This window comes from Tachypleus tridentatus, chromosome 10, assembly GCF_004210375.1.
Source record: "Tachypleus tridentatus isolate NWPU-2018 chromosome 10, ASM421037v1, whole genome shotgun sequence".
Classification (NCBI taxonomy): domain Eukaryota; kingdom Metazoa; phylum Arthropoda; class Merostomata; order Xiphosura; family Limulidae; genus Tachypleus; species Tachypleus tridentatus.
The window spans coordinates 51,424,196-51,496,284 of record NC_134834.1 but is presented as its reverse complement, the minus strand read 5'-3'; the positions used below and the strand labels follow the sequence as shown (position 1 = coordinate 51,496,284).

Genomic DNA, 72,089 nt, shown 5'->3' with positions numbered 1-72,089 from the left:
TTGTAGAGGAGAAAAGTTTGTTAACAGGCAATTATTTCCTTTTTCACATGACATTTATATATATTTAGTTAAGCATAAGTTTTCTGTTTCTCCATCTTGTTATTGCTTACACCAAATGAAAGATAATACATAAGTGACATTATAAGAACTGTTGTTGTTGTTTTGAATTAAGCATAAAGCTATACAATGGGCTATCGGTGCTCTGTTGACTACGGGTATCGAAACCCGGATTTTAGCGTTGTAAGTCCGCAGACATACCGCTGAGCCACTGGGAGGCTTATAAGAACTACAACTATGTTTGCAGTTTATGAAAAATGTTTTCTCCCTAGTAGGACCTGGAATATGTTTACTGTATAGCTTCAACCATCAATATAACCAGTTGATTTACTACAAGTGAATTTCGTCATCCGATTCCTTTGTTGTTCTTTTTAATTCAGCACAAAGCTACTCTGCCCACCACGGGTATCGAAAACCGGATTTTAGCGTTGTAAGTCCTCAGACATACCGTTGAGCCACTGGGGGCGCCTTTGGTTTATTTTTCTGATTTAAAATATTATAAACGTATTTGGGTTGTTTTCTTGATAATGTCATTTCTTTATTTCAAAACTATTTTTTAACGTTGTATCCGAATTTCTTTTCGAGTAATCGAAATATTTCAGTAAGCTTGTTTCGCCTATCTTTATCACTGATGAGCTACTTACACTGTACCTGGAAGACTCAATAGAGGTGGTAAAAATAAGATTACTAAGACACTGAGTTCTGTTAATGACATAATTCTAAAGCCATTAATATCAAAAGTACAAAGATATATGAAATATGGTATTGGTTTTATTAATCACTTAAGTGAAAAATTAAAAATATTTTATTTTAATATAATTAAATCTAAGTATTAAATATTAATATGGTATGAAAGTTATTAAATATTATTTAGATAAATAATTCAATCTATTACGCCCATAGTTTAACAAATTAGTCATAATTAAAAGTTGAAACCTTAATTTAGACAATTGTTATTTTATTTATGAAGGTAATATATATATATATTATAACCATAATTTTTAAGCCATAAGGCTATTATACTTAACTTCATAAAGTTTGAACAATGCAATGGAAGGTGCGACATAGTCGCCAACCATTCACATATTTTGAATAAAAATTAAATAATTACATCCAAATGAAACTAAATGAATAAACAAAATCATGAGGAAGGACTGCGTTAAAAACAGCAAATCTCAACTTCTGATTAATTCTATTATAACCATAAAATTTTAGCTTGAAAAAGACTGATAGAATTAAAATCATACGTAGAGAAGTGCCATTACTCAGAAAATTCAGTAGATAGAGGTTTTAACTTAGCTAATATTAAAAATGAAATGGAAAGATAATACAAAAGAAGAACTAATAATTCCTTTCATAATTACTCATTGTCCTGGAGCTAAAATAAACATAAAAAAACCGAAACAATTTCGAACACAACTTTAAAAGCTACTTTTGAAAATAAACAAATCATACTATCACGAAGGCCACCGAAATATTTATACACTTTCATAAAGCAAAGAAATATAATCAACATGTAATAAAATAAACTGCTATATTTGTGGATGTTTATGATACGAACAGTAAATGTACCACAGGTCCTACTAGGAAGAGAATGCTTTTCATAAACTGCAGATCTTGCTGTGTCTCATATAATGTTATTCTGAGCAAATATATGGTGGAGAAATAGAAAATGTACGTTTAAGAATAAATTTGTATAAATAATTATTTTTTAAAAACTCAATAATCGCTCTGTAAATGTGTTACGAAAAAGCGTTCTGCATTGTCAGAACCATTTTTTTCAAAAGTTTCCACCAAGGCATTCTTTTCGGAAATCGCCCTTTCAGCCGTGGGGGCATTATCATGTGACGGTCAATGCCACTATTCGTTGGTAAAAGAGTATCCCAAGAGTTGGCGGTGGGTGGTGATGACTAGCTGCCTTCCCTCTAGTCTTACACTGCTAAATTAGGGACGGCTAGCACAGATACCCCTCGTGTAGCTTTGCGCGAGATTCAAAACAAACCACATACAAAAACGTAGTACTGAAATATCACTTTATTATTCTATTGTGATTACTCTTTTAGTGTGAACATGGAGTGAATGAATGAAAGTAAATACCCATGTATTGTACATAGTCCGCAAGGACGACTTACACTTTGTTCGTACCGTACTCACGAACAGTATACAACAATTATGTTTATTTTAATGTTCAAATGAAAGAGAGTAGCATGAAAACAGCTCCTCGTTGCTTTTATCATATTTTAAAACAATTTTTCATACAAGTAAGCTAAAATAAAAAGGATGACACACAAAAGAGAGACGAATAAACCCATGGTATAAACACCATGTGAGAAAAGTAAAATGCACCGTAGTAAAAGAGGTATCTGAAGATTTGGGACTCGTGCATCAGTAGAGATTCATAGTTTGTCATATTTACCCTCTAATCACAAGTGGGGGGAAAAAATCGAAATGCGGCTACATCCTTTTAACGGGATTTACAACGCTAAAACCAGGGGTTAGTTCTCCTCGGTGAGTCCAGCAGTTAGCCCGATGTGGCTTTGCTATAAGAAAACACACACACTCCTTTTAACGGTGTATGTTTACCACGTAGCTTACCAGCCTTCTTGTCTCACCTTTATAAAGTTTAACAACAGCTTACCATACTTTATACCACTAATTATAGGAAATACTTCCGAGCTGCCATATCACACTATCATAATAATAGGTATCGAAACTCATTTTTAGTGTTATAAGCCTTCAGACCTAACTCTAAGCCACAGAAAAGTAATAAATATCTATCACTGGTTTATACATTGTAGCTTTAGGTTCAAAAAGATATATGCAACTTCTCTTTTATAAATTATAGATAACTTTGCAATGTATATACTCCTTCCGAACAACGCTGCTTTTATCTCTGTCCTTCGAGTATAGATTGACGTCATTAAATATCTTTAATGCAGACAGTTGGATCAGCAAACATGTCGTGCTCTGCATTTGCTTTTAACTGTTCACCACTACGATAATCCGTTTTCTTTTTGTATGCTTTTTGTCCATCTTGATGTTGTCGCTATTCTATAAATAACCACCCGGTAGATCAACAAAAAGTTTACAAACTTATAGAGGTTTCATTACCGGTGATGGATATAACAGATAGCCAAATGTGGCTTTGTCATAAAATAGACATGTGCACACACGCACAAACACACACTTTAAATATGACTGATTTCCTTTTTGGACAACTTCGGATTAAGGCATGTGCTTACCGGGCTGAACCACAGGGCCTCACGCTAATTAAAGGGCCTTAAGCAATGACTATAAATGTATTGTACGTGGAGGTTCTGTCTCGAGGAAGCTTCTATAAGATGAAAAGCCCTGGGCCGATAAAACAATTCGGCTTTGCCTTTTTCTACCTGAAAGGATAATATTTGGAAAAAGACGTACATCAACTACATTAACTTGAATATAAGTATTGTACCTACATGTATGGGTAATGTTGCTTCTATTTTGTCACTTTTTACAATTAATATATATACATATATATATCTTAAAACTGAATATTTGTCGTATAATTTCTTACACTATAACTTGTAACCTCATGTTATTATGTGTGCCGTCATTTTTGCTGCGACTCTTCAAGCCTGATTTTCGTAATTTACGTTACTATAATCATAGTTTTGGAACGGCGTTTATACATCATTCCAAATGATGTTAAATGTATGAAAATTTTTGCTTTTCTTAGTGTATTTGTAATTAAATGAATGTAATGTAATGCTGAATTATCGCACATGTTCATTTCGATTTTAATATTATTTGGCAATATATTATTATCTCACCCTAACCTGGAGGGAAAAGGAAAAATATAATTTTTATGTGGCTTGCCTATTAATCATAGTCAAGAATATTTGTAATTATTATTGTTGAACTCTAACAGCTTTTATCGGTTGTGAAAATTATTATATGACTAGAAAAGGATATAATTGTTTGAATTTGAATTTTTGTGTGTGTTATCTTTATTTAGTCTAGCTAGATATACATGGATAAGTCAATGCTAATAGCGTAATAAAAAACAAACGCTGTCTTGGTTCAGGATCAACTGGGCAAAAGCCTATTCGGCGGGCTTGGCATGGCCAGGTGGTTAAAACACTCGACTCGTAATCCGAGGGTTGCAGGCTCAAATCTCCGACACACCAAATATGCCCGCCCTTTCAGTCGTGTGGGCGTTAAAATGTGACGGTCAATTCCATATACGTTGGTAAAAAAGTAGCCCAAGAGTTGGCGATGGGTAGTGAAGAGTAGCTGCCTTCCCTCTAGTATTAAACTACTAAATTAGGGACGGCTAGCGCAGATAGCCTTTGTGTAGCTTTGCGCGAAATTCAAGAACAAACAAACAAAAAAACTATTTGGCGACACCCAAATCGTTCACAATCTAAATAGTCGACAGACAATTCGGCGACAACCCATCTGCCGACAATATTATCACTTACTGACAGACTCGTCGACATACTAATTTCGAATGTACCCGTGGTATTGCCAATAGTAGGATACGAGAGTGCTTATGGTAATCGAAGTAAAATAATTAGCTCAACTCTTTGACAAGACTATAGCTTTTTTACTATATGAATCATTATTGTGTCATTATTAGTTTTTGCTATAAGGGCATCTATACTGCATTAGATTTTAATATTTTTTATATTCTTTTCTTATTCAGTTTAGTTTCGGAGTATGGATTCAAAACTTTGCAAACTTATTTCTGTTTTATATTTAGCTATTCAAAATGTAACAAATTACTCATATGCATTGTAAACCTGATTCACGCACGTGTAAACATGCATGCCTTACCCTAAAGTAAACGTAAGTATAACAAATCCATCTCATGACACAATTGTCGACAACTTGATTTTTCAACTAGTTGTATTTCGACAACTTGTCCATCGACGAATTCTCTTTCGACACATTTACTTTCGTCCAAAACGTTGTAGCCGAATCGTCCTGTCACTCATTTTATCACCGAACCTTTGCCTCACTTGTCCTGCTGTAAATGCTAAAAACGGTTTTGTAGAGACAGTTACTTCTCGTAAATGTGATTTACCTTCTTATTTGTATTAAATGTAACCTTAACTATGTTAGTCAAACTTCTAATCCATTTCATTCATGTATGATTATATTAATACTAAATAACTGAAATGTTTTAGGATTAATACGTTTGAAACTTAGTTACTGATATCCAGAAAAATAATGAATCAGTAGAAGGCAGATTTTAAAATAGGAAAAATTAGCATATTATAAAATATTTTTAGTAAGAGTTTAGTCCTTTTAAGGATTTACAATGCAAAATTCCGGGGTTTGATTCCACACTATAAATATAAAGGATACCCCATTGTGATTTTCCTCCAATAGAAAAACAAATAGCTTAAGTCGAGATTTCTAGCGCCTCACAACTCTCACGTAAAGTAATAGTAACTGTATGTCAAAATATTTTGCATATATAACTTTCATAAACACGCAAACAGTAAAATTATAATTAGAAGACAATTTTATAAAACATGAACTAAAATAAGGTTATTTTTTAAAAAAGGTAAGCATTAGGTCAATAATTTTTATTTGGTTCGTAATATACGTACTCTGTTTTATAAACACACAGCATAGTTTAAATTTAATTTTTTAGCACAAGTGCGAAAGTGGTATTGACAAATTGAGTTCAATTTAGGTTAAATATGAACATTTTATGAAGTTGAACAAATATTAAGTCAAGAAACATAAAATCTTGCTTTGTTGTTAACCGTAAAGAAAATATATTTAACAAACAGTCTTTGACTCAACGCAAACACAAATGGTAGGGCATCGTGTGTGGACTATACTTGATATTTAGTCTTCTTTTATGGAAATCTACAAAGAAACCAAAGGTAAACATTAATATATGACTGGATAGCTTTAAAATAAATTGTAATACATAACTTTACATTTAATATGATCATAATCAATTTTAGTTTCGTTTGTTTATTGTTAAGCGCAAAGTTAAACAATAGGCTAACTGTGCACTGCTCACTGAGGCTATTTAAAATCCATTTTTTAACAATACAAGACCTTCAGATTTAACACTGAGCCACTTTGGACAATTCGTTATCAAGTGATATTCATAAACATGTTTTAGTTCGAAATTTTGGTATTATGAAAGATTATCATGTTATATAATTAAATTAAATCACTAGATAACTCTATATAAGGTTTTCTTGCAATAGAAGTTTGTGTCCTCAATAAGGTTTGAACTTGGATATACTTTTTCATTTTGCACAAATCGTTATAACAAAATTAATTCTACAAGTACCTTTCTATTATTAACGACATTAAAGAAAACATCGTTAATTCAATCTCAAAAATTTAAGTTTTTATCTAAACAAATTTTGATTAATAATTACTTTTTCTATACGCTATTCGTAAATTACAAAAATCTGCTAATAAAATCTGTCTCATTATTCTGTTACAGTAGTAGCTAATCAGTCTGCAGTTTTGTTAAATAAAACTAGCTGGAGTACCTGTACCATGAACGGAAGTTATTTAAAGTCATGATTAATGAAAGGTTATCTTAGGACATGAAAAATTGTTTCTTTTATACAATTATATATATAATTTAAAAAATAACCAAAACGTCTATAAAAACAGCAAAACAAAATGTGAAACGGTAAATTTGCATGTATCTCCTCATGAACCCAACAAATCTTCATACTAAATTTGGTGAAAATACATCAAAAGGGGCGAAGTAATGGTTAAAAAAAACCACGAAAGCGCTTATAAAATCCGCAAAAAGCAAAATTGATAATTTGTGTGTATTTCCTTATGGACTTAATTTTGGTGAAAATCCATCCACACCCCGCGAAGTATTTACATGGACATAAAACAGACAGTACTATTATATGTATATAGATGGCGATAGTGTATTATATCTACATGTGACGCATTTATGATGTCATATCTACACCCTGAAAATGGATAAAAATAAAGTTCTCCTTGACGGTAAACAGAGACGAAACGGGAAATCATGACCCCTATTGCAAATCTACATAAACACAGAATTAAAATTTCGCAACGTTGGAGATGCACATCGTGTAGTAAAAAAAAAAAGCTTTTTTCAGTATCTTATATGCAAGACTTTCATTATAGTATGATACTTAAAGAATTACACATAAAATTAAATATAATACTCGTGATAAGCATAATTTATGAATTATAAATGATAATAAGATTATTTTGCATAATTAGGAAAGCTTATAATTTACACCAGTAGTTCTTCTGTTTTAACGTGTGATTTGATTATTTTATACACTAAAATTCATTTAATGGTATTATTCGTGTTTTAAATACTCAGGTTGATAAATTTATCTTTTATACTGAATAATAAAACTTTCAGTTTTACAAACATTAAATATTTCATAAGTTTCAGTTTCTTTGTGATTAGTATTACACACTATAATTTATCGCAGACGAATCCCCAATTTACTATGTTGCGTATTATAATTTCAAATAGCCTGAAATTTTAATTTTAATTTAGAAGTTAATTGAATGTGAATATGTATAAAATATATTATATTTGTTAACAAGATTGATATACAGTTTCTTCTTAACACAGCTATATTTTAATATAAAAACAATTACATAACTTATAATAATAGTTATTACAAAAAAGTAATTTATATACAAACAATATTAAGTCTTCTATATGGTCTTGAACTGAACATTTTATAAACGGTTCACAATGGGCGAATAAATTCTGAATTGATATTGTCATACCTCACTTAACGGCTTGCTAACTATCTCTCTATTCTTAGCTGGCCTCACGCCGTTTAAAAGCCGACTTTTCTCCAACGAAGATATGTGATGTCTGAAATTAATTCACTAAAGTTAAAAGATTTTAAATGCTTGGAATCTATGAAAGTTCCTGGTAGCTTTCCTACTAAGAAGCGTTAATCACCGTTATAACTTCCGAAGTTTATAGTATACTAATTATATCAAACTAACAATATAAAATTGTTTCTCAGTGCTTCGATTTATAAACTTTAAGGCGAGGTTCTAGAAATTTCAGTTGACCCAACAATATGCTAGTATTTACAAACATGTATATATTGTTGTTTCTTAAGATCGAGAAATCCGTTATATTAGTCTGTGTATTATGTGTTCGTTTTTAAGCAAAAACTACACAATGGGCTGTATGTACTCTCCTCATCTCAGGCATCGAAAGAAGAGTTTTTAGCGTTATAAGCCCACTAAGAGGTTTAGTTCAGTGTGTTAATTCGTTTCGTTTGTATGGAAACTAAACACTTTTTTAGTTTCCATACACGTATTACACTTATTTATATTTGTAAGAAATATTTTCATATATATACATAAAATTACATATATGAAACAAAATTCAAATAAAAGAACGTTCTTGTTCATTCTTTTCTGATTTTTAAATGACTTAAATAAAATTGATAATAGTTACAATTCGCTTGCTTACTCTGATTCACACCATAATATATTGATATAAAACCTACATCACGACTGTATTTTGTATCCATTCAGCCATATAAACCTTGACATTGTGCAAAAGGCCTCGTATCCACTGGATATATCCGATAGATATAAGTTCAGAAAATATTTTATGTATATAAGACTACTTTATTGTGAGATTCAGTAGAGCAATTTCACGCAACACATAAAACTGCGTCAGTTTGAGGATTGATAGGCCGAGTTCGTATATAATAGCTCTGTCATTTTAACGCTTAGTGCAAAACATTTATATTCACGCAAAACTACATTTGATAGAAAGAGGTAACGTAACTAGTCAACAGTATACACTGTCAAAAATGGTCTGATCCAAAGTCGGATTTGATCTTCACACAGTTTGGAATAATAGTTTCTGAAGTATTCATTCCAGTAAATTTATAATGTTTGAAAGCATAAGACGTGTATAATGTCAAGAGAAAACAACAAAAGAGATTTACTGATACGTGGAAATAAAAAAAAAAAAGGCCAGAAATCTTATATCACCAAGAAATATAAAACAAAACCAAAAATTGTTGAAGAAAAAATTGAAACAATATGAAAACTAAAAGGTAGAGAAAGCAACACACAAAGATATGATAGTAGCTCTGGGTAAATCTAACCTTTCTTTAAAATAAAGAAACATAACATATATTTTGTTAACGAGGGCTATCTGCGTTAGCCATCTCTAATTTAGCAATGTAAGACTACAGGAAAGACAGCTAGTCATCATCACCCACCGCCAACTCTTGGGCTACTCTTTTACCAACAAATAGTGGGAGTGACCGTCTCATTTTAACGCCCCCACGGCTGAAAGGCGAGCATGTTTGGTGCGACGAAGATTCGAATCCGCGACCCTCAGATGACGATGGCCTTAACCCACCTGGCCATGCTGGGCCAAAACATAAAGGCGGAAGTAATAAGACAAGTAAAATTACATAACCATGCCAGTGTTCTAGAAAACATTTATTTTTAAATAACACATCAGTGTTTTTTATACAGTTATGATATACACCATTTTGAAAATATAATTAAAATAACTTTTATGCATTATAAATGTTCATTACTATTTTAAATTTAAAATGCTCACCAAATGGTTTAGTTCATTTGTGTAAAAATGCCTGATAAATGTTCCATTACATGCACCCATTAGGATTAGGTTAAATCTGGCCCTTAACAGTAACAAGGCCCGGCAATGCCAGGTGGTTAAGGCACTCGACTTATAATCCGAGGGTCGTGGATTCGAATCCGTGTTACACCAAACATGCTCACCCTTTCAGCCGTGGGAGCGTTATAATGCGACGGTCAATCTCACTATTCGTTGGTAAAAGAGTAGCCCAAGAGTTGGCGGTGGATGGTGATGACTACCTGCCTTCCTTCTAGCCTTACACTGCTAAATTAGGGACTGCTAACGCAGATAGCCTTCCTGTAGATTTGCGCGAAGTTCAAACAGTAATATAAATTTTACTTTTTATGAACGTTACCATTTTCAATTAGAATAACCCCCCGCTAGTACAGCGGAAATTCTACGGATTTACAACACTAAAATCAGGGCTTCGATTTCCCTAGGTGGGCTCAACAGATAGCCTAATTTGGCTTTCCTATAAAAACACACACACTCAATTAGTATGTAATTGTATTATGATGCTTTCTGATGGACTTATTATTATATGTTTATTTTAATATCAATATTTTTCACTTCAATAGATATCTAGAAATACATGTAACTTATAGTGTTTCATGTGTATTGCAATAATCAACAATGTACGTAAAATACTAGTGATCGGTAATATTGTTGCCAACTGAACTTCCGAGAACCTTCCCTAACGCTTATAAATCGACGCGCCAGTTGAGAATTTTTATATTTTTGATTTGCTACAGTTAGTATACTGAAAACCTTGGATGTTGTTATTGTAGTTCGGCGTTTTATGGCACAAAGCAACTAAACTATCTGCGTGAAACAATCATTAAAAATAAAACAATAATGAGAGTATTATAAAATGTAAAGAGAAATCAAGTTAAAGCAAAAACAGTGGCCGAACGTCGGATAAAAACTTAAATAAAATTAAAATGCCAATGGTTCTTAAAAAATTAAAAATATTTGTAAGGTGGGCAGTGTCGTCATCGCCAATGACACTGTTTAACATCAGGGATACATCCATGGTAAAAACATGTCTACAATGGTGTTGTCGCTAACGGCCGTAACGACTACACGACAATAAAATGTAGGCTATTGTGACTTGAGTGTCACACTAATCAAACATTGGTGCTTCAATCCCAGATAAAAAAAAATGATAAACTAAAAAACTGACCAATGTGAAGCCTAGTTAGGACAACCTTCTCCTTCCGATCCTTAAGAAAACAAGACAACCAAAGTCCAGTCGAAGGTTTTATGTGGAAAATCTTGTAATCACATTGCTCATTCCAAGTCTATTGCCAACTGGCGCAGAGCCAAGCCTTTAATACAGAACCATAGTCCATGCATGGAATAGGTACGGCAGTGATAGCATCAGAGCAAATAGACTTAGCTGAAGAGTCAGCGAGCTCGTTCCTGCGAATATCAAAGTGGTCTGGTGTCCAAAAAAACTGGTAGCTGATAAAGAGTAATGGGCCAGTTGGTTTTGAATATCGACGAGAATAAGGTGAGAATTAATGTGAAGCGATTCCAGGGCCAGTTGAGAGTTCAGCAAGTTGGTATAAAAAGCACATTTCGTGAACTCCACAGCTTCCACGTGATTCAGAGCAAGATAAATGGCGTATAATTCGATATTAAGCAAAGTAACTGTAGAGGGGATCCTGTGTGCAACCACTGATTCACAACAAACCATGACAGAGCCCAGAGTCTCCTGATTTCAAACCATCTGTATAAATGGGAATGAAAGGATGGTTCAAAAGATGTTCAGCAAAGAGAAGACAGTACTTCCAACTGAGAGTATCTGCCTTCTTCAGATGACTCAAAGAAAGGGTCATACTTGGAGATAGTAATAAGCCATGGTGGGATGGGCTGACCTGTGGAGACAGTAATGTCATCCAAACACAGACCCAATTCTGTCAACTGTGCTTAGATACAAAGGCCAAAAGAAACAATGGTAGGCCACCTATTCTGAAAACATGGCCCACTGAGGAAAGAAAACACAACCCCAGGTGGGATGTTATGGTAAGGATCAAAATTGTGAAGCATACAATAAAGGCAGTTGCAAACAGATGAAGTTCATAAGATTTAGTGTACAAACTCTGGACTGGAGAAGTGCAGAAAGCACCAGTGCAGAGCCAATGCCCCAAATAGTGAATGGGGCCCAACATCTTCAAGACCAAGGTACTAGCAGAGCCATAGACCAGAGACCCATAGTCCAGTTTTGATTGAATGAGGGCACGATAGATCTTGAGCACAGAACATCAATTTACTCTCAGAGAGGTGGAAAAAGAGGACACGGATGATATTCAGTGCCTTTGCACACTTGACGCATAGCTGCTTGATGTGTAAACCTTGGAAACTATAATTGTGATTAACGCTTATTAATCGGGAAACTACAGATATTTATCAGGTGCGTTTATAGATTTTGAACATTATAAACTGTTTAACTTCAGTGAATTAACTTTGGACGTTAATATTTCTGAGGATATTAGATATCTTCGTCAGAGAAAAGTGAGCTTGTAATGATGTAAGACCAACCAAGAACAGAGTTAGCTAGCTACATAAAGTGAACTGTGCAGATATCAAATCAAGTCTAATTTAATTATTGTGAATGATCGATAAATTATTGTTCCAGACCAGTTATAAGACTCAATATTGTTTGAAAACTTTTGTACTTAAATCATTATTTCTAATAACCATTATTATAAATTGTACTGTTCTTTGTATATTAAAATATACATATTAATAAAGAAAACTGTGTATCAATCTTGTTGGCAAATATCATAAATTTGATACATATCAACATTCCATTACCTGAAAAATTGAAATTACAATTTCAAACAATTTGGAATCATAATACATAATAAATTTGAGACTTTTATAAGTTATAATACGTAACAGCTTTCATTGAAATAATGATAAACTAAGAGGTAAGACACCATAAAGTTATTCAAGTAAAATATATTTATTTTGCACATTAAAGTGTTTTTTTTCTACATATCTAATCCAATAATTAGGTTGGAACAACTAAAAAACAATTTCTCTTTGGAAGAAAAATATACTATATTTAAATTCATATAAGCATCCAAAAAGTCTGAGTACAAGGTACATTGTGACTTCACAAACTGCATTAATAATGACGTCAGTTAGCAAAACTATTGTACAACATCATATAATTTTCTGTGTAATTTTTAGACCACTAACACGTACTTTATATGTCTAAAGTTGCATTTAATAATCAGAATGTTCTGTTCACTTTTTACTACACACTAAACTGTGCTGGGACTTCAAATTACAGTCTTATACTGACCAGGTGTGACATAATAAATAGGTAACAAAAATTCCCTCGCTTCTCAGATTTAAACACTGTATAATAAAAGTTATGTTACCTCTCTCTTTTGATTTAACAATTATCAGAAATATAACTACTAAAACATTTGATATTCTGAGTTATTATGCAAAAATACATTCAAAATCCTTACTTATTAAATGTTGCAAGAAAGACATTGATCATAACATAGCTGGGACTCTGTTAAACTTTTTTAAATATTACTATGTCTATAGATTTTAACTTGTGTTATGATGTTTAAATTTAATATCAATTTACATAAACAGCTTTATGGCTGCAGAAACTGAACATTAAAGAAAATGACAGAATTCTCCACTGTTAATTTAGAGTAGCTAATTCAATAACCTACTGGCTCACATTGTCTTTCTTAAAAATAAAGCACATAAAGCTTATCTCTGTCATTTGATATGAATGACTCTCAAATGAAAGTTTAAATGAAATGGAAAGTTAAATTTACAAGTGCCATTTGGTTCCTGGAGCATTAATCTTAGCACTGAGAAAAATAATAGAATATTTAAGTATTAATGACCATTCAACAGATTCAAACTATTAAAAATATACTTCAAAAGACATTTAATGAATTAAAAATAAATCATTCACTTTTTATACACATAAGTAATTTGATATGTTCACAAAATTGGTCCCCTAAATACTACCTGCTGAGGAAGTAATACCAAATTCTATATTTCTATATTTGTTCACTCTTTCAATGTGGTGAAAGACACATGTAATTAATAAAATTATACTCATGAACGTACACTAAAATTACACTTGATAGTGAATGTGTATTATCCTAGTTAGGTCTTTTAATAATTTAGGAAACTACACAGTTAAATATAATGTAAACTAAATAGTTAGATTTACAAAACATATGATCTTTCCAGAGACAAGTATACATTGATGGATTTGTTTTGTGATCATAATAAAAGTGTTTATCTTTGGAAAAGAAATTTTCATTTTCTACTTGAAGTAAGTCAAGAGGAAATTGTCTCCAAGAAATTGAGGTATGCATCTACAGTTGCTTCTGGAGCTTCCAGTTGTGGATAATGGCCTATATTTTCTGGTAATACTGTCATACTAGGTTTAGGAATGATAGCTCTGAAAGAATGAAATATGTTTTATTGCTAATAGAACTGTAATAGGAAAGGCTTAAACTGATTTACATGCATCATACAAAATAACTATATTACGTATGATTATACACTATAAAGTATGTTCTATATAAATTGTAAATATGGTAGAAACATCTTCGTTCCTAATACCCTTAATTTTTGCAGATGATAGAAACACAAATAAAACCTACATCTATAAAATAACAAAAACCATATGGAAATTTGTAATATCTCTTATGCTAAAGAAAACTATTATAATTTTACTAAATTACAATTTTCTGTTTAAAAATGTAATAACATATTATATAAAACCAATGGAAAGTAATGTTTACATGTACATACATCTGTTAAAATTAAACTTGTTTTAAACTTCATTTAACAAGAAAGTATACATTTCTTCTGTGTGCTTGTTTTAAACAAAGAAAATCCAAAAGCACCAATTGAACCGAAGATAAATTTGTGGGAACTATAATAAAACAGATTTGAACTTCTCATTTGTTACATATTGTTGAAGACACTTTCAATTAAACCTTATATGTAATGGTTATATTGAAACATCTACAACATAAACAATGTTATAAGAAAAAGAAATGGACTTAACAACTAGTGGGAATACAACAAGAAAAGTAAAGAAGATATCTTATGTGTCAAAGACAAATTAGACAAAAAACACAAATTGTCAAAAAAAGTTTCAATGCATTATTAACAAATACTAAATTAAGAAAAAGTAAAAACAATTGAAAAAAGTTGTCTTTATTTTTATTTATTTTATTTATAAGAACATAACTAGAGTGATCACATAAATATGGTAGGTGGCATGAGCCAATGAATGCTTAATGCACTAGAAAACATGGTTTAGAGCTCAACAATATAGGTATAGTTTTTAAAAGAATAGATCAATGCACTTTCCATATACATATGTATGATGTATATCATTTTTAAAATCTACTTGAAGGAAGGAAACCTTCAATCAATATTAAAGTTTATTATAATATTATTCAAATTAAAATGTTCATCAGTTGATTAGTTCATTTATGAAAGATGTCTGTTAGGTGATCCTTAAAATGCATTTATACACTATGGGAATTTTAACTTATGAAGAAAGTCCAGCATTCAGAAAAGGTAAACAGAATGTAATAAACTACATTGTGTAATTAGCAATTAATAATGTGTTACATAAATCAGCTTATTATTCTTTCAGGTGAGTGAAAATATTCACAGATTTCATTAGCTTCAATTGTGTGGGCCTCAATTAAATTTTGGCTGGGTCAAAGAGATGCATTTAGAAAATATTATTATTCAAATCTTTGCTCCTTTAAAAAACATCAAACAAAATTTAAAAATTTGTAGTACATACTGTAGGGATTTCCACATTTTGATAAAAGTTAAGAAAATATTTTCCTTATCACCCAGATAAATATAAAAGAATATATTTATCTGGATGTGAAGGTCACTTTTTCTTAACTTTTATCAAAACAAAACTTCAAAATAAAATGAATTGAAATTACATAAACATTCACTTAACACTTTTTTTATATTTTTCAGTTCTATCAAAATAAGTTATAGAAAACAAAACTTGATGAATATTAGAAACAAGATAAAGGAAAGAAGATGTTAAGAAGTTTGATAGTTTTCAATATTCATTTACAATAAACTGTTGAAGTATTCTCTATTACAGGTGGATGTTAACTTGCTATTATTGATACAGAATAATCAATTAAAATTGCAATGTCAGGAAAATAATCAACTACTTTAAGTTAGTGTTTCTAATTATAATTGTTTTTTATTATTCACATCACCTAAGTAATCAGAACACTGTTATTAAGATTCCTCACTGTTTTGATTAATTCAAGGTTGCTTAGTTCAACCGATCAGTGTCATGACCTACAAATATAATCAACTGATCTAAATTAGTGTTTTTGATTATTCCAGCTATCCAGTTCTCCTTTGAGAATAATCTTTTGGTCGAATGTAATCAATCAATGAGTCTAAAAGGCTTCATACAGTCGATCAGAATTATTTCATAAGTCACAGCAACACAAACATTACACATGCTTAACTCTGGACTACAAAATATAGTCTTATACAACATTTAGTGTGAATCTATTAAACTATAGAAACTGTTATCTATTACTTTTTCCAAAAAAGTATTTCCATGGTCATTTTAAATACCAAAGAGAATATCCCAGTAACTGACTTAAACTGTTGAGGCAACAATGGGAATAAAAATAAATGTGTAAATTACAAAATAATAATAATGCACCTTTTGGTCCATAAAGGATATCTTTACTCCCTAAACAGAAAACTAGTTAAGTTAGACTCAACTACACTCAAGTTAGAAACCACAGCTTCAATCAGCTTTTAACTAAACACATGAAACAAAATTTACTATTCTAAATGTCAATTAGTTCAATAGTTTACAACCATCTCATAAGACAAATGAAACTTGTTCAACTGAAGAAATATTTAACAACTTTCCAACTCTAACATTTATGACCTCTAGTCCTATGGACTTTTGAATTCAGCACAAAAAAATAAAGATTTAAGGTTAAAATAATAAGCTAATTTCTATTTGAGAATTCATACCCCAAGTTTCTTTCAGTTTAAAATTAAATTATGAGATATGCCATCTGGCTCAAAAGCTGGAAATACAGGAAACTTTAAATTTAATGTACTTTTCAAAGACTGGATCCTGTAAGTTTATAAGTTTACTATGAAATTTAAAAGTTGGATTCATTTCTAAAGGCAGATGAGAAATATTAATAAATGAAAACCTGAAAACATGATAAAAGGATTTCTTTATGTAAAAACCAAAAACAAACAATTGTTGATTCTACAAGTGTAACAGGCATCAGATTATAACATTTTAATATGGCAATTATTATAAGGTATAACAATTAATAGGTTAGGACTATTGTGGTTTGATAAAAAGCATTTATTTTCAGTTCTAATATACACTGAAGTGTATTTCAACATAGAAGCTGAAATGTTTAGTACACAACTAAAATTGTGACAAAAAGCTTAAAGAGATTCAGACTAAATTTTGAACTTGGGTAAATGTTGATGAAAGAAAAAAAAATCTTCTGGTGAAGTATATGAAAGGAATCCTTTATTACATTTTGTCAAAGCTTTATAGATGGGCTATACTTTCTTTTAAAAAATCCCAAAAAAATCTAATACACTTAAAATTCATTAGTCATGTTATAAACCTGTTGAAATGCTAAGTGTGACAAAATGAGGGGGAGCATGATAGTTAGACGAAGTGTAATTTTATAGCCTGGAGCTATGAAGTTTCAAAAGTTAAAGCTATGAGAAAAAGAAAACAAAATAAATTCAAGTTTAAAATATGCACCATGAAAGATCTCTTCTAAAACTCTCAGAGCTATAAAATAACTCTTAAGCATAAGAAATATAAAAACGTTATAAAATGAGAGGAACACAAAATGACTAATGTATGAAAAGATAAAGTGGTGAGATACAACAGATAAAAACTAAATACAATCCCTTGATGAAGCAGTAAAAAAAACAACAAAAAAACTTAAATTTAATAGTTTTAAAAATTACCAATTGGTGGAGACTATAGAATAAAATTAAAAACTTAATCTTTAATGTTTTTTTCCATATGAGTTGATATCAACAGTTGTGTTTAACAAATATTGTGAAAACTGGATTATTTTATGATTTTTTATCCATTGTATATGTTTTCAGTAAAACTTTCTACTTGTATAACCAATTTACCTGTAATATTCTATGAATTCAGGAGGATTTACAGGATCTGCTGGTCCATATATCACATGTACTGAAAAGGTAAGATATTTTATCAGGATATATCACAAAGATGTTAATTACATATAAATATTTATTTTTACCTCACATAAGCAAACCTGAATTACTCTCATACACAGAAAGAAACAAAGACAGCAGGAAAGTTTGATGACTTCACATATAAACAGGACTTCTAAGAGTAATAATCTGTCCAATCACACAACCAGATAAGTAATATAAAACCAGGTAAATCATAAAATGAAAACAAATATGAAGTTCTGTAATACCTTTGTTAGTTTTAACACAAAGAATTTTTTCACAAAACTATACATGCATAATTATCCCAGAGCTAGTCAATAGCAGCCACTGCCAACCCTCAGATTACTTGTTGGGCCAAATAGCAATATTTGATTGTCACTCTCAGTGCATCTAAACTGTAGAGTGATTTCTACAGTAATAGCCCATGAACCACAAATTCTTAGATTCACAGTTCAAACACACAAACCACTAAGCCAAAGAAGTGCTCTTAACCCTACCAAGTATACTACCCAGCCCATAACCACGAAAGTATCCAAAAGAAATACAATAATTTTTATAGCATATATTTACAAAATGCTGCAAATTATTAGTAAACATTACAAGCCTTTCATAAGCAAAATATTAGGTTTATAAAATTAAGATTTTTTTTTTAAATTAAAGTTTGCTCATTTTTTCTCTTTCAGAATGTTGACTACCCAACAGAGTAATTTTGATTTTAAGATTAAAAATACTTTTCTTTAACTGAAAATTGTCAAGTTTCATTTGTGTATTCTCTGTATCCTTTCTCGGTAATCATCAAACATGTTTGGATAAAACTTTACATTTAATGTTTTATTTTATCAATGTTAGCTCTAAATTGTGTTGCTCAATTTGACTGATCTTGTAACCATCATAAAAATTAGGAAACTAATCTAAGTTACCTTTCATTATTTTTGTGTTGTTTTAGAATAACTGCAAATTGTAATACAGATTAAAAAGATTAAAATCTTGTAACAATATACAAATTAATACCTATTAATTTTTGTTTTATTGACCTTTGAAAAATTACTTGGTGTACATGCAGCTCACTTTATCATATCAAATAGCATAATGTAAAAATATTTATGGTCAAAGTTTACACTATGACCTTTTCACACTTTTCTGTGGTTATTTTATTGCTAGCAGGTGTCTTTTTCAGTATGAACAACATATTTCCAAAGTAACTTTCCTGAGAAATTATAATTTTTTCATACCTATTTTGTGTATTTATTCTACTGTTAGTAGCTGAAATAAAAATCTGCAAAATATAAAGCAATAAGTCACCATTTCTGTTTAGGTGTTTACCATACCCCGAGTACTTTGACCCCATCAATATCAAATAATCTTTTGTATCAAAATTCTTAGAACTTTACCTGCTTTGAAAGCAATATAGGGTAGAACGTATCATCTCATTTTTAGTTTAATAGTTACAGAGATGTGTCTAATGTATAGTAAAATGCTTATGCTATGGCTTTGTAAAATATATGGATTCATCCAATAATATTGTTAGGTATTTTAATGTTGGTTGATAAGCAGACATTTCTTAGTATTTATTCCAGTCCCAGTGCTGAAAACACAGCAAGATAGGATTTATCAGCTGGTTTACACAGTACAGTAGTTGCAACAAGAACTGTCTAAAGTACTATATAAAAAAGAAATAAACTATCTGTGATATGGCCCCATACAAAGTTGTATCTTATCCAATAAACTTGAGTGGTCAGAATTAGTGGTAATATAGGTGTGGAAGTGCTTACAAGCATCCTGTTTCCTATTTTACCATGCTTACACAGTAACCAACACATGAGGAATTTTCAATATTTTGTAAGGTAGAGCAAGGTTTGGGTTACTATACATTACATATGTATAGATATATATTATTACTACTTATAAATAAATATTTGAAGTTCAGTTGTTTATCTTGAAATATAAACAGTAAATAAAAAAATTTCAGAAAATAATAATATACAATGTTTTGAAGTTCTTTCTCACAGTCATGAGTCATACTTGCTAACCCTCGTCTAAACTCAAGTGTTTATGCATGAAAAAAATAATTTATGTAAGCTTTATATAAGCATTCTTCAACATAAAAGATAAATTACTATATTGATACCACAAAAATCTATGGTAATTTATTATGTTTCCTAACTATGCTGTATTTGGATCCAAACAAAATTTAATTTCTGTCCATAAAATAGCATTTATCATAATACTTCTAACTCTCCAACAATATAAGAGCTTTTCTCTCATAATTAACTTAGAAAGACTAACAGAATTATATCGAGGACATGTATAGCTTTTAATTGGTTATAAACTTTAGGTATACAAAAGTAGGCATACATAAATAAGTATTCTCAAATGAAGCAGTAGTTGGTGGAAACAGTATGGTGGACTTGATAAATGTTATGATATCTCAACATTTAGAAGTGGGAGGTTCTTATTTTATACTTTAGCTTGCCACAGTTGGAAACTTGAATTTATAGATGATGTATTATGGGTATCATAAAATGCAATCTGACAAAACCCAGAAACTGACCTACCATGTGACACAAAGAAATCAATATGTATAAATTTACTTTGAAATTAAGAAATTAACTAATGTATAAAACTAAAATCTGAATATAATCTACAATTTAATGCTAAACTTATTCACATACATTTATAAAATAGTGGTTCAATAAAATGTTGAATACAAGTCTGCAAACATGATGACATGCCTTCTGACCCATACCCATTTCGACAGGGTTAAGATCATGATATATTGTAATGATACTGGCACCCAACTAGTTGTTATCTCACCTCTGAGAATCATTTAAGCTAAGAAGATGCTGAATCATATCATAGGTGTGAATGTTTGGTTTAGTAGTTGGCCAGGTATGCTGTGTTTGTGACACAGTGCTTCTAGCTTGGAGGTACCGTGCTGTGTTGAGGTATAGAAGCACAAGATAGTATTTTGTGTTGTAGACTTCAGACGAGGTCTTGAGTTGGAGGTAGCTATGTAACAGTCACAATGGAAATTTGTTTGCTTGAAACCAAAGTAGTGATAGGTCAGTAGGTAACAGTATCAGCTTTGGAACACTACAATAAACTGATGGTCATTGGAGTCAACCCATTGTCAAGGTAGATTTTTTAACCTCTTATAATACTCTTATTAATATAAATGTCCTACATTCATACACTTCAATAAAGAGTAAATATTTTATGTAAATTCATGAAAAAATTCACTGGTTAATATTTAGTTACCTGGCAATAGAGTCTTCTGAAGACCACCTACCCAGCGTTCTTCATTTGTCTTTCTCTCTTCTAGATAAGAAAGAAGTCTAAGTGGGAAAAAAACCATCATTTTTTTAATTAATAAATATGATATAACTAGTAAACATGGATGAAAATCTACAAGAAAAGATTGACTGTATTTGTTTGACAAAAATAAACAGTTTAACTGCTAAGAGCTATTTAAAAACGATCTGTTTTACAAAACAAATTACAAGATTTAACAGCATACTGTATGCTACACTGAAATCTTCTTCATCAGAATAATTAAGTTTTCAATTCTGATTTCTTCCAATATGTGGCCGTAATAAAGCCATAAACATAAACTGTCATATTTATGATGACAATGCTTGTTTACATCTCATCATAATATCTCATACTAAAATGTTATGTTTACAATAGTTATTGTGATATAATAAAATTTTGCACTAGGTTTCCCTAGTAATCAATATCTGTCAAAACTTATCAAAATGCAAATATTACAAATGACAATCTTAGTAGTTATATCCCCAGAATATCTTAAAGTAAAATATACTGCACTTAGAATGATAATTCATTGTTTATCACAATGCTTCATAATAAAATGTTAAACTTAGGATGATAATTCATTGTTTACCACAATGCTTCATAATAAAATGTTAAACTTAGGATGATAATTCATTGTTTACCACAATGCTTCATAATAAAATGTTAAACTTAGGATGATAATTCATTGTTTACCACAATGCTTCATAATAAAATGTTAAACTTGTATTTATCCTCTTAATACTCAATATTCATCACATTTCATAAAATATTACATTTATTATCCTAATTCTCAATATTTATTATAATATCGCATACAAAAAATAATACACTTACGATCCTAGTACTCGATATCCATCATTATGCCTCATAATTCCCCAAAAATCTCGGAATTCTGCAGTAGTTGGCCAAGTCTCAGGTCCAAAAACTTCCCCAAGTCTGAAGTATAACACACAATTTAAACATCATAACAAAACCATAATCTACTTAAGCATCAGTTAATTTACAACACACATCAAGTTTTGTAAATCTTGCTTGGAACTAATTTTTTCTCAAGACTTGTCCCCACTTTATAATAACCAGTTTTGTGTTTTAAGATACAAATATCAATGCTAAACACAAACATGCTAATATAACAAACTGTGGTAATTATTGAATATATGTAAAACAGTGAAAATAATTTATTGAGAAGAAAAAAAATAACCATTAACAGCTGGAACAAAAACTAATATTTTTTTACAAAAAAAACAATAGATTTATATGGGCATACCAGTTGGTAATTCAAGGTATAAGTCATCAGTATAAAGTACTAGGTTTACATCATTATATTATTTATTGAACCTAATATATAGTAATAATCTGTGTTTTTCTTATAGCAAAGCCACAAAGGGCTATCTGCTCAGCCCACCGAGGGGAATCAAACCCCTGATTTTAGCGCTGTAAATCCAGAGACATACTGCTGTACTAGAGAGGGGCAGGTAACAACCTATTAGAACTAAATAATCTGAAAGGAAAAGAGGTAACTTCTCCCAATTTTAATTAATTTTTAAGTTTATGTACAAGAAATACTAAAAATAGCAAACTCCAAATGTCTAACTTTTATAAATAGATAAAATTTATTCAAAATTACAAACTTCAGATTGTTAATTAAAAAATCAATGAATTGTGATTGATGAGATAATTGTAGTTTGTTTTTTATTCTTCAAAGTAATACATAATTTTACTTTTGGTTGCCTTTGGAAAGACTGTACTATGCAACTAGAAACACCAAAATTTATATAAATTACTCCTTTACTAGGCTGTAAATCTGCCTCATTTTGTTGTTATAAAAGATAAATATATTCAATATTTAAAGAATAAAGCAAGTTATTTTCATTCTGTGTGCTATAATCACTGGAACCAGTCCAAATAAAGAAATAACAGAATACTGAATTGCTAGTTAAATTCCGACAGTTCATTATTAGAATTAAAGCATCTTGAGTCATATTCAGATTGTAAACTGTGCCAATTTTTTCACACATTAAAACAAAGTTAAGCCTAAACTTAATTTGCTTTCCCTTCAATACATTACTACAATGTACACTAATTACATTATGTAACAAAATTTTTAATTTTTCTTGTTCCTGAGCAGAGAGTGTTATTTCCCAATTGCTTATGCTTAAAGTAAATATAAAAACCTATTTTACTCTTCAAATTTTGCTTTTGTGACCTGGGAGCATATAACAAAAACATGATGGGAGACTATATTTGAGGGCTAATATGTAAAAGTGATTTAAATTGTAGTTGCAAATCACGAAACACTACTCACTCATAAACCTTTTTGTATAACTTTAGTATAAATACATGTAAATTGCAATTCATATGTTGTTTTATTCACACCTTATGTAAATGAAAATGTGTAAATTTGCCTGTTTTTACATAGAAAATAGGTTAATTTCTAAATTTCACTATCCAGGTCACAAAAGCAAAATTTGAAGGGAATAATGGCCATTTTTTGTAATTTTACAGCATATGCAATTAAGGAATAACACATACCATCCAGGAACAAAATTTGTGTTACATAGTGTTATTGGTAATATAAATAAAAGTGAGGTATTGTTATATTCCCCATTGCTCTAATGATGCAGCATATTCATATTCCTCAAATAACATTTTTGACACGATGACTACAGTTCTTTATGAAACTGATTGGTGGTCTAGACTGATTATTCAGTAAATAGAAAAAACTGTTAAATATGTACAATGTTTACAATTTTGGGATCCTGGAAAGTGAAGTGAAGACACAGATACTGAAATTACCTACAGATATTATGTCATTACTTTTTATTTTTTGATAATTAAAGTTAGAATTTGACAAGTTCTTGCTACTTACAATCACCTGTTTATAAACGAATATTTGCTTAATCTTATTAATCGATTTTATGACTAATTAAACAATTTACTGACACATCTCTAGCCTAGAATTCAAGTTATTATGCATCCAGAATTCAAAATAATTACTTTTAAACCATAGTAAATGTTTTGAAACATACTTTGTATAAATTAAATCAAAACTTCTAAATCAAACTGAAACAGACTTAAAGAAATTTAAGCTTAGTAACAAATTTTACACCTGAACTTAAGATTTTAAAAGTTTATTTGTTAAAAAAAATAATAATAATGGGCTATCTATGTTGTGCCCATCATAACTATTAAAACCTAATTTTTAGTATTATAAGCTTTCACACTTACCATTGAGCCTCCTGGAAGCCTTATACATAAGAATAAAATAAGATATATGTACAGAAAGCACTGCAGAATCTTTTTGGTAAAAAAAACTTAGAACAGTAGTAAGAAGCAAGCTGAACAGTGTGAATTAATCTAGTAATATGTTGACTACAATGGAAACTAATTATACACCATGTATTAAAACAAATTACTTTTTTAATCCATTACTGTGCTGAAGAGACAAAGTATTGCAAATATTCTTCAAAGAAATCATTGTTATTAAGCTCTTCATCAATAAATACTTAACAAATAAAATGGACAATTTTAATTTTGCCTACAAACATTATGCTTCAATAAGAGTATATTTACTGTTTTAAATGAAAAACTAGAATACAAATAATTTTATGCAAATTTTTGGGCAGTTGTTCTCATGCTAATGAATAGCTATAAAAACACATGTATTTTAAAGTTTTAACATCAACTTACGCTTTTCTAAAGACATAATAATTGATGAATTTTGACACAACTGTACCAACAAGAGGCAGGACAAGAATCTGAAAAACATGTATTACAGACCTTTATGCAAAAATGTTCAATAGCAAATGTACAAAAAATTAGAACATTTGTAGGGTATGATAGCTATAGTGTAAAAGATTAAAACTTATATCACTTAAACACCAAAACATAGTAAAATACTAAAAACCAATAAACCTAAAAATTGTTGTAAAACTAAGTTAACTACAGATGTGAGAAAAAAATTTACTTTAATTTCTTTTATAACAAGTATTTAGTTAAATACTGTTCTAACTAAAAGTATTTAAAATGTTTTAATGATCATTTGAATACTTTTTACACTTGATTCTCTAATAGAAAAATATACATTTAAATTATCATTAAAAGTAAATTTGTACATCAGAAGAGTAGTTTCAGAAAACACAACAGCTTATGAATTTAAAGTTTTGTATTTTATACCTTTTGTACTAGTCTGGGATGGTGTTTTGTAGGGAAAATTCCTGAAAAAAAAGTCTTGTTTCAGAGGTTTTTAAAAAGTATTTTCAAAGATTAAGTTCAGTTGCAAATTGATTTATTACAAAAATGTTGATGGTGTGTAAAACCTATTCATTTACTATCCACACACTTTGTTACCTTCAAATACAAGAAAAATCAAATGTATACTTTTGTCATGCATTGGGAACAGAGCTTCTGATAGTGAATTATAAATTTAAAAAACAACCTTTAAACTTTAAAGTATAATTGGATGAAACTAGGACTATCAAAATTAAACTAAAAACAATTATCTAAACGTCAGTCTCAGATGTTATGCCACGTGGTTCTGCTTATATACGTGTATGTACTACACACACATTAAATATTAGGATACTTTTAATTAATAATTCATAATTAATAAACACAATTACAAAAAATAATGTTAATTTAAACTAGTTTTAAAGAAAAACTAAAATTACATGTACCAGTTAGAATAAAATACAGAAAACAAGCTTATAAAATAAAACTGTATTTTCAACTTTTCCATTTATCATGCCAAATACAAGTTACCAAGAGTTAGCTCAAACCAGGTTACTATATTTTAAAAAATTGTTTTTCAACTCAAGTTTCCTACCTCCATTTAAAAAACACAGAGACACAATATTTACATAATTCTTCTTTTCTTTAGCAGCATCTCTTTAAAAAAAAAAGTAAAAATATGTATGTCAGTTGGAACAATATATAAAAGGATATCCATGCTACAGTAAAAATAGAAACACAAGAACACAATCAAATAATGTTTTGTTTTTTTAAACTAACAGAATTAGAACCCATTAAAAATAACAGTATTTGCTAGGTAGTGTTCAAATATTTCATTTAATGTATTAAACTATTCAGTTTCTACATCTAAATCTTTCAGATGCTCAATTAATGAGAAATATAGCATCAAATATATCAACTTACAAATGTCTTGCAATGAGCTCCTGGGCTACAGTATCACCATAATCATGTGCTAAGATATGAACTCTATTAATCTGTAGATTTTGCAGAAGTTCCTCCACAATGGAAGCTTGTTCAAAAATAGAATATTTGTGAAATCGCTGAAAGTGAAAACGTTCTTACTGGAAAACTGCACTGTGTCAGTACATTGCCACAGATGAAAACAAAATGTACAAAATAACATCTCAATGCATGTTCTGACTCACTGTGATGAATGAACAGAGTATGAACGTAATAAAGAAGAGACATCTTCAGTTTTTAGGACATATTACAAGAAAAGATGGTACAGAAAACCTTCAATAACAGCAAAATTGAAGGAAAAAGATTAAAGGCTTAAATTGGTGAACATCAATAACTGGACAGAAAATAAAAATGCCAACACAAATCTTTGATACGATACCAGAAGTCAAAGTGAATGGATAGTCATGATTGCTAATATCTAACAGACAAGGTATACAACAAACAAGTATAACTTCCCTTTTAATAAATTGTACAACTATTTGGCTTTCTGAGTGTACTTATTACATGCAAGTATAAATAAAAAGACAGATGTACTTTCAACTCATAACTGAATTGTTAAATAATCACTCATTGAAATAATTATCAAAAGATTTGAAATAATTAAACATGCTATGCAATGACAACAGCCTAGCATTAATAATATTTATTTTACAGTTATGATAAATCACAAACTTTAGAAAAATTATGATAAATACACAATAAACTTTAATTGAAAAAATGCTTTTTTGCTAATTTGTCTTTACTTAAAGAGAGCTTACCTTTATGACAACTTACTACTAAAATATTTTTAAAATAAGCTTTTAAAACATTTGAGGAATAGAAACTGAGCTTTACACATCAGAGGAAAAAAGAAAATATATATATACACTACTGACCAAAATCTTAAAGCCAATGAACACAAAGAAAAAATATGCATTTTGCATTGTTAGACTCAACCACTTATTTGAGTAGAGTTTCGAAAGATAAAAATAAAAAAAGGGAAAATGTACAAACTATGAAATTAGCCTAAATACTAGCTGGTCAAAATTTTAAGACCATACTGAAACAAAACATTAATCGGTAAACAATGAACAAAATTTAGTAAATTGTGTTCAAGCATTAGCATTCTCAACATCTCCCACTGACATCTCCTGTGTTACATTGGGTAAAACCATGGCAAAGGCTAAAAGTTGACAGACTTTGAACATGGCAAACAGCAGCTGGCTACATTGGCATGTTGGAGAGAGTATCCTTATTGACTGAAGGCCCTCGCTTGTGTGGAAATGACTGGATCTTTCAGCAGGACAATGTTGTAATCCACAATGCCTGCAAGACAAAGGACTTTTTGATGGTGAATAACATGATTCTTTTGGACGATCCAACGTGTTTGCCCCCACCTGAACCCCATTGAAAATGTTTGGGGGTGGATGGCAAGGGAAGTCTATAGAAATGGACATCAATTCCAAACAGTGTATGATCTTCATGAAGCCATCTTCACCACTTGGAATAACAATACAGCCAGTCTTCTGCAAACACTTATATCGACCATGCCAAAGTGAATGTTTGAAGTCATTCACAATGACGGCCATGCAACTCACTACTGAGACTTCTTGTTGGGTATTTCCTATCCTGTTTAGGACTTCTTTTTGGTATGGACAGTTAGTATTTAGGCTAATTTCATAGTGTTCACATTTTCCTTATTAAATGGTAAAAAAGTTTTTTATTTTTATTTTGTCTTTTCTTATTTTCATCTTTCAAAGTTCTACTCAAATAAGTGGTTGAGTCTAACAACGTAAAATGCATATTTTTTCTTTATGTTCATTGACCTTAAGATTTTGGCCAGCAATGTATATATATTTCTAAAATTTATTTTGTGTTCAACATCCAATGCACTAAAGTTTAGTCTAGTGACATTGATATGACCTCTGACAAAAATATTTTTAAAAGCATTTTGTTTCGTCCTTTTGAAGTTACATGAATAAAGAACAAATATCAGAATAGCCTCACATGTTTATTAACAAGTGGGAAGTTCTATGGACTTCTGTGATTTGGAATTTCTAGAAAAACCTTTATAAGTTACACTTTCAAAGCACTATTATATTTTAGACAATTTGATAAGAAAAATAGGATATAAAAATTTACTATCAATATAAACAAAAGCTCATCTACACTTCCAAGTTTACATGTATTATAAGGATAAATAACAAACTTTAATGTACTGGCTGTGCCACATAGTTTCACAGTACTCAGTGCTCTTTAGGTTAAAATATTACCAAGACAGATATAGTAACGCTAAGTTTTAAACAATACCTATATTTATGCAACAAATATCAGAAAAGAATGTCATACTCCACACAGCAATTTATCTCCAATTAAATGTAAAAGCTATAGGCAAACATTAGAAAACTTTAATGCCCAAAATTTTTATACTTTACCGGCTTATCACTGAATCCAAATCCAAGAAAGTCCAAAGTTATGGCTCGACCAAACTTCCTTTTTAAGGCAGGCCATAACTACAGATGAATTTAATTTCAAAGCATTATGTCAAATTCTTACTAAAGTTTTTAATATCATATATTTACAATACACAACTACACTAATCATGTTTCTTTAACTACAGTCTAGCACTGGGAAAACCTTCCAGAATTTACTACACTAATGAAGATAATACAGCATTATGAATAAATAAAATATCAATGTAGTTTCAACTAGATTGATTTATTGCTAATGTAAGTGGTATGTGGGTTAGCTGTAGTTTCAACTAGATTGATTTATTGCTAATGTAACTGGTATGTGGGTTAGCTGTAGTTTCAACTAGATTGATTTGTTGCTAATGTAACTGGTATATGGGTTAGCTGTAGTTTCAACTAGATTGATTTGTTGCTAATGTAAATGGTACATGGATCAGCTGTAGTTTTAACTACACTGATTTGTTGCTAATGTAATCAGTATTTGGCTGATGAGAGTGCCTAGCCTGTTGTTAATGTTAGCACTTAGAATATCATGCTACTTGTTATCCAGAATAATTGTTACTTGCAATTAAACTAAAAAAAAATTCATTTTCTAAATATACTAATATTCCATATTTGTTTTTATGAAAATGTTAGAATTGGCAACCTTACATACACAAAATCACAGGTGATCAGGATAGTAAATCTTCCAACGTTTCACCTAAACCTGAATATGATAATTACAATTATTATATGATAATATCTCAGGAACTATCTTCAGTAGTGCTCATCACCCCTCAAAGAACAATAATTTAAAGTGCTCTTAACTAGCCCATGAGAGGTTTCTAGTAAGAAGTGTATATTATATAACAGCATTTCACTGATCATTGTTATTATATATCAGTGATAAATCAAACCATTTCAAGAACTGCCAATAAACTGACTTGTATTTAAAAAAGAATATTAAGCCAAAAACATGGTAACACTGCAAAACGGATATCAACACACATTGTTTCTAGTTTATTTCTTAACCACAACTGCATGAACAAAATTAACTGACAGTAACACTTAAATTGTTCTACACACAAACATACCTTGTACCAGTCAAAACTTGATGTTGGAAATCCATGAAGACAGATAACAGTGCCAGTCCCACTACCTGGCTCATCTGAAATTAAGTTAATGCTGATAGTGAAAAATTCTTAACAGATGTATTCTTATTTCAGCAATAGTCAATAACAGAAGCACAATAAACCGAGCAATTTGAATACATTTAATTTTTAACTTAAAACTAAATATCTTTAAAATATAAGTATGATTTCAATACATTTTGTTTCAATTCTAAAAGAGTATCACTAACTATAAAAAGATTTATTTCCTTTGTCACTCTGTTGAGAACACTTTCACATTTGTTTTTTAGCAATGCATAACAATATATATCATATAGCAACAAAACTAACCCCTGACTTTTCTAATGCTAACTATGGTGTTTATGTTAAATGCACAATATTGATTTGTTAAAAAGGTCTGTTTTCTTATTGTAGGCCTTTTTCAGTTGGTGATTTGTTTATAACTTCAGTAATATAACAACAAAATAGTTTAATTCAGAATTTTTATGACATTGGATTGTAGCCAAAAGCAAAATAAAGTTTAAGTAGTGTTTCAGCTGAGCTTTATGTTGCATTCATATATTAGGAATAATGCTTAAATTAGACTACAGTTAGATAAACTATTACTGAAGTTACAGTCATTGTTTAAAAACTTTTAAATGGTGAATAAATGTTAACTGATAAACATTCTTTTGGTATTTTAATTTTCATTAATCATTCAACAATGATTTCCCATCATTTTTAGGTGCTTTTACACTAATAAAGATATAATTAGCTTCACATGCACAGTTAACAAATCAAAAACCAAAAGTGAGAAATTCCTCCATCCAGGTTTTTTTAGATATATAGATGATTATACCTTGTAGCATTTTTTGGGAGAATTTTTCATTTGAATATACATGGTGACATTTTTTTCCCATCTTCATATGCCCTGAGCAGGAGAATGGTAAAGTGATACTCCTGATTACTGGTTTATCTTAACATGACTGTTTCTTATCCTTTGATAGTCACAGTTTGACTGAATGGAATTTCAAAGATGAAAGGTGTCTCATTCTTGTTGGTAATACGAGAAATGTTATAAAGGTGTTCTTCAACAGCCTCATGAAGTAATGCTGGTACCCAAATAGTTTGTCTTCAAGATCATTGGGTATACATTGCATGATAGAAGTGCATCAACTTATAAATATGTCATGCCTTTGCATTAAGTCATAGCACCACTTTGGAGATGCTATAAAGGTGCTACTGGGATTCACACTTTGTTATATGAAAAACTTTCAAATGAATTGCCCAATCCTGGTAAATATATTTCAGAAGTTGTTGCTAAAGCTGTAGGTATTATGTCTTCCTTCAACATCCAAGATGTTGGTTTGCTTACCTTGGGACTTCAATTTATCCTATGATTTTTAAGAAAGTCAAACATTTGCCTTCTTGACATTAAATTCCTTTGCTGCCACCCTGTTACCATAGTTTTCAGCAACTTCTGTTAAGTTAGAAGGCTGCCACTGTAGCAATTTAGATGTGCAACTCACAACACCAATACCACAAATCCAACCTTATATAATGGTGTTACTAACTATAATATAAATGTCACTTAAGCAAAGTGTAATTTTTATAACCTCCATCCTTATTTGTTTAGAGTTATAAAGTAGGAAATAATATCTATTTAACACAATCACCTGTCACATCTCTTTTACAAATTACTAACACTTCTTTTTGATGTTTAATTTTTATATTATCCAATTTAAAGCCAAAGTTTTAACTTTCAAATGACAATTTTGCTGGCATCTGTAGACAGAATTCTTTATGTTATCATTCACTTTGAAATTCTTTCTCACAGGAATCATGTTGATGAGCTTAGCTGAATATTTAAAGGAAATTATCACATAGTTAGAAAGCCAGAAAAATTATGATAGTCATAAAACCCTGTAAAGAGTTAGAGCACTTAGAAAAACAAATAAAACAAATTTTTTTTCTGAAAACAAAAGAGATGTTTATTTAAGAGGTTTTATTTGTTATACAAATGAAATTTGAAAATGTTTAGCTGGAGAAAAGTACTTTTAATTTTAACATGAAAATAATTTTGCAATTGAAACATTCAACACTGCTATTCTATATATTTAGGGACGAAACTTTGTTAAAATACTTCTTTTTTCATCTATGAAAGACTTGTAATGTTTACTAAAAGCTCGACAAGTTTGTAAAGATACACAAAACATGTTAAAAGTCATAATACAGAAACTCTGAAGGTCAGTTTGCGGTCACATAGTTCTTTCAATTAACCAAACCCACAGTTAGAGAGAAGAGGATTTCTGTACTGAGTAGCATCTTTCAATTAACCTTATGAAATAAAAACAGTACCTGATCATAAACATTCAATAAAGCTTTGATGTGATAAACTTTGATTTCATGATATATTTTTAAATACTTATAAATTCAAATTTGCCATCTTCACATATGCACAGGGAAAAAATGTTTCAGAACAAATTACAAATACCCCATTGTAGTAAAGCTGTTACAGAGAACCATAATTAATGAACACCAACTGTGAATGGATTTTTAATGACTTAACTGAAACCTTGAGCTAAATAAGTGAGCCTAGAGCCTGACATTCTTTCAAACTATAATTTATAATAACTATACTAGAACATACAAATCAAACCCTCTCAACTAATTTTCTATCTTAGTTTGATTTGAGACTAATAAATGTTTAACAATTGTCAAAAATGACTAATCTTCAACCCTTGCTAATTTTTGAGCCCAAGATTTCTCAGGCAGTATTTTACAATAATTAGACTTGAACCCAGAATCCAAGATACTCAAGTTCTCAACCAATGCTTTATCATGATTAGACTTGAATCCAAGGATCTGTAAACCAATGTTCTATAATTATGTAGACTTAAATCCATAATGAAAAACGTTTTCATTCAATGTTATACTACAATTAGTTTTGAATCCAAGTTTTCTCAGACAATATTCTAGAGTCCAAGATCAAAGACTATCAACCATGATGTTTTTCAATGACTAGGCCTGAGCCTTAGTCTTTCTATCAAAGCTCTACAGTTGGCTGAACATGAACTTAGGACTTAATAAATGCCCTATAATGGTTAGATGTAAGCCCAACACTCAAACAGCCAATGTCCTACACCACAAATAGACTTGAATCCATGAATAAAAACTCATCACTCAATAAATGTTGAGTGTTGGCAGACTTAAACCCATGACTCAAGATTCTCTCATCTAATTCTCTTCCTTGAATAAACTGAACAGTAATGTTTTGAGCCTTAAGTTACACAAAATATCAAACATTCTGCATCCCACCATCATTCTTACATGTTACAAATTAAATCACCTCTACTATATGTTACAATTATGTTTTGATACTGTTAACAATTATCATCAAAAGTGTGGTACTTAAACCTCATGCAAAGAAAATGGACAAAATCCAACTTGATTTTTAATACACCTAGAGAGGAGCCTTTCAATCATTTTGATTTTGGGAGTTTAAGCAACATATCTTCTTGATCCTTCAATGTCAGCTCTTTTTATCATCACAAAGTAGAGTTAACTATGCATTGGATTATTCATCCCCTGAATCCTGGATTTCCCAAGGGAAATCTTGTTTTATTAATCTGGTATCTCTTTCCAAGGATGTTACTTTTATTTGGATGAAGAAAAGCTTGTGAACCAAGTGTAATCAGATTTTCAAAAAGGTTATGATGATTAGGTGTCACACAAAAGATCAGCTACAAAATTCATGAAAGTAGGAGCTGGAAAAAGACCAGTTAAAGGGATTGCAAGGTAGCAGGATAAAATAATGTAAAAGATTGATATTAACGCTCTGAATGGTTGGTTTTGTGGTTTAATGGTGAAAAGTATATATATGCCTTTAACCTTCTGGATGTAGGTACATAAAAGTGCATGTCACAACCTTTTTAATGGATTTACAACCACAATTTAATTAAACCACCTTCCTAAGTAATAAAATAACATTTTTCAATAGACTCAATATCAAAACATGGTTTATATATCAAATTTGAGTAATTTATGTTATAATTTCTTAAGAAAATGTTTAAATACCTTCTCATACTTCACTTCACTTTATAATTTATGTAAGTTACTTTTAAGTTTGAATTGTAAGTTACAAACTTGTATTATAAATATTGCTAAGACATAACTTAATAGCCTCAAACCATTTATTTCTTTTTAAATATACGCTAGAAAGTCCAACCCACACAACACACCTTCCAATTACACACTACTTTTGAAAGGATATCAGTAATAATCTGACTTCTGTTAATACGTTACTTTATGACCAACAGAAAGAGAAGATTTTAATTTACTGATTTATATATAATATCAGTTCATTCTCATGACATATTTCAAATTACTAAGCCTACAGATTCAAAATTGCTATCATGAGTTCAGCCCAGCAAGCTATGAGAATTATTTTAATGCACTCATAACTCAGAAAGTCAGTTAACTGTAGAAATTAAGAAACAATGTATACTTTATGTATGTTTTTATCTTGTATTACAAATTATACTGACAATAACTCTTACAAACATAAGGATGGTTAACTTCTACTGACACTTAAAGTTTTTGACATAAAAAAGTACAAGACCTGCTAAATTTGTTTTCATGTATATTTTTAAATTCACTGTTACAAAAGTAACTCAAATGTAAAAATCACAAACATAAGTTACATAACAAAACGTGTGGAAAAGAATCAAATAAAAAACTGATTTCTTTGCAAGATATGAACATTATTAAACACCATAACTTTAGCAGTGTTTCCCAGATGATTCCTCGACATTATACTGGTTTAGTAGTTAGACACAGTTAGAAAAACAATAAAATGGTACAATTAGATGAAAACAGATGCACATAATTATAATCCTGAGACTCTTAAGAATAAATACATGCAGTTTTCTGTTATAAACTTCATACATTCTAGAAAGAAAAGGTAATTTTTATTTATTTCATATTTTGTAGTGATTACAGTGCCAGTCAATTAACCTTAGAATATAGCATCAGGATAGGTAAAAATAATAGATAAAATATAAATTTTGACCAAAAAAAAATTCTCCTACTCATTTATGATGTTTAACAAGCTAAGCAAATGAACTCTTATAACTGTAAACTTTACAGAGATCTTTAATAAAGGTTTAAAATCTATAAAACATAGGCTAAGTTTCAGTTAAGACATTTTTATTCTTCAAACAGATGAAACTCTTGCAAAATAAGTTGCCATCAGTTCCCTCCACAAGAATGTAGAGGGGAATTGATGATTTTCTGAAATATAAAGAGTTTGCTTAAATTTATACTTTTTTGAATTATGTGTATCTATGTGTGAACATGTGCACTAAAGGATAGTGTATAACTGACAAACCTTCAATTTAATCTTCTTACTGGTAACATTAACGTACCTTTATAGAATATGTTGTTCTCTTTGTACTGCATGAATTTTCCTGGGCTTTGCCACTGGTAAACTATGGGTGATTGTGGTGGAGCTGGATAATTTAGGAAAATTGCAGCTCCAACTGCTAAAACACCAATCAAAACATTCACAATTGTTGACATTACTTCAAGGTTTCCCTAAATAAGACAACAATATCGATAAATTAAGTGAAAGTGACTATATTAACATGATAATGAATAAATAAAAAAAACCATTATTATAACTTTCATACTAAAATCACTCCAGTTGTTAACTTAGCTGTATACTTTACTAATTGAAATATACATCTTATGCTTACAAAACTAATTTTGTTTTATGATCATTTAAATGCTTAAAATTTGTTGTGTTCATCTAGACCTCCAGATTCCATACAATTTATAAAACTATTGCAAAATGAGCTAACATTTAGTACATATATGTTATATTTTATGAAAGACATACCATAATATAAAGGACAAAATACTAGGTATAATGACATATTTATAGATTATTCTTTATTAAACTGTAGTTTTTATGACCAGCACACACACATATTAATATTACAAGTCAGGTTTAAATTAAACTTAAAATATTGTTCTTGAGCTTGCCTAGGTGTATTTGTATTATTATATATCATGTAACATTCATTATTTAATGATGATTTCATATAAATTTGACTTCTTAAATTTTAGTAAATTTTACCACAAATATTATGTTTCGTTATGTTTTATACTATTACTAAATAATCTTGTAATTTATCTGACCACTTAAAAATTTGAATTTTGATAACTAGTATCACAGTTTTTAATTGTTGCAATTTTAGTTTGAGCTCGAGAAATAGTTACAGAAATAGAATTTAGAAATATCATTCCGGATAAGTGATTAAAACAAACAAATGCTATTGAGGTACCTAATGACAGTATGGGATATCAATATTTCAAGTTAATATATAAACCATGGTGCCTGAAAAGTGAAACTTTGATATGCCTCTCAGCTTTTCTTTAATTACATAAAGAGAACACGAAGGGTAAAGCAAAGGTAAAACTTTATTAAAACAAAAGTTATCTTAAAGCTTATAAAAACACAATCTAATTATAAGTTATATTGCAGTAATAGTTATCTTATTTAATAGTTGTTATTATTAATAGTACTCTTAAAGATACATTAGATTTTAAGTATTTAATTTTCTTATATAACTTCACCTTCCTCATTAATCTCACTATGTACAAGAAAATAAATTGTAAGTTTAAAGTTTATGTCGATAGAGGGATATTTTATATAGGTATTAAAGTTTAGGAGGCAAAATTATTTAACTCAAAGAAAGAAACAAAATTAAAAATATGCTTCAAACACAATACAATCATAATTTGCCATATTCGAAACTGTATAATGTAGATTTATTTCAATAATAATAAAAAAGAAACAGGTATATCTTTTATGTGATTAGAACAAACCTACTTGTCAGAGTTGAAAATGTGTTTTAGATCGAATTTTTCTTGACGAGTGGCCTAGATGTAAAAGACCTTAGGTAAATTGTCTTATAATAAAATAAAGTAAACTTTCTGTAACATTTGTTTGTGTGTTTCTGATTATTGTGCAAAGCCGCACGAGGGCTAAGTGCGCTGGCCGTCCCTAATATAGCAGTGTAAGACGAGAGGGAAGGCAGCTAGTCATCACCACCCATCGCCAACTCTTGGGCTCCTCTTTTACTAACGAATAGTAGGATTAAATGAAAAATTATAACGTCCCTACGGCTGAAAGGGCAAGCATGTTTGGCGTAGCTTTCTGTAACATTATTCATAAACTTTTAAAGTTAGGTGTGTGTGTTTTCTTATAGTAAAGCCACATCTGGTTTTCTACTATGACTTCCAGGGGAATCGAATCTTTGATTTTAATGTTATAAATCCGAAGACTTACCGGAGGTCCAAAATTGTGTATTAAGTATTATAAATTTTTCAGCTTTGTGATCCAATTCAATCTTTTTCAGATTCCTAAATAAGCAGTGCTGAATAAAATAAACCAATCAGTAAGGAATCGTAAAAAATGTACAAGTTTCAGGTAATTTTCATTTTAAAAATTCTTTATTTATTTATTTTCTAAGAAAAGTAACTTGTTAGTATTTAGAAATTAGCAAATGTATGTGATTTTCTTGATAAATTATGAATTACTCTGCAGTTACTTTTGTTATTCAGTTTTGACAGAATTCACATATAAAAAAAGTGTCTGGACGTTCTATATGATATGATTTTATATTAACATCTTTCTAAAAAAATTAAACTCTTTAAATTGAAACTGTTACTATGTAAAGAGTTAAACAAACTGGCACTACAACCAGGGTCAAACAAAAATAATTTATTAAATATAATAACTGAAAAACTTTCAAACAATTAAATGTTATCACTTCCAAAACCAAAACAATTAGTTTGATTTGTTTATGAATTTCGCGCAAAACTACTCGAGGGCTATCTGCACTAGTCGTCCCTAATCTAGCAGTTTAAGACTAGAGGGAAGATAACTAGTCATCATCACCCACCGCCAAATCTTGGGCTACTCTTTTACCAGCGAATAGTAGGATTGACCGTTACATTATAACACCCCCACGACTGAAAGGGCGAGCATGTTTGGTGTGACAGGGATTCGAACCCGCGATCCTCAGATTACGAGTCGAGTACCTTAACCACCTAGCCATGCCGGGCCAAAACAATAAGTAAACCTCTGCCTGGACAGAATTATAATTAGTGAAAAGAATCAGATCAATAAAAAAGATACTAGTTCACAAAAGAATAACACAATGTTTTAAAATTAAACCACTTCTCATTATCAAGAATTATATCGAGTATTAATTCTTTCTAACTATACCTCGTGAATCATCTCGTTTTCAATGTCAAGGAAAGCTGTTTGTTTAGTGATTAGTCCATGAGGATATATCTCTTGTGACCATTACTATAAATCTGGTTGAACTTTCATAGCATCAATATCTGTCCGTCAAAGTTAGAGGAAACTTGTTTCTGTGTCTTAATATATACATACTCAAAATTAACGTGCTCTAAAGAGAAGGTAAGTAAGTGTTTTAATGTGACTAAAATTTCGCAGTTTAACTAAACCATAGAAAGAATAATAAATGAAACAATAACAAAATAAAAGTTGAATTATCTGTCTCACAACAGAGGTAGATAAGCATTAAAGCATAATTTTGTTTCTTTCTGCTAGATGGCCCGGCATGGCCAAGCGTGTGACTCGTAATCGGAGGGTCGCAGGTTCGAGGCTTGGTCCCACCAGATATGCTCGCTCTTTCGGCCGTGGGGGCGTTATAATGTGACGGTGAATCACACTACTCGTTGGTAAAAGAGTAGCCCAAGAGTTGGCGGTGGGTGGTGATGACTAGCTGCCTTTTCTCTAGTCTTACACTGCTAAATCAGGGATGGCTAGCACAGATAGCCCTCGAGTAGCTTTGTGCGAATTCCAAAATCTTCTGCCAAAATTTTTTAGGGAAATTTGACTCGATGTTTTGCAGAACAAAAAAAAAAGCTGTTACTTAGAGTAATATATAAATTGTTTTTAATCCAACTTATTGTTTATTTACATCTGTTTTGCTGGTAATGCGTGAGGTATACTTATAAAATTTGTATAGATTTAACAATAAAATTGAAAAAGTTGCCAAGCTAACAGTGACGATACCCAAATGATGATTTGAAGCATTTTAATAATATTAAATTTAGTTTTATTGTGGATTAATATATAACATGAAGTACTTCTAGTTAGTTTCTTAAACCAGATTAATTTTATTAGTTTATAAGATACTTCCAGGTTGTAATCTATATAGTTTGCTAAAATTTTATCAAATGATTTTACTAATAAAGCGAACATGGCTCTAGATTTCGGAGCTGGTAAGCCTGGTTCGAATTTCTTTCTTACGATAAAATATAACCTTACTGTAAGATGTGTTTGCATTATAAAATTAACTAAGTGAATCCCTTAGCGAGAATGATACTACTGACTGTTTGCATTTTATCTGATCAATATTGTTCAAAATTAGAGATAGTCAGATAACTTTAACAGCTTCGTCATAGTTACAAAATATAAATGCCTAATAATAAGCATCCAGTTATGGTGCCTTGTTAAATTTCGTGATGCAAATAGGTTTACAGTTTTTCCTTTCATTACTGTTAACTTAATTTTCCTTTTGCTTCGCTGCTTTCTTTTCATTGCAAAAATAAAAAAAGATTCTTTTGTATAGAAAGTGTTTCTCGTTGGCTCAACAGTAAGTGAAGAGCTCACAACTCTAAAATTCGAACATAAATTTCTCTAAATGAGGCCCGGCATGGCCAGGTTGATTAAAGCGGTCGACTCGTAATCCGAGGGTCGCGTAATCTTTCAGCTGTGGGGGCATTATAATGTTACGCTCAATCCCACTATTCGTTGGTAAAAGAGCAGTCCAAGAGTTGGCGGTATGTGATGATGACTAGCTGCCTTCCCTCTAGTGTTACATTGTTAAATTAGGGACGGCTAACGCAGAAAGCTCTCGTGTAGCTTTGCGTGAAATTAAAAAACAAACAAACAAAGAAACAAACAAATCTCTTATAGACACAGTGCAGATAGCCCATTGGTTTAATTTTGTACTCAAAATAGATCTATAAAAGGTAATACAGTTACGTTTTATCTGAAACATAAACATGCATTAAGAAATTAGAGGAAGATAAAGATAATCCATGTGCCCAATAAGAAAATAAACACTTGAAACCATCCACTTTACAATAAACATTAAGAACTGGCTGCATAAGTTCCTTTATTATTAAGTTTTAATGTTAATCGATTCAGAAAGAAAAGAAAAAATATGTATATAGTTATAAAAATATGTTTAATTTTCTAAATAAAGGTGAAGAAAGTATGTGTGTATTTGGGTTCTAGGAGTCCCATTTAAGCAAACTAAACGTACATTTTAGTTCCACTAAAGGATTTGATTAGTATGTAGGATGAAGGGTTTCTGTAATTTCAGTTTCTTCAAATAACTTTCACATGAAAATAGTTGATTTACAGGAGTGACAAAACATTCACTATCTTGTTAATGGCACCAGGAACTACGATTAGCTTTATTATTTTGGAATACATTCATTGTGTTCTTCTTTCTTGGAAAAGTTGTGCACAATGTTTTATGTCGTTTAAAAATCTTCTTATGTGAAAATCCTTTCTTGCAAATGGATGGAACACACCTTTCCAGCCAAAGATCTATTCATGGTAACATGGCTCAAATATAAATAGACAGACACATCACTACTGCAACACATAAACGTCAATATTATGTAGTAGTTGAAAGTGCAAGATTATACCTTTCTGTAATTAAAGTAAAATAAATCTAAAAGTCACGTTGGAACCAATAAGATGTCATGTACTTAAGTTACATTTCTAACGAATAAGTTTTATGCAATCATAAGGCTTATATATACGAGGGCTGTTCAAAAAAATACGCGGACTCTTTGAATTGCGCGGCTCCAGTTGGTTCCAGAGGAATCCGCTTGGTGTCGCTAGGTTCGCACATATCAGCTGATTACGACGCCACTTTCCGATTGCAGATATCTTTATTTGTGTATTAGCTACGCGGTTTTAAGTGAAGTGCGATTTTTGCGTTTGGTGGATTTCAGAATGAATGACCTGAAGGAGCAACGACTTGCTGTGAAATTTTGTGTTAAACTTGGAAAATCTGCGACTGAAACTTTTGCTATGCTTAACACGGCTTATGGTGATGTTGCTATGAAGCGTACGGCATGTTTCAAGTGGCATGAACGTTTTAAGGATGGTCGACAGCCCATTGAAGATGATAAGCGTTCTGGACGTCCTTCCACGTAAACTGACGACCCACACGTCGACAAAATCAACACCCTGGTGCGGGCAAATCGACTTCTGACTGTCAGGGAGCTTGCTGAAGAGTGTGGGATATCAGTTGGATCTTGTTACGAGATTTTGACCGAAAAATTGAAGATGCACCGCGTTGCTGCGAAATTCAGCCCTCAGAACTCGTGCGTTTTTGGCCAAACACTCGATCACTGTTCTTCCCCACCCCCCCTACTCACCTGACCTTGCTCCTTGCGATTTTTTCTTGTTCCCCAAACTCAAAACACCCTTGAAAGGAAGAAGATTTGAGACGATGCCCGAGATTAAGGCAAATGCGACAAAGGAGCTGGAGGACATTACAAAAGAAGCGTACCAGGACAGTTTCAACAAGTAAAAACACCGTTGGGATAAGTGTGTGCGTTGGGGAGGAGAGTACTTTGAAGGGGTCCCAGACCTGTAACTTCTAAATAAAGCACATTTTGTTTTATGACGTCAGTCCGCGTATTTTTTTAACAGACCTCGTATACTACAAAAATATTAAACATAACTTGTATTTACCTAACAAAGATCAAGTATTGCCTTTCCCATAAAGTGTGTATCATATCCAAGTCAGAGAGTAATGTAAATTTTTATTTAGATTCTTACGAGCTTGGAGTTGATCCCTACTGAATGTGTATAATAAAAATAAGCATTGGGTATTCTAGAATTTTGGGATACCAAACAGGTTTTTGTCTAAGTAAAAGCGAAATATAAGCATAATATTCTTGTTATTCTTTCATGCAGATGATGGTTTTCATACATGCTCTAACACTAAGAAATTTACAAAACATTAGAACTAGTCAGCTAAAAAATTGAAAGTATCATATAAACACCAAACACTGTACATGTGTGAATAAACATTTTATCTGTTGTTTCATGCTTGCATACAAACCTTTTCTTTACAATCAGGATTTATTTTCTGGAAGCAGGTATTCTTAAACCTTTAATTTTGCAGAATTGGTAATAATATTTTGGATTCATTGTTACAATTAGATACCATACGCTAATTTATTAAACTGTAATTATAATTCCCTGCCAAATAATTTTATTTGTGAAGTTTATTTTGAACATATGTCTTGAGTTCATTTGACACTATGTTTGAAGATAAGATTATCAACCGCGACCACATCAAATTATTTTAAGGCCACATAGAACCACAGAATACATGAGTGAAGAGAGTGCTCTCAAGCCATGACTTAGGTGAGAAAATAATTTAGAAGCATGGCAAAGACTTGGAAAGTTCTCTCCTGGGCCTTTGGATCTTTTTTACTGTATTGGGAGTTATATATGAACTAAGGGTCTTTTTTTAACTTTAACAAGTTAAAATATAGCAAAATACAAAACTAAAGTTGTAGTCTTAGATTCATATAATAATGACCAGTCTGCGTCCAACTTGGGTTGTCTCTGTGAGGTACTTAGGAAAATGATGAATAACATAGGTACCAAAGTCACCTGTGACATAACAAAGAGGTGTGATGTACTACGAGGACAACGTCTGCCAAGAAAACTTTGAAATCAACATTTTATGGTCAGGATCTTTATAAGCTAGGTTGACTTCCTAATGATAAACTGTTACAACACCCAGTGGCAGAAGTGGATGTGAAATACAATGATGATGCATATTGCTGCACGCTGTGGCATTCAGCCACGTAACTCATCTGAGAACATCACATTCACCAAGATATACATAACAAATTTTTGGAAGAAGAGGAAGGCCTCCATCGAGCACTGACTGTATCTCAGTTGTACATAAGTAAAACTGTTAGCAGCACGGGAGATGTCACTAATATTTCTTGAATTTTCTTTCTACCAGTGAAAATGCTTAATCATTTTTTATGAAACGAAGCATAAACGTATTAAATGATACCTAGTTTATACTTCGAAAACTCGTATGATTTGATTTAGTTTTATATATTTTTTATTTTGAAATCACTTCAGTTTTTGTTCCAAAACTATTTCGAGAAAATAAGAAAAGTACTTCCCTTCTTTGTTGAATTAAAAACTTTGATCAGAAAGGCTCATTTTACAAATCCAGTGAGTTTCTAACTAATTTATGAACAACTTATTTTACTGATTAAAGTAGTCAGCGTTTCTGACTATAAATCGTAAAAAAACACTGCAAAATTGACAAAGATTATAGTTGATCTAGAATCTGATTTTTTCAAAATTACGACAGTTCAGACTAGCTAACAATAACTCCCAGCTTACCCCTAAAGAAGAAAAGTCCACCTTTCGAAAACATTCAGGTTACAGGGTTTATATTTCATCTCTATTATTCTTGAACCTACGTGTTTTTTTCTGAAACACCACGAATAAGTATTACTAACATATTCGTGGTCAAAATCAGTTCACATCTAATAGCACCCGAGTGGCTCAGCGGTATGCCTGCGGACTTACAACGCTAAACTCAGGGTTTCGATACCCGTAGTGGTCAGAGCACTGATAGCCCATTGTGTAGCTTTGTGGTTAATTCAAAACAACAACAATACATCTAATAAATATATCTTTCAATGCATCATAAGTTCTTTACATTTACCTACATTGTTTGAAAACAATAAACTGGACAATTGTATTCAATAAATAATAATTTGAATCATCCTAGAATTTTGCTGTCGCCTATCATACTCTCTGAACCAAATGAGGCTTACCTAATGCATTGAAAAAGAAGAATTCATGATGCTTTTCAACAAGCATAATTTACACAAAAACGTTTTCGGAAGGAAGATATTTAACGAAACTATGAAAAAAAAAACACATATGTTGTTCTTCTTTGTGCTAACTGAACCTTACCAATTTCCTACGAAACCATTAGTTACCTCATTCATCCCTTTATTAAGTCTGTATTTTCATAGATAGTTCACGATCTGTTCCATCTAACGATATTTAAATTGTAACTACAGCTACGGTGAAAGTTGAGTTTCATTATTAATTGTTCAGTCACCTGTTATGAGGTCATTAAAGGACGAGAATCGAAAGACTCTACTAATAAAATTCAGAGAAAAAAACAGAAGGAAAGTAATAAGAGAAACATATTCATGAAAATCACATTAAAAGACAATTTCTTAGCAAATATCAATATATGCTTTAAACTTAGGAAAAACAAATTAAAAAACGGTTGAGCGCATTGTTTACAGACGAATCTTCTTGGGGATTTGCTGAACAGTAACTTTTAACTTTTCTTTGCAATTTACGTGAAATAAACGTTACAAACTAATACAACTAAATTACAAAACATTTTTCAATCACTAGAACACAGTTATTACTATTGATTTGACCTGTGGAGAACCACATGATCTATAGAGTGACACAATGCTCAAAATAGTAGATTCAGTGGAACTTAGGTGTTCATCTAAATGATCTAAGTAGATTGAATAGGATTATGAGGAAGTGTTGATTACTGGTACATCAAAACGATTTATAGAGTTATACTTGTAGTACTTCGGACAGAGATTGTAGAATTCTTTGTCTTATCGTGTGACCTGAGTAATACACCTTCCACTTCCAATAAGATGATTTAACACACTCTTGGAGGTTTGTGGTGGAAAAGAAATTTATTATCTATATAGATTACACTGTTGAATACTCAGTTCAAGCAGAAATGGAGTGATCAATTATTTTATACAGGTTGTAATTGAGACAATATAAGAATTTTACAGGCTTTTAAGTTTCATGTATTTAATCAACAGTTTGTGTTAAATTTCCACAAGACTGTTTTGTTACCGAATGCATTACAATTTCTAAAGCTTCACTCAAAGTTCCAAACAAGGCATGTTCTTATTAAGATTGCTGATTAATCCTACATGTCGACATCAACGATATAGGAAACTGTATCTCATCTTTGACGCAATGTATGTGAACAAGAGCCTTCAGACAATAATCACTTCAGAATTTACGTAATGCAGGAACTGTAGGTTACAAATATTTTTTTTATTACTTTTGTATTAATCTACAAACAGGCCCGGCATGGCCTAGCGCGTTAAGGCGTGCACTTCGTAATCTGAGGGTCGCGGGTTCGCGCCCGAGTCGCGCCAAACATGCTCGCCCTCCCAGCTGTGGGGGCGTTATAATGTGACGGTCAATCCCACTTTTCGTTGGTAAAAGAGTAGCCCAAGAGTTGGCGGTGGGTGGTGATGACTAGCTGCCTTCCCTCTAGTCTTACACTGCTAAATTAGGGACGGCTAGCACAGATAGCCCTCGAGTAGCTTTGTGCGAAATTCCAAAACAAACAAATAATCTACGAAAGTGCTATTTTGCCACGTTTACTCCACTATGACGAGTAATTGTAGAAACGATGTATCGTGTGTGTTGTACAGGAAGAAAATCTGGACACTTCAAAGAAATTCGAACAGAAAATTGCAGATTTTGTATTGCAGAGAACAGCATTAGATGTAAGGTTGATTTCTTAGAAACTAAAAAAAAAAAAAAAAAAAGAGTTTGTGCTTGTGCTGTTGTTAATAATTAAGGCACATGGTAAGCTAAAACTTATCCATTGGATAATACCTTAGCTTTGTCTACTGCTGAAATTTTGGCTGTGAAATGAAGAGAATAAGTGGGAACTTACGCATTGGTGAGGCAATTTCAACAGATAGTTTTTTTGCATAGTTATGAAGGCTAAATTGTATGTTAGTCAAATGAACTTCATTGCATTACCTAACTCTGAAAGTCTGAAAAGAGGGTAATTCAGAAAATAAAGTAAATGAATCCGAGTCAAATTAATTTAGACAAAGATATTCTGCTCATCGTGATGGAGAAAAAGTAAAATTAGACTTATCGTTATCTAAACTTCTCATAGATGGCGATATAAGTTTTCCAAACTTATTGATGTCTATCCAAATAATACAGTTTCTAGTAGAAGGGATATAAAACCTTACTCAAAATCCAGAGAAAATATACAGAGTGTTCCAGGTTCATTTAGTTTATACAGTGAAATTACTACATCAGAAAACTGGTACAGCCACTGTAAGGCAGAACAGGAAAGAGAGCTCGAGCATTAGGACTGGACATGTTTCCGCAAGAATCTACAGTGTGGAAGATATGATTTAGATAACTACCAAATGCTGGTAATTAGCCTGTTTCTTAAGTTCTATAAGTATGGAATTGTGTTTTTATGTGGTGTTTATATATATACATAGTATTATACGTATATGAATTTATATGTGTGGTATTAGACATGTATTATAGCATGTATTATGTATTATAACAGTACAGAGAGCAGCTATTGTAATTTTGTCACAATGTTGAGATGTCAATATAAGAAATACAACCGTGATTACTAGTCATATAACAGAGGGGGAAAGTATGGTGTACCCAATTCTTTAACTGGCAAATTAATTTGTTTCATTTTAAGAACTGAACTGAAAGAAAGTTTTGAAATTTTTTCACCGTTAAAGAAAAACAATTGCAAACAATATACACTGCATTAAAAAACATGTCATTGCCCAATACTCTCGTAAATGCTATGAAATAATATGCATCATGATGTAAAAGGTTGTTTAGTGTAGATTTTATTTATTTATTTATTTTGAGAGTGAGTATTTTATGATTATTTAATTTTGTTCAAAACAAGAGAGTAAGAAGCAAATAGTTTGATAGGTAAAAGATGGAGCGTTTGTTTTGTTTTTTGTTTGTTTTATTAATTTCGCGCAAAGCTATACGAGAGCTATCTGCGCTAGCCGTCCCTAATTTAGCAGTGTAAGACTAGAATGAAGGCAGCTAGTCATCATCACCCACTGCCAACTCTTGGGCTACTCTTTTACCAACGAATAGGGGGATTTACCGTACATTATAACGCCCCCACGACTAAAAGGGTGAGCATGTTTGGTGCGATTGGGATTCGAACCCGCGACCCTCAGATGACAGGTCGAACTTCTTAACCCACGTGGCCATGTCAAGCCTGAAAGATAGAGCGAAAGAGGAACAAAGAAAAATTACGTAAAGGAGATGTTCTGTTTAAAACGAAGACCTAACTAACTATTAATATAGGTCCAACGATTGATATATGATATATTAGAGTGAGACTAACGATGTTGAAAGAGATTGGAATAATAATTTATTTCGCCAGAGAGAGTTCTAGCGTAATTGAACCTACACGTGTGAACTTTGGTAAAAAGTAGACAATTATTGTAAGTAGGCCTAAAATAGAAAAAGGAGCAAACGACTTTAGAAATGTAAGATACAACCATGGTAACTCGAGAACACGTAGGCGAATTATGCTTGAATAGTTTGTCGACAGTAATGAAGAAAAATAGTTCGGCTTGTCAACTGAAATCCTAAAGCAGTCGAGTAGGCTTAAGTGGACTTTTGACAAGAAGGAAAACTGTACATTGTCGATAATATGCCAATGATCATTTGTAGGGTAAGTGAAGTTTCTAATTGTCGGTATTTAGGTTGTTTGGCTGGACCTAAGACCGTCAGGTACAATTCTTGACTTCTTCTTCCCGCATTTATGGTGTTATTGATATTTTATGTTTGGAGCAGCTATTAAATGTTGAACGCAATATAAAAGAGGCATGAATTCAAAACCCCTATAAGAGCCATGTTCATTTATTTTCAAACGTTTATTATTTACGTTGGAACACGCTCGCTATATATTCCAATGTTTTTATCATGTTGGATTATTTTATATGTATTTGCATAAATACCCTTTTAATAAACTATATGATCAAACAACAATATGATTAATAAGGTAGGTCTAGTAACAGGTCGCATGCTACTGAACTCATAGTACATATTTAAGGGTGAGAGATACTTATGGTCACTTTAATCATGTATGATACAACGATCAAATGCGCATAACATTTCGTTTTCATTTACGTTTTTCTTTAAGTTGGTGAATGATCTGCTTAGAAGTCTGTCATGGAGTGGTTGTATGTTTGCATATTTATGTAGGTATTTGATTTATCCTTTGCCTGGTGCTGGTTTCGTTTGAGATTTCATTAATACTTTTTTTGCAAAGTTAATTTTATGTCATAAGTAAGACTAGAAATTTTGTTGACGTAGTTTTTTGGAGAAGTATTCCTTTAAGATAGAGTTTGGGTTGATTTTGATTAGTTTCTTTAATTTTGCGAGTACTAATATTTGTGTTTTTTGTATGTTAATTTTTATTCGTTTGTTAGAACAGTATTCTGTGATGTTGTTTAGAGAGGGCTACATCGTCTGCAAATTGTGAAGTGAAACAGTAACTTTGGTCATTTAATGGCATGCAGCTTACATACTTGATGAACAGTATGGAGCTAATTATCCGTCCTTGAGGTACACCTGTCTTAGGACTAAAATACTCCCAGTAGGTGCCCTCAACATTTAGTTTGTTAGAACAGTATTCTGTGATGTTGTTTAGAGAGGGCTACATCGTTTGCAAATTGTGAAGTGAAACAGTAACTTTGGTCATTTAATGGCATGCAGCTTACATACTTGATGAACAGTATGGAGCTAATTATCCGTCCTTGAGGTACACCTGTCTTAGGACTAAAATACTCCCAGTAGGTGCCCTCAACATTTAGTTTGTTAGAACAGTATTCTGTGATGTTGTTTAGAGAGGGCTACATCGTCTGCAAATTGTGAAGTGAAACAGTAACTTTGGTCATTTAATGGCATGCAGCTTACATACTTGATGAACAGTATGGAGCTAATTATCCGTCCTTGAGGTACACCTGTCTTAGGACTAAAATACTCCCAGTAGGTGCCCTCAACATTTAGTTTGTTAGAACAGTATTCTGTGATGTTGTTTAGAGAGGGCTACATCGTCTGCAAATTGTGAAGTGAAACAGTAACTTTGGTCATTTAATGGCATGCAGCTTACATACTTGATGAACAGTATGGAGCTAATTATCCGTCCTTGAGGTACACCTGTCTTAGGACTAAAATACTCCCAGTAGGTGCCCTCAACATTTAGTTTGTTAGAACAGTATTCTGTGATGTTGTTTAGAGAGGGCTACATCGTCTGCAAATTGTGAAGTGAAACAGTAACTTTGGTCATTTAATGGCATGCAGCTTACATACTTGATGAACAGTATGGAGCTAATTATCCGTCCTTGAGGTACACCTGTCTTAGGACTAAAATACTCCCAGTAGGTGCCCTCAACATTTAGTTTGTTAGAACAGTATTCTGTGATGTTGTTTAGAGAGGGCTACATCGTCTGCAAATTGTGAAGTGAAACAGTAACTTTGGTCATTTAATGGCATGCAGCTTACATACTTGATGAACAGTATGGAGCTAATTATCCGTCCTTGAGGTACACCTGTCTTAGGACTAAAATACTCCCAGTAGGTGCCCTCAACATTTACCCGTCATTTTCTGTTCTCTAGAACGTTTGATAACCATCGCGGTAATTCCATCTCTAACATCTGGAACCTTAAACCTGAGCCCCAAATTGTATCAAGAACCTTCTCTAAACCGAAAAGACAAACGACTGTACATATCTTTTGCTAAAATTATCTATTACGGTTTCGGTTGATCTAATTAAAACCGTTTTGTACTTCCGGAAATTTAGAATTGTGTTCTACGTAAAAATTTAATCGTTGACTCATTATTATTTCTAAAACTTTTCCTACGCAGCTGGTCAAGCAGATTGATTTGTAGCTTTGTGACTTATGTGCTGGTTTTCCGTCCTTTAAAAACATGAGAATATTCGCTTGCTTCCAAGAGACGGGGTATATCCTGTTTTAAGGAAGAGGTTAAAGAGTACCTTGAGATGTTCAAGCAATAACCGAGTTCATTTTTGAGTAATATTGCTTGTACTTTGTCTCCACCGGCGCTTTATTTTTAGTGTGTTTTATAGCTATATATTGGTGTCATTATTATTTCACTTGTCATGTATTCTTCCATTGTTTCAGTGATTGCCTCTGTTATTGCTATTAGTAGCTATGAAGTTTGTACAAGTGGTGTAGAAATATTTGTTTTGTACTTGGGTTTCGTAATATTTATTCATGTCTGGATCATTTTATGTTTGAAAAATAACTTTGTAGGTGTTATTTAAACTGTTCCGCTTTTAACGTGTCAGCATACGCTGTTTTGTCCTCTCGGTCTAGTGTTGGAAGGCTTTCGATGGTTTTTGTTTTGTATGAATTTCTTTAAATGACTCGGAATGTTTCTGGGTTATGTTCTTTAAGGGATTGTAGTAAGTATCCTAGTTTTCTTGTTTTGATGATTTTATTTCGTTTTTAATTTTGTTACGTAGTTCATTTATCTGTGGTTTCAATGTTGTACTATAATGTTTGTGTATCGCCTTCGTAATATCTATTATATTTATGTATGGTTTCTATGTATGTATTTTTGTTTTGGGATAGCTATCATATATCTGCTGCCTTAGTGATGCATTCAGTTATTACTTGACAATAATGTTCTATATTTCGTGGACACAAGGCACTTGTTATCTTTGAAGTTGGTAATAGTTCAACTAGTTTTGTTTGTATCATTGCCAGTCTGTTGCTTCATTATAGTTAAATTTTGTTTGAGGTATAGGTTTGTTCTGGTGGGGTGGGGGGCGAGATCGAAGTTACACCAAATAACAAAATAGTCACTGTCTGTCCTGCCCAAAATGAAATTTAAACAATTTAAAGTTCAATCAGAGGAGGCTACACATGGATATAATATTTCTCCTGAATTTATTCATGTGCACAAATGAGTTGGCGTTGAATCATTTAAACGTACAAAGTCTGTGTTGTTTATGAATTGTAGTAAACAAGATCCATCTGGTATTGTCATTTGACATCCAAAATTTGTGTGTTTAGAATTGAGATCCCCTATCACAATGTGTTTTTTTATGACTTACTATATTATTTAATAATTTTGTATCTAGGATTCTACTGGATGCAAAGTAGATTCCTGCAATTGTAATTTTGAAGTTATTTGTTATAATTACATATGTAGCAATACATTCATTTGTGCTTTCAAAGTTTATGTTAGTGATTGCCAGTGTTGTTGATTTATGGATTAGAGTTACATATCTGTTAGGGTCTGTGTTATGTTTTCCATCTACCCTAACGGTTGTGCAGCCGCTAAAGTTTAAAGATCATACATTTGTGATAACGGTCTCAGACATAAAATATCAGCATCTACTAATCTAAATTGTCTTTCGATCTCGTGTCTCTTGGAAGTAAGATCACCTTGTATATCCACATAAAATACCGTAAATTTATATTTTAGTGTCTTCTCAAACGTCTTTATTATTTGACTGCTAGTATTATAAGTAGGGTTATGTAGTTTGTGTCATTATTAGCTTTTCCTAAGTGTAATTCAGCCATGAAATCTATTACCATGCTTGTGGTTACTATGATAATAAGTGTGGATTCATGTTTCTTTGTTGTATTTGTTTATTGTTTGGTTTTATCAGTTTTGTAGTTGTATTTGCTTTATCTTTCGATGTGATACTTTAATTTTATTTGTGACTTGTGTTACTACCGATTTATTATGTTATGTACGTTAATGTGTTACTATTTGAAATAACTGGAAATTTTAATTTAGTAGTTAATTAAATGTTAATAGACATTAAACCTGTATTGTTTGCCAACAATACTAGTGCAGCAAATTTCCTTTTTTAACACAAATATATTTCAATATACAAACATGAAAGCAATATAATTTATAACAACGGTTATTACCAAAAGTTATTACAAGTGATGGTATATATATATATATATATGCAACAGCTATACAAACTTACAGACAATATTGAGTTTTATATCCGGTCTGGAACTAAATATTTTATCGCCGATTCAGGTCCACAGACGACTAAATTAATTCTGAGTTGATATTATTGAATCTCGTTTAACCAAGCTAGGCCTGATTGGCTTCACACCGCTACAAGTTCACTTCTTACCGATGAAGATATTTAATGTCATTGTAGAAATATTATTGTCCGAAGTAATTCACTGGAATTGAAAAGTTTATAAAGATCGAAATCTTATAAACGTTCCTGGTCCAATTCTGTAGTTTTCCGATTAATAGACACTAATCACAACTATAGCTTCCTAAGCCTATAGCACACTGACTGTAGCTGTCTAATGATATTCTCCTCTACTGCCTGTCGGCTGATTGCTTTTTATACTAATTACGCGAGACTCTAGAACCTTCACCAAAGTTCGCGACAATACTATCAATCACTAATATTATTATGTAATACACACACATAGTATACTGTTGCTCCTTACTCAAGAATTCTCTACAAGTTTCTAGGAGAAGGGACTTGCTCAAAACCCAGTTAAGAATATACGTCACAGGCAAAAAACTTTGTTTGGTTGTTTTGAATTTTGCACAAAGCTGCTCGAGGGCTATCTGCGCTAGCCGTCCCTCATTTAGCAGTGTAAGACTAGAAGGAAGGCAGCTAGTCATTAACCGTCACATTATAACGCCCCCACGGCTGAAAGGGCGAGCATATTTGGCGCGACGGGGATGCGAACCCGCGACGTTCAAATTACCAGTCGCACGCCTTAATATGCTTGGCCATGCCGGGCCAGTCAAAAAAAAAAAAACTGTACAGAAACAAGTGTAGGTATTATAATAAACGTATAACAGTAAATCCGTTATACTCGAGTCTGTCTTGACTTCTTTGGCGTATGATTTTGAGGCATTTTGTTTTGAAGTTTGTGTTGGTGGAAAGGGTTTATTAGAATAACTGTGGGGCGTTATAATGTCACAGTCAATCCCACTATTCGTTGGTAAAAATGTAGCCCAACAGTTGGCGGTGTATGGTGATGACTATCTGCTTTCCCTTTAGGGTTACACTGCTAATTTAGGGACAGCTAGCTCAGATAGTCCTCTTGGGATTTTGCGCGAAATTCAAAACAAAATCATTATATATCTTGAATCACTGAAAATATGAGAGGTGAAAAACTTTTGGACTGCTCTGTAGAACAATTTTTAGCCCAGCAATATTACCAAGTATATATATTTATATTTTAAAAGATGTAAGTAAAAGCCTTAAATTGACAACTGGCTAACAACACAACATTTGAAAATATGTTTAATTTGACAGAATTCAAAGGCAAAAAGTGAACTTATATACAGAAAGTGAAATCAGCGATTATTTTTGATTTTGATATAATGTGTTCAATTTTTGAATTAATGTATTTCATATGCTTCTAGCCTTGCTGAGTATTTTCTTAAACCTATTTTCCGTGCAACTTTTAGTTTAAACACATTATTATGGACTGTAATTACGTGGTTTGATTTGTGTGAGAAACATTTATGTGATGTTGCTTTTGTTTGTTTGTTTTTTAATTTCGCGCAAAGCTACTCGAGGACTATCTGCGCTAGCCGTCCCTAATTTAGCAGGGGAAGACTAGAGGGTAGGCAGTTAGTCATCACCACCCACCGCCAACCAACGAATAGTGGGATTGATCGTAACATTATAACGCCCCCACGGCTGAAAGAGCGAACACGTTAGGAGTAATGGGGATTCGAACCTGCAACCATCAGATTACGAGTCGAGTACCTTAACCACCTGGCCATTCCGGGCCTTACATACTCTACATTGACTTAAGCAACATGCTCTATTCAATGGTATTAACACGTCACCTGTAGCTATTTTAATAACAGATCTTCATTAATAGCATGAGAAATACATTATGTTAATAACATGTAGGAAAATAACAGAAAAAAACACTCATATTGGGCTACTCTTTTACCAACGAATAGTGGGATTGACCGTCACATTATAACGCCCCCACGGCTGAAAGGGCAAGCATGTTTGGTGCGACCGGGATTCGAAATCGCGATCCTCGGATTACCAGTCGAACGCCTCAACACGCTTACCCAGGCCAGGCACAATGTTGCTTTTAGTTCTTTCAAATTGTTCTTAGTTTGTATCAGAAACTAAGTCAAACAGGGGTATGATACTTGGGTTATTTGATTATCATCGTCAGTAAACCTCAGCTAATACTTGTGAAGATCTAATATATATGTATATATGTAAAAACAGCTGGTATGGGTTGAGAAATTTTTTTATGTAGAGAAGTGAACAACGTTTTGACCTTCTTCGGTCATCGTAAGTTTCACAAATGTAGAGGGCGTACTTTGATCAAACATCTAAGCACGCCCTCTACATTCCTACACTCAATTACACAACCCCCTTCAAACATGAGGTCAGCTATCGGTCAGATACCTCTTTCTTTCTTTGTGAACGTGACTATGACGAAAGACCGTTGTTCGCTTCTCTACATAAAACATTTTCTCAAACCATACCCGCCGTTTTTACATGTATATATTTCTCTACAAGTGGGTTTTCTCGTCACCACGGATAAAGATCTAATAGTTTGCAGTGTTCGTGTAGGGACATCGCGCTAGCAGTCTTTATCTTTCCTTTGACATAGGAGAAAGATTAATGTGTGTGTAAGTGGTCTACCTCGTGAGTGTTGTTATCACTAGTCAATGACCCACCATAAAATATACTACACCAGAACATTCACAGGTGCATGGAAGAAATTTTCGCAAGAAATAACATATGTATGCTGTGAAACTTGGCCATTGTTTTCACTATTAACATTTAAAATCTTCTTCTAAAGATACTTTCGGCGATTACTGTCCGCATAAAAATATTAACTGTTTGCTATTGATTGAAATTATGACCTGTAAAACACAATGTTGATCAAGCCTTTATTTTTGTCTTTTTAATTTCACTCAAACTCCACGAGAGCTATCTGCGCTAGCCGTCTCTAATTTAGCAGTTTAAGACTAGAAGAAAGACGGTTAATCGTCATCACCTACTACTAACTCTTTCACCAAGGAACAGTGGGATTAATAGTCACATTATAACGCCCCCATGGCTGAAAAAACGAGCATATTTGGTGTAACGGAACTTGGAACCCGCAACCCAACTCACATTACGAGTCGAGCGCCCAAACCATCTGGCTGTGCCGAGAGTTGTTTGAGGTGATAACGAACATATTTAATGTAGTGACCACACTGATTTTACCTTCTTTATTTTAAGGTGTGACTACGTATTGTTTATACTACATGTATAATAGCTCCATGTATAATACGACATTATATGATTAGTTCAGTTACTATAATTTTTGCTAACTTTTTATTTGCCATTTTTACTATCGTTTTAACGTTTCTTTTATAAACCTTATTAATATAATTAGACTTTCTCGAGGCTTATTATGGTTACTTTGCGACTTTTCTTTTTTTTTTTTTAAAGAAAGAGATTTGTTAAGGTGTAAGTAGTTCTGTTAGACGTACCTCACTGAATGTTTAACATGTTTTGTTTTTAAATTTAATATTGTTATATTTACATTACACTAGTATTCTAGCTATTTATTGCATAATATAATATTCCTTTAATTATTTATTCATTATTTGGAACCTTCACAAATATTAGTTTTAGTTTTCTCTTTGGCAATATCATGAGGCGTTTTAGGCATAGCTGTGAAAGGTGTATTGGTTACGCTGATGGTACATTGATCAACGGACGTTCAGTGTATGACAGCACTTGATAAAAGGTAGTGTTGGTGTATTCTGTAAGTAGACTCCGTTATTTCTTTATTATTACTTTCACTGACACTATTAATTGGAAAATTTAATATATCTAATTTAATTACTCTAGTATTATTTTTATTGCTATACTTTTATAACAAAAATTGTTTTCCATTGTTAGTTAATATATGTTTTATAGTCTTTAAAGTTGGCCAAACCTCGTGAGATATTAATGGGATTATGGTTGAAGATAAAAGCAAAGGCACCCGTATGACAAGACATGCTTCGTAAGTTAAAACGTAAGTAATGTGTGTAGCATGCTCTAATCGAAATGTGATGTGTAATGAAAATTTTCAAATATTTTACTAAGAATTCAAAACATAACGTTTAAAAGGAAATATATTATGATAGTATACAGTATGAAGATAGATTCAATAAGATTAAGTTTACGAAGGTTACAGTTTGATAGTCCGTTTTGTTAGAATTTTCTTTTAATGTTCATGTTTATTTAAATCATGACTAAATTGCAATATGTTAGTTTTTCATATAATTTACAATTACTTTTTTTTATTATCAAGTTTTTACTTGCTTGTCACAGGTATATATTGAGCTGCCAAACCTGATTTCCGTAAGTCAAGGATACAATACAATAGCTACACTGCACGTTCTTGTTTGTTTGTTTTTATTTGATTGATTTTCAGGTTCAAGTTATAATTTGGTCAGAATGTCTTCAAGGTAAGAGGAAGGAGCTCATGCGATTTCGAAAAGAGTGTTATCTATTTCTTTAATTTTTAACTTATAAAGGAGAACACTTTATCAAACACGTGTCTGTATAAGTGTTTAAATAATCATATTAGAATTTTAATATCTTTATTTCAAGAACATTCACTTATTGTAAAGGAGATTCATTCCTCCCATTGTTATTTTTAGATCTTCTCATGGTTGATGTTATGAGGATGATATTTCAGATTTGAACACTACAGGTTACCTGGCCACATCAATCATGTACAGGTTTAGAGGGACGGAAGACTGTCTTCCATGTTTCAGTCCCACTATTCGTTGGTAAAAGAGTAGCCCAAGAGTTAGCGGTGGGTGGTAATGACTTGCTGCCTTCCCTCTAGTCTTATACTGCTAAATGAGGGACGGCTAGCGCAGATAGCCCTCGAGTAGCTTTGTGCGAATATCAAAAACACCCAAACAAACATGACTATCGCGCATTAAAATATTAGTTTTAGACTATTTTAGCTTGTTTGTCAGTGGGTTGTGTACATTGTTTTATTGTCGGATACTGTTACCCAGTATCGTAATTTTACTTATTTGGGGATTAAGTTGCGCCAAACACATTCTGTTAAATCTCTTGTTACGTTGGAAATCAGTGTGCCCGAGAATGCTTATCCGGGCTATTTTCTGTATCCACCGAGGTATGGTTTAAATTTCGCGCAAAGCTACACGAGGGCTACTCGTGCTAGCTAATACTAGAGGAAAGCAGCTAGTCATTATAACCCACCGCCAACGTTTGGGTTCATCTTTTACCAACTAATAGTGCGATTGATCATCACTTTATATCGGCCCCATGGTTGAAAAGGCGATCAATTTTGGTGGGACCTAGTCATGTCGGGCCCACCACCGAGAGAAATAGAACTCCTGATTTTAGCGTTGTAGTCCGTGGACTTATCGCTGCTATACCGGGAGACATTACCCGACAATACCACACTTCCGGTATTGCTATTGTTGCTGCTGATTTTGGTTTAACGAAAAACCATTAATATAATACAAGCTCGAAGTATAATTTTGAATAAGATTTCGAAAGAATTTCGACTTTCCTGGATGTTTTTTTTTTAAATTTTGTGTCAAAGATGAAATTCTCTGAATTTTATATAAATATTATTTTCACATTGTTTTATAGAAATTGAAATCGTTTGTCCTGCCTTGGTTGTAGAAGTTATTTGTACTGATATTACCACTCATGATTTTTATTGGAAAATCCAGTACTAAATTCAAAGGTTTAAGATAAACAAATTCCCCCAATTATTTTTATCCATATTGGTGAGAAGCAGTGCTGTAGATAATTTTACTGTTATTTAACAAATCCTCTCTATAGACTTAATATAGTTATCTTGAGTTTGAAGTTCCTAAGAAGTTAAAGAAATAGATGTCTTTTTTTAATATTTTTGAGGCGAGATTTAAGAAATGATACCATGATTTAGGCACACTCAATGTATCAAAAGAGAGACACATGGCAGTTTGTTCTCTGATAAGTCTGAAGTTTGGATAACGTTGAAGCTTGGTATTGGAGTTTTGTGCTGAAATAACGTCAAATTCCTTTTTCTAAATCTCTATTCATTAACAAATCCTTACAATGCTTTTGTGTTCAAGTGGATGTTAAATCTAGTTGTGTTCGAGAGAAGTTTTGGCTTTCTGCTTCTGACAGTAAGGATGGTTTGATGACATCGTCGTAAAGCTTCAGTTGAACAGATTATTTTGGTGATGCTGAATTTACCTGATGAGATATCACTATTCTTTTCATCTTCTTCAATTTACTTAGTTCTCACTTTTGATGGAATTCTGGTAACAGCCATTGTGGCACGTATCCTGGAACCGAGATTACATAATTACATCCAGTTTCAGGAATGTTTTCTATCCACTATGGAATAACACTGTGTTCTTTGTATTCTACATTGCATGGGTTTCAAGATTACCTACAAGAGCTCCCAGTAGATTGTATCTATTTCGATAATGTTTTGTGAACTCTTCTTGGTTCCTTTACTATGTAGCCGTTCTTCATGGGAGACGTAGTCCTTTTATATTGAGTCTAATGTCTTAATCTAGTTTGAAGGGACTTAAATGGACCACCCACAGCATTAAAGTCTACTTCTCTGCTAGTATAAGAATAACATGCAGTGAAAAAGCATAAAACTGTAACACTGACAAGAAACAGAAAACAGTTTCGATCCCTGTAAAGAATCATTGTGGATACAAGCACCTAGACGTTACCTCTTATTAAGTGATATAGCTGTATTTTCATGACTAGTTTCCATGCGTTTGAAGGGTAATTGGAAGGACAAGATATCTCTACTCCTTTTTGGGTGATACTACTACACTGATCCTTCTGAAATTATATACTTTGCTTTTTGGTTTTAATGCAAACACTATAATTTTGTTATTTATTCTTGTTGTATATATGTAATAAGTTTGTTTTGTTATACATAAAGCTCTACATACCACGATTATCGAAACCCGGTTTCTAGCAGTATAAGTCCGCTGACGTACCACTGTGCCTAAGGTGTATAATAGGACGTCACTCCTTTCTCGTTTTACGAAATTGCTCTTTTTGTTTTACATAACCACTTCGTAGCATCACAACCTATTCTATAAAAAAATAGAAAACAACTCAACACTTTTGAAAGTTTAAGTTTTAACTTTATACAAAATTTACAACTTTTATATTTGAGTTAAGTTTTATTTTACATTTTTTAAGTTTTTAATTTTGAAGATTTTTTAAAAATTCAAGTTGTAAAGTAAATTACATTTAACGTTTAAAATTATAATCTAATTTTGATAGTCTCTAAATTAACATCAGCGTTAAAACATTTTTAATTCTAATAAAATACGTAAGTTTCAGAGACTAGAACCATTTTTGAAAAATGTCTTACTTATATTGTCCTGAATAACCTAGAAATATCTTTGGAGTTATGCAGTGCATTCGTAAAATACAGTTCTGGATTCTTATTTACTAAACATCTCGCATTTTTTACAGCTTTTAAGTAAAATATAAAGAAGGAACGTTAAAGGTTAAAAATATTTTTAAATGTTAACATTTTTTCTATGTAATTCCAAAATCAAACACTTGAGGGAAAATGACTGATCTATGAATTTTGCTTCATGAAACTCTAACTATTACTTTTGTTCGACTTCTAACTTATTTTCTTCTTGACCATCATATTGTCACATCCGTGGAAAGCATTTTATCTTGGTGTTTCCGCATCTCAAAAAGTGTACCACAAAGTCTAATTTTATTACCTTAACTTTATGTATACCATATTACAGATGTACCACAAACTGCCTATCCTGCCTGTCTCTTTCAGTATATAAATGTAAAAGTACTAACTGCTATATGCCCTAAAATAATGACATTTAAATATCTTGTTCAATCTATTTCTGCGATGGTACAAAATCCTGTGTGTTGTACTGAAAAACACTATAACCAAAGCTACATTTTTTGACCCAAGCTGTAGAAACTTTTAAGCCTTTTTATGGTGATCGGTTTTTAAGTTTATATTTTAGTAATTTTTCCATTCAGCCTTCAGATTCTCTCAAATATCTGGGTGTAGTCTTTGATAATCTTCTCACTAGGAAAGCAACCTAAATTCAACCTACGTCAGGTCGTCAAGTTTGATTTGATTTGTTTTGAATCTCGCGCAAAGCTACTCGAGAGCTATCTGCGCTAACCGTCCCTAATTTAGTAGTGTAAGGTTAGAGGGAAGGCAGCTAGTCATCACCACCAACCGCCAACTCTTGGGCTACTCTTTTACGAACGAATAGTGGGATTGACCGAAACATTATAACGCCCCCACGGCTGAAAGGGCGAGCATGTTTGGTGCGACGGGTATGCGAACCCTCGACCCTCAGATTACGAGTCGCACGCTTGGCCATGCCGGGTCCAGGTCGTCAAGAGACTCAACCTTATGAGATTAGATGCTTCTTTATGCCTTACTTATGATAGAATTATCCACTTTTACTCTATATTTATAAATTCTTTATTCGTTCATGTATTTATGATAATATATACAGGTATCAACTTCCTCTACATATCTAGTGATTTTGGAACGTCATACTCTCATATTCTTTTTTCCGAATTCGCTCATCTAATCTTAATAAAGAACTCTACGACCTTATAATTTTTCATCACATTATTTTACACTTTCATCTACTTCAAAAAACGGAATACGTTATAAATCATATAATCCTTACGGACTTGCTGTATAATTCATCCCGAACACACATTCTGCCTGCTGAGCCTCTCCTTTATATATAAATTAAATGTCTATTTCAGTGGATAATCCAAATGTCGTCTCTGCTGTCGCAAATACACCTGCCTTAAGTAATGTTCATCGCTCATATTTGTTACCTATTGCATATTAGACCTGTGACTTTACCATTAACGTCTTCTACTTGTTCTGTTTGTTTCTCCAACACTTACCAAAGGTTATTCATTTTCATCCGACCAATAATACATCATTTGTGTTTTCTATGAGTTAAATAGAGTTTGTATTCATGGAATTGAATAGAAATACAAAAATATTTCGAATTTTCATCTTCCAACGTTATTCGTGAGAGGTAAAATTCCTCGAAATCGCTATAACTGAATGGTTGGTGGTGAATTGAGTGAGATTATGAATTTCATATTTGTTTTCAGTACTTTAAATGTTCATCATAATTACTAATAAAATAAAACTAAAGCAATTAGTATGAACTGTGTAGAATTAGAAGCCACCAAACAAAAACTCTTATATATTTTAGCATAACCAAATATAGCTTTAGTTTTTATTTGAACATACTTTTTGACATCAATGAAATATGTGTAAAAGTAGATAAAACATACTTTAATTACTGGCTGGCGTACCCGTTCTCTGGAAAGAAGTTACATAAATTAATGAGTAATAAAAATATTTCCTTAGGACATGAAAAGCTGTTTCCATTATATTTAATTGTAAAAACGCAAAAATGTTCAATAAAACTGCAAAACGTAAAGTTTAAAACTATAAATTTATTTGGTTCTCTTCATGGACCCAACAAACCTTCATGCCAACTTTGGTGAATTTTTATGAATAGTGGGAAAAGAAGTGGTGGAAATTTGTATAAATTTCTCCATGAACCCAATGAAAGTCCATATCACATTTGGTGAAGATCTATTCACACCCTGCGAATAATTACATGAACATAAAATAAACACAACTTAATGTTTATGTAGATAACTGACTAATTTTATTTTTCAATTTTAAGAAATGGATGGTACTAAAGCTATATCTAAAACTACATATATTTTTGCTGTTGTTGTATTTTTTAGAGCAAGGTCACATTGGGCTATATTCTTTGACCATCTCGGGGAATCAAACCTCGGAGTCTAGCATTGTAAGTCCATAAAGTTACCGCTGTTCCACCTGGAGATCATAATTTTTAACCTTCTAAATTGTGTCATATAATACATCTAATTTGAAATGATTTATGTCATTAAAATAAATATTCTATTTTACTAATTAATTTCAAAAATTTTCAAGTCGAGAAACCTTTTGATAAATACGTAAAAGTTGTTTTGAATGAAGCACAAAGCTACACAATGGGCTATTTGTGCTCTGCCCACCACGAGTATTGAAACCCGGTTTTTAGCGTTGTAAGTTCGCAGCATACCGCTAAGCCACTGGGGGGGGGCAATATATAAAAGTGTGATGCAATTTACTTATCCACTTAGTTTACAGTGTATACGCACAAAATATTAACATAACTTCCTTCTGTTTGACTGCCTGAAAATAATCGTTTTTTTTCGCTCTAATTGTCCAAATCATACTAAACTGGGGGTTGATTTAATTCCGAATGACAAATAAAAGTAACATTCGGACAAACAGTACTATTAAATACATTCTTTAAGATATCCTTTACGATATCGTTTTAAATCTTTTCTCAAACGATTAATAGAATTAACTTCATTAACATTTCTTTTTTTATTTTATATAGGATTAAACGACTTGTAAGTAAACAGATTAGTTAAAGTGGGAGTAGTTGTTTTGGACACACCTCATAGTATTTTTAATTTATTGTTTTATTTGTAATAAATTTGACGCTGGCATATCATAATTTCGGAACTAGTGTGTGCAATTTCTCATGGGGCTCTGCCCAGGTGGCCACAATAACCAATATTTGCTACTCTAATAATTTTAGATGGTGCTTTAACCTCATAAGTTTGTTGATACTATCATGCTAGCTAAGAAATGTGAGTTTTAATAAGACATAAACAGTTATATAAAATGTGTTATTCCAGTTTTATTATACGTTGTTACAGAAAATTTTATAAATTAAAACCAAATACGATTTTGTTTATACAACCATATTTCTCCAATTACGTTTAAAATATCTTACCACGAGTAAATGCAAAGCTTTTAAAATTAGTATTTTTTACAATGATTTTTCAATCTCTGATGAGTGACCTACAGGTCCTTAAAACACATCAATTTTCTATAGAAATATTTTATCAATTATAAACTTGTCCGTGAAGATGTGTTCAAGATGTTTAAGTTATAAGAGGATTTTAGACAGGTCAATTTTTTTAATGAAGATTATGTGTAGGATTAGAAAGTTAAAATGTTGCAGTAAATTTTTTTCTCAAAGCCTTTGATACCGAAATTCACACTTGCACGTTTTTCAATCCCATTTAATGCATTTTTAACATTCGATTGATAAGAAATACGTCTACAAAAAGTATGAAGATATTAACTATTTAGAACTAGTGATTTTGTTGTTAAAAACATTACAGGATCTATTTTATTTTGCATTTATTACATGATAAAAGTATCGTGTCAGGTATGGCTGATATATACGATATAAATATTTACGCTAGAGATTACATGACTACGTTACCAGGAAAGTGTCAGAGTGCCTTTACTGTGGAACGGGTTTTATAGAACAACCGAAAAACAAGAACGAAACAAACGAAACGATTTTGTTCGGTGCGAACATCAAGTTGAAGTGACAGAAGAAACTTGTTACATTCATTCCCCTGGAAAGCAGATAAACCTCTACACGAAAACACGGGTGTGGAAGTGAACGTGTTAAAAGTACGTTTATGTGTAACAGGTATCAAATTCGGTCCTGAGGCTGACCTACTTTCAAGAAGCTTGCTGTAGCTTAACTGTTGTTTCTCTCACGTGGAAACAGCAAATTGTGAATTTAGTTACTTACTTTACAAAACAAATAACGATGTAATTCAACAACTTGTTAAACAACAAACTGTCAGTTCTGTTACATATTGTATAGAACAATAACGATGCCAAAACTTAGCTTGTTAAACAACAAACTGTTAATCCACTTACACACTTTATGAAAACAAATTACGACATGATTCAACAGCTTATTTTGTCAAACAGCAAGCTGTCAATTTAGTTATGTGCTTTACAAAACATATAACGATAAAGTGTAACATATTACATTGGCTTCATTGTTCGACCAAATGTATTGTTTATTTAGATTAGAGCATGATTATGAAAACAAACTGAAGGTATGTAAAATCTACACAATATTTTTTCATTTCTCTGATACTACAACATAGTAACGTAATTGTTAAAAAATAACATAGCATTGCTTGTGAACCATATTAAAAGGAATTTTTTCAGTAACATCAACTAGATTTTAATGATTTTATATTGAAATGCAGTTTGTTTTTTTACGAAACACACGTTCAAGAACGAGATCATAGTTCTCAACTTGTAAGTTGTTGTTCACGAGATCATAGTTCTCAACTTGTAAGTTGTTGTTCACGAGATCATAGTTCTCAACTTGTAAGTTGTTGTTCACGAGATCATAGTTCTCAACTTGTAAGTTGTTGTTCACGAGATCATAGTTCTCAACTTGTAAGTTGTTGTTCACGAGATCATAGTTCTCAACTTGTAAGTTGTTGTTCACGAGATCATAGTTCTCAACTTGTAAGTTGTTGTTCACGAGATCATAGTTCTCAACTTGTAAGTTGTTGTTCACGAGATCATAGTCCTCAACTTGTAAGTTGTTGTTCACGAGATCATAGTTCTCAACTTGTAAGTTGTTGTTCACGAGATCATAGTTCTCAACTTGTAAGTTGTTGTTCACGAGATCATAGTTCTCAACTTGTAAGTTGTTGTTCACGAGATCATAGTTCTCAACTTGTAAGTTGTTGTTCACGAGATCATAGTTCTCAACTTGTAAGTTGTTGTTCACGAGATCATAGTTCTCAACTTGTAAGTTGTTGTTCACGAGATCATAGTTCTCAACTTGTAAGTTGTTGTTCACGAGATCATAGTTCTCAACTTGTAAGTTGTTGTTCACGAGATCATAGTAAGTTGTTGTTCACGAGATCAACTTGTAAGTTGTTGTTCACGAGATCATAGTTCTCAACTTGTAAGTTGTTGTTCACGAGATCATAGTTCTCAACTTGTAAGTTGTTGTTCACGAGATCATAGTTCTCAACTTGTAAGTTGTTGTTCACGAGATCATAGTTCTCAACTTGTAAGTTGTTGTTCACGAGATCATAGTTCTCAACTTGTAAGTTGTTGTTCACGAGATCATAGTTCTCAACTTGTAAGTTGTTGTTCACGAGATCATAGTTCTCAACTTGTAAGTTGTTGTTCACGAGATCATAGTTCTCAACTTGTAAGTTGTTGTTCAACTTGTAAACTTGTTGTTGTTCACGAGATCATAGTTCTCAACTTGTAAGTTGTTGTTCACGAGATCATAGTTCTCAACTTGTAAGTTGTTGTTCACGAGATCATAGTTCTCAACTTGTAAGTTGTTGTTCACGAGATCATAGTTCTCAACTTGTAAGTTGTTGTTCACGAGATCATAGTTCTCAACTTGTAAGTTGTTGTTCACGAGATCATAGTTCTCAACTTGTAAGTTGTTGTTCACGAGATCATAGTTCTCAACTTGTAAGTTGTTGTTCACGAGATCATAGTTCTCAACTTGTAAGTTGTTGTTCACGAGATCATAGTTCTCAACTTGTAAGTTGTTGTTCACGAGATCATAGTTCTCAACTTGTAAGTTGTTGTTCACGAGATCATAGTTCTCAACTTGTAAGTTGTTGTTCACGAGATCATAGTTCTCAACTTGTAAGTTGTTGTTCACGAGATCATAGTTCTCAACTTGTAAGTTGTTGTTCACGAGATCATAGTTCTCAACTTGTAAGTTGTTGTTCACGAGATCATAGTTCTCAACTTGTAAGTTGTTGTTCACGAGATCATAGTTCTCAACTTGTAAGTTGTTGTTCACGAGATCATAGTTCTCAACTTGTAAGTTGTTGTTCACGAGATCATAGTCCTCAACTTGTAAGTTGTTGTTCACGAGATCATAGTTCTCAACTTGTAAGTTGTTGTTCACGAGATCATAGTTCTCAACTTGTAAGTTGTTGTTCACGAGATCATAGTTCTCAACTTGTAAGTTGTTGTTCACGAGATCATAGTTCTCAACTTGTAAGTTGTTGTTCACGAGATCATAGTTCTCAACTTGTAAGTTGTTGTTCACGAGATCATAGTTCTCAACTTGTAAGTTGTTGTTCACGAGATCATAGTTCTCAACTTGTAAGTTGTTGTTCACGAGATCATAGTTCTCAACTTGTAAGTTGTTGTTCACGAGATCATAGTTCTCAACTTGTAAGTTGTTGTTCACGAGATCATAGTTCTCAACTTGTAAGTTGTTGTTCACGAGATCATAGTTCTCAACTTGTAAGTTGTTGTTCACGAGATCATAGTTCTCAACTTGTAAGTTGTTGTTCACGAGATCATAGTCCTCAACTTGTAAGTTGTTGTTCACGAGATCATAGTTCTCAACTTGTAAGTTGTTGTTCACGAGATCATAGTTCTCAACTTGTAAGTTGTTGTTCACGAGATCATAGTTCTCAACTTGTAAGTTGTTGTTCACGAGATCATAGTTCTCAACTTGTAAGTTGTTGTTCACGAGATCATAGTTCTCAACTTGTAAGTTGTTGTTCACGAGATCATAGTTCTCAACTTGTAAGTTGTTGTTCACGAGATCATAGTTCTCAACTTGTAAGTTGTTGTTCACGAGATCATAGTTCTCAACTTGTAAGTTGTTGTTCACGAGATCATAGTTCTCAACTTGTAAGTTGTTGTTCACGAGATCATAGTTCTCAACTTGTAAGTTGTTGTTCACGAGATCATAGTTCTCAACTTGTAAGTTGTTGTTCACGAGATCATAGTTCTCAACTTGTAAGTTGTTGTTCACGAGATCATAGTTCTCAACTTGTAAGTTGTTGTTCACGAGATCATAGTTCTCAACTTGTAAGTTGTTGTTCACGAGATCATAGTTCTCAACTTGTAAGTTGTTGTTCACGAGATCATAGTTCTCAACTTGTAAGTTGTTGTTCACGAGATCATAGTTCTCAACTTGTAAGTTGTTGTTCACGAGATCATAGTTCTCAACTTGTAAGTTGTTGTTCACGAGATCATAGTTCTCAACTTGTAAGTTGTTGTTCACGAGATCATAGTTCTCAACTTGTAAGTTGTTGTTCACGAGATCATAGTTCTCAACTTGTAAGTTGTTGTTCACGAGATCATAGTTCTCAACTTGTAAGTTGTTGTTCACGAGATCATAGTTCTCAACTTGTAAGTTGTTGTTCACGAGATCATAGTTCTCAACTTGTAAGTTGTTGTTCACGAGATCATAGTTCTCAACTTGTAAGTTGTTGTTCACGAGATCATAGTTCTCAACTTGTAAGTTGTTGTTCACGAGATCATAGTTCTCAACTTGTAAGTTGTTGTTCACGAGATCATAGTTCTCAACTTGTAAGTTGTTGTTCACGAGATCATAGTTCTCAACTTGTAAGTTGTTGTTCACGAGATCATAGTTCTCAACTTGTAAGTTGTTGTTCACGAGATCATAGTTCTCAACTTGTAAGTTGTTGTTCACGAGATCATAGTCCTCAACTTGTAAGTTGTTGTTCACGAGATCATAGTTCTCAACTTGTAAGTTGTTGTTCACGAGATCATAGTTCTCAACTTGTAAGTTGTTGTTCACGAGATCATAGTTCTCAACTTGTAAGTTGTTGTTCACGAGATCATAGTTCTCAACTTGTAAGTTGTTGTTCACGAGATCATAGTTCTCAACTTGTAAGTTGTTGTTCACGAGATCATAGTTCTCAACTTGTAAGTTGTTGTTCACGAGATCATAGTTCTCAACTTGTAAGTTGTTGTTCACGAGATCATAGTTCTCAACTTGTAAGTTGTTGTTCACGAGATCATAGTCCTCAACTTGTAAGTTGTTGTTCACGAGATCATAGTCCTCAACTTGTAAGTTGTTGTTCACGAGATCATAGTTCTCAACTTGTAAGTTGTTGTTCACGAGATCATAGTCCTCAACTTGTAAGTTGTTGTTCACGAGATCATAGTTCTCAACTTGTAAGTTGTTGTTCACGAGATCATAGTTCTCAACTTGTAAGTTGTTGTTCACGAGATCATAGTTCTCAACTTGTAAGTTGTTGTTCACGAGATCATAGTTCTCAACTTGTAAGTTGTTGTTCACGAGATCATAGTTCTCAACTTGTAAGTTGTTGTTCACGAGATCATAGTTCTCAACTTGTAAGTTGTTGTTCACGAGATCATAGTTCTCAACTTGTAAGTTGTTGTTCACGAGATCATAGTTCTCAACTTGTAAGTTGTTGTTCAAACTTCTTTTCCATGTTAATGGCTCTACATAGTAGTTGTTCACAAACTGAGTTTGGAAAAGTGTATGGGCTTTGATATTTTTTTTTCAATCTTCTCTATCTGAGAGAGCCAAAGTCATTGAAGCAGTCTTGCATTCTAACTACATAACCTCAATATTCAGCCCTTTGATTTGATCTGTTATTACACAAACCCGGATTCCACAAAGAAACCTTGAGTCAATTTTTCGCTCTTCTAACAAGGACATGTAGGAGACGGGAAGAGAAGACCTTGAAGAATAGTAAAGGCAGACAAAGAATCTGGTGCTAAATCTATATAAGTTGCTTAAACTACATTGAGGACACAATGATTGGGACGACCGAAGTAGCTGGAGTTTGGAAGGTAGGTAGATAAAGTCGTTATAGCTCAGTTTACAAGATATAACGTGTTTGTAACAGCTATTGATTTTCCACATACGGTAACATATTTGTTATATATTAAATGAACAGACTAACTTATAACAGTTGAATCTGTCAAATAGACTAAGGAATTAATTATAACTAGAATATAGTAGATTGCTCAACATAACTTTTATTTTAGCAAGCTAAAAATATCCTCTTTCCTCACTTTTCTTTTCCCTCACGCACACATTCAGTGTTAAGCGAATTATCTCACTCTAAGGTCAGTATTTTTGTAATTATTTTTTCCAGTGAGCCAGTAATTAGGTATTTAGACGTTAATTCAACCAAAGGCTGACGATTTACCTTTGATTAATTCTTTATAAAGTTTCTCCAGGGTATATTTCTAGTTATTATTACATGTATTGCAAGACTAAAGCAGAAATTAAAACCATTTGGCGTGAAATAATGTATAACTAAAATTCTTTCACCTCCAGCTGAACATTTAGCAATAGTTTTAACATGTCAGCTGACATACAGTACGATGTGATCCAAAAAACTACTGAAAGGAAAAGGACTAACATACGTCGTCTTAAAGTCAACTGTTTTTATTCATTACTTAGAAAATACAAGAAATAAAATATTCAGGTGAATATTATTATAGCAGTACGAGATTAAATTTTGTGATGCTTAGCATCAACGGACAGACTGAGAGTTTAGAGTGCTTAGGAATTTATTTTTATTAAATGGTAAAAAATGCGATAACACTGACATTGATTCAGTATTACTATGAGAAACATTTAGGACATGAGTAAATTTTTAATGATAAAAGAATTAAAATGTTTTTGGTTGTTTAAAATGTGGTGAAAATATTTATAATTCTTTAAAATACCCATATACTTGTATCAAGGGCATGCCATAAGATGTTTGCTTGAATAAGCACACTGATCAAATTTAGTGCCTGAAATTTAATAGCACTTCATAAATAAACCTTGATAAAAACTGTGTTTAAAACTGCATATTAAGTTTTATTGTCCTGTCACAGCCCAAAAAGCGAAAAGAATTGTCAGTACAGCAGAGAGATCGCACTAAAACTTTACGTGATGCTGGTTGGACTCTTCAGCAAATTGCTGCAGACATGAAATATTCCCCAAACACTCAAATACATCTTAGATCGTAAGACCGTAACAGGTGAATTTAAAAATAGGAATAAAAGAGGCAGAACACATAAACTCAATGATACTGATGTTTAGTATCTTCGTTTATGCAGTTTTTTGGGCAGAGGGAAGAATGTCACTGATCTCAAGCATGAGTGAAACAATCATGTACCAAATGACTCAACCAGAATGGAATATTTAGTCGTGTAGCAGTTAAAAAAATCTCAACTTCAATCTCCAAAAATATTGTCAAGAGACTGAAATTGGCTAAACAGCACAAAACCTGGACTGCTGATGATTGGAAAAATGATGTTATGGACGGATGAATCCAAATTTGAAATATTTTGTTGAAAGCGTAGGTTGTACACCCAGCAGAAGAAAGGTGAAAGATACTTACCTCAATGCATAGCACTTACCATGAAGCACGGGAGAAGAAGTGTGATTGATTTGGGAGTGTTTTTCTAATGTGGCGGCAGGGTTAATTTGCAAAATATTTGGAATAATTAACCAGTGCAAGTACCATCAGCTAGTAATTCGTCATGGTATACCCAGTGATTTGCGTATTATTGGTAAAGAATTCAACTACCAAGAAAATTATCTCAAACACTTATCCCAGCTACGCAGAAATTACTTAGCTAAAAAAGAAACTAATGGAGTCATTCAAATGATGCAGTGACCACACAGAACTCCGATATTCACCCAATTGTGCAGATCTGGGAGTTGATAGATCAAAAACTTGACAAATCAAAATTTACTTCCAAAGAAACTTTATGGGAGTGAATTAGAGACATTTGGAGTAAACTCCAAAAAGACATTTTGTTTAAATATGTTTCTACAATGCCTGAACGACTGTCTGCAGTCATTAGAGCAAAATGGGGACACACAAAATATAAACTGTTTGATAACTCAAGAACTTCCACTGAGTTTCTGTTGTATTAATTATGAAGTTTAATAACATTTTAATCTTTCACTGTGACTTACCTTCCACTGTTCTTTGAAAGTAGCCTGAAATCTGAATTTGTCTTTGTCCTAACACTTTTGCACAGTACTGTATGTCATTATTATAACAGTAATATGTCATTGTTATAACAGTTATATTCCATTGTTATAACGGTAATATATCATTGTTATAACAGTAATATGTCATTGTTATAACAGCACTTTTACTGGTGTACATTATTCTCATTGTTAACCATTTCAGAAAATTCAGTTCAAAATTTTCGTTGTCACTACATTAATACAGTATTACCCTAGAATAGAATAAATAGAATAACTATGTTTGGTAAAACTTCCAGTTAAGAAGTTCCGAATAAATAAAGGCTAGGTTATTGATATTAACATTAGTCATGACATTGGGAAAACAATAATAAATAAGAATAAAACACCTTACAATATAGGCAATGTATAAGATATTATGTCACAATAATATTGGTAATCGGTTACATACTACATCATAAGGTTTAATATTAACGTTCCTTTTTTTTACGCATGCTTTGAGATATATCCATCACGTTTGAAAAACTCCTACGGGCTGAATGTTTATGATGTAATATACACATACATAAACTAGTTCCAAACGTTTTTTTATTTGTGTACTACGTTTTTGCAATGCCATTTCTAATTTTTAACTGATACATTAAAGGAAAGGTAGCTATTAAACTAATAAACAACACTACCATTAATTTGTTGCTCAATCCTCTCTGGCCGAATAGTGGGATTTTACCATCATTCATTGTGCACCGACATGTTCAGATGCGTTTCAGCAGCAAAGCGGAACAAACCCCAACCATTGGATTCACACTATGTGCAAGCCAATCTGTAGATCACGTTGAGCAGATCTCAAAAGCAATATTTGTATTTCGTCAGAGTTATTATTATTTCAAGTCTTTTTTGATGAGTGTCTTCATTCTTCTGAAACAAGCATGAACGAAAGTAAATCAGATTAAATTTCAAACCTGTTTTTAAAGCACCGACTTTTCTCGTAAATCGATTGTTGCTGTTTTTTCTCTCTTTATCAATAACTGTTCTAACCTGGGTGTAGTTAACGATTTTTAAGCATGCTTTAATTGTCTTTTATAATTATGTACAGCATTTTTATAATTTATTTAATATATATATGTTCTAATCAACCAAATTAAATATTTTTCTTAAAACATTTCCTCGTATAAGTAATCTATAATTTTCTGCCATTCAATTACAGGTCATTCGAAAGCTTTATATTTACTCTTTGGATTTTATTTTCATATTGATCGCACGGACAGTCGAAACACAATAAAATATACTTCTTTTAACCCAGTATAGTAGTGGTCCATGGCTAATGTATATTAGTTAGTGGCTTCTAAACTTATAAACGGCAAGAAAAAAGTGGCTGTGTTAAGGAATATCATGATAATATACACGTTTTTTT

The 72,089-nt window shown here is 32.1% G+C and overlaps 2 protein-coding genes across 2 annotated transcripts in view; one reads left to right on the top strand and one right to left on the bottom strand.

Annotated features, from left to right (window-relative positions):
- Window positions 1–12,634: 12,634 nt before the first annotated feature.
- Window positions 12,635–36,688, bottom strand: LOC143229270 (mesoderm-specific transcript protein-like). The gene is made up of 12 exons (XM_076461382.1): window positions 36,654–36,688; window positions 35,441–35,609; window positions 30,000–30,073; window positions 28,891–28,968; window positions 26,420–26,556; window positions 26,091–26,152; window positions 25,442–25,482; window positions 24,956–25,023; window positions 22,100–22,201; window positions 21,212–21,288; window positions 17,888–17,948; window positions 12,635–14,135 (listed from the first exon to the last, which is right to left on the bottom strand). Exons 1-12 carry the CDS (start codon window positions 36,660–36,662, stop codon window positions 14,012–14,014), a joined length of 1,002 nt encoding a protein of 333 aa, XP_076317497.1. The 5' UTR covers window positions 36,663–36,688; the 3' UTR covers window positions 12,635–14,011.
- Window positions 36,689–68,421: 31,733 nt separating this feature from the next.
- The window catches only part of LOC143229267 (uncharacterized), an 11,620-nt gene continuing 7,952 nt past the window's right edge, over window positions 68,422–72,089 (top strand). Inside the window, exon 1 of the mRNA XM_076461379.1 lies at window positions 68,422–68,529. The gene's annotated coding sequence lies outside the window, so the exon portion shown is untranslated. The remainder of the gene's footprint in view (window positions 68,530–72,089) is intronic.

Excerpts from the sequence above, each read along its gene's own strand:
- LOC143229270 (XM_076461382.1), bottom strand. Across the intron at positions 30,074-35,440 it reads GAACAACATATTCTATAAAG|ATGAGCCAGGTAGTGGGACT; the intron begins GTACGTTAATGT and ends ACTTAATTTCAG. Across the intron at positions 17,949-21,211 it reads TCAGAAGACTCTATTGCCAG|TACATGTGATATATGGACCA; the intron begins GTAACTAAATAT and ends TTACCTTTTCAG.